Source organism: Papio anubis, chromosome 16, assembly GCF_008728515.1.
Source record: "Papio anubis isolate 15944 chromosome 16, Panubis1.0, whole genome shotgun sequence".
Lineage (NCBI taxonomy): Eukaryota > Metazoa > Chordata > Mammalia > Primates > Cercopithecidae > Papio > Papio anubis.
Window position 1 is genome coordinate 5510873 of NC_044991.1, and position 72089 is coordinate 5582961.

Consider the following 72089-nt stretch of genomic DNA (forward strand, 5'->3'; position numbering starts at 1 on the left):
AAAAATTTTTTTTTTTTTTTTTTTTTTTTTAGAGACAGGGTCTTGCTGTGTTGCCCAGGCTGGTCTCTAACTCCTGGGCTCAAGCAAGCTTCCCACCTCAGCCTCCCAAAGTGCTGCAATTACAGGCATGAGCTACCTTGCCCAGACGGGTTTGCTTTTTTTTTTTTTTTTTTTTTGAGATAGGGTCTTGCTTTGTCACCCAGGCTGGAGTGCAGTGCAGTGGCATGATCACTGCCGGCTCCCTGGAGCCTCCACCTCCTGGGATCAAGCCATCCTCCCACCTCAGCCACCCACGTAGCTGGGACAACAGGTGCGTGCCATCGTGCCTGGTTACATTTTGTATTCTTTGTAGAGCCAGGGTTTTGCTATGTTGCATGTTGGGGACCAGCCTCAGCACCACCCACAGGGTACCCGAAGTCTGTTGGCGACAAAGGATTGAGAAGAGACAGGCTAAGAGTAAAGGTGGAGCCAGGGGGCCAGTTGCAAAATGTGGAGGCTGCAAAAGGCTCAGAGCTCTGGTCTCTACAGTATTTATTGAGTACAATTACAGAAGCAGATGTTGAGGGCGGAACAGTGAAAGGGTGCAGTGCGTCACAGGCGTAATCTACAGCAATAGCGGTTTAAATGAATCTCCTTTGTGCTCAAACAGCGTATCTTTAACTTATCGGAGAGTAGCTAGTGGGAGCGGCTTACTAGGAGCCTGCATGTCTGTCCACATTCCAGTGCTTCAAAGGAGTGTCTTTCTCCTTGAACACAGCGTTTACAGATAGGAGAGCGGGTCTCACTCTAAGCATGGGAACATGATGGCAAATAGGCTTTCCTCCTCACAGGCCTCTTGTGACTTTCCACAACTTAATGTCCCGTATTTTTATGGTCAGTTTATACAGGCACCCACAAGCCCTTTTCCCAACAGTTGCACAGGCTGATCTTGAACTCCTGGGCTCAAGCGATCCACCCACCTCGGCCTCCCAAAGTGTTAGGATTACAGGCGTGAGCCACCGCGCCTGTCCGGGCTTGCATTTCTATCAAGTTCCTATGTGGCAGTCCCAAAACCACTTTGAGAACCCAGGTTCTAGCCCAGCCATGCAGCTGAGTATCTGTACAGGGCTTCTGTGGTTTAGGCACCATCTTCCTCTTGAGATAACATTCTTAGTGTCATTTAGTTTCTATTAGATGTTAACAGTTCAGGAAAATACTTTGATGAATAACAAGTCTTTGCAGTACTATTTTTTTAAACCAGAAAATACCCCTTATAAACCAAATAAATGCTGAGTAACGTAGGAAAGGTTAAAAATATGTCTCAAAGGTTTGCTCTGAGGACTAACCAAGGTAATACATATAAAGCAGCTAGCCAATGCTTTGCACACTAGCCCATTAGGGATCAATTGTTCCCATTCCAATCTGTTAAGATTTTAATCCGACAGGAACCCTTGGTCTGAATGGTTTAAAAGTAGTCTCAACCCCCAGCCAGGAGTCTGGTAATAAATTGGTCTCTCACTCACCTCCAAGCCGACCCTCCTGTTGTTCAAGAACTTTGTGGTTGCAGCTTCTGCGTGATTCTTTTCCTCAGGTCTGACTTGTATTAATGCCAAGTGCATCACAGACGAACATAAGACTGCCATACACTGGGATTTTGTTTACTTTTCATTTATTCACATTTCATGGATTGTTACACTTCCTCGATGGGAGCATTCAAAACTAACAAGCTGAGATTATATTGTCTGACAATTCAAGTATTTTAGTTTTAGAAAACAATTTCCTATTTAAAGTAAAAAGCAAACAATTTATCCATCTGATTGCTAAGAAGTTTACATCTCCATTACAATTGTGTCTGCATCAAACGGAGAGTCCTTCGTCCTCAGGATGATTGTTACTGGCTGAGAACATACAGTGGCCTGTGTTCCGAATGCCTGATTGGAAAAGACCTCCCCATCATCTACCATACTACGGGACAAACCAGTATCTACTCAAATTCCCACTTCCAGAATGAGAGGACTCATCAGGGGTTTAGGAGTTTGCAAAGCCTTCAAAATACATCGTGCTTGAATTTTGACTCTTCTGAAACAGAATAACTGACAAATGCTCAAAAAACAAACTTGTTTAACTTTTACTGAAAAGGCTCTCAGTGAAAACTTGTTTTGAACTCTACTAGTAAGGTAGAATATTAGTTTTTCTTCCCCTCTACACCAGAAAAGGTAGTTTTCTCTCTCCTTTTTTTTTTTTTTTTTGGCATGCAGCATATACAAAATTGTAATCTAGAATTGAAATTGTAAAATATAATAATCCTCTTAAAGAAAATCAGTCCATGAACAGTCAGACTTGTCCTTCCATGGAAAACATAATCTAAACTTCTTTAAAAACTGGACATATTTTAAGTCTGTAATTCGAATAATGAAGATGGCATAACAAATTTTTTGCTTACTAGGAATGCGCAAAAGGATGAGATGGATACACAGGTTTTAAAACAAAAGGCCACTGGGATACTTAGTATTTGCCAAGATGCAAAACAATTTTAGAATAACAAAATACACACCTTGCTTTAGGCCACGTATATGATACACTTCATAGATTCTCAAAAGACGAAAATTTCAGTCCACATTAAACATTTTAAAGCATAATTGCTAATATTTTGTTAAAAATAAGTCAAACTAGACGCATAAATCAGAATTACCTGTTAACATAGTGGGGAAAACAGGTAAGCCCTCCGGGGGCCCCGTGCCCCAAATAAAAGACAAGGAGTTACATTTCACAGTCAAATCCACGTATACTCGGGCTCTTTACACCAATAATCAAAGTGGAGACCAACCAGTTCCTAAAGCATACAAGAGTGATTTTAAGAAAATCCCCCATTCTAAGTTTTATGGTAGACGTGTCACATTTTCCCTGTAATTTTCACTTTAACAGTGATAGTCTTAGCAGCAAAAATTTGCTGGGAATGTTAGGAAAAAAGAAAGCCACACATACCCACTAATTTAAAAATATATAAACTATTTTTTACAGAAGGGGCAGGTTTAAAAGATAATCCAATCATGATCTTTTCATGCCATTTTTTGTAGACTTTCCATACACGCGCAGACGCTAGCAAAGTACTGCGTCATATACACTTAAGTGTCCGAAAGATGCCTGCGAGCTTGATTCCAGCTGGTACCAGGGAAGCACATGTGGCTAAGTTGCAACAAACTTAAATTTGTTCCCCTTATTAGTTCTTCATCTTTTTAAAAGTTGAATAAACCTAATGTCAATCGGGCAGGGCCGGTATTAACAGCATCAACCACTTGCTTACTATAAATCATCGGCAACAAAAACTCACATGCATTCTCAATTCTAAAAAGTCAATGTAAAAATAATGGCCACTTCCTAGGTGCCTACTATAGCTATGTCTGACAGCACCCTATAACAGTACAAGCACACCTCTCTGCACGGATTCATGCAAGGCCACACACTAGGCCAGAGTCTCCCGGTGGAATCAGAACACTAAAAGTAGAGCAAGAACCTCATGACAGCGCTGGCCCAGTCACACCTCAGGAACCTCGTGACAGCGTTGACCCAATCACACCTCAGGTACCTAGGAGTTCATCATATTTGATCATAAAATTGCTCCCGGCCCCAAACTTTACACTTAAAGATTGTAGTTTTAAAAAAGCCACTTGTGCCATCCACAATTATTCTGACTACTCTCTTCTACATGCGAATGCGCAAAGCACCGAAGATCAGAACACACACACGTGAGCCCTTACGGCACCGACCCTGAGCCTGTACACAAGATCAGCTGGCACTAGTCTCAAACGATTCATGAGGAATCAAAGTGGAAATTTAAACATTCAATTCTGCATCTCATTCCTGTGCCCAGAGTCTTCAAAGAATGCTCGTGTTAGTTACCTGACAACTCTGGAGAAGTGACGTCGATATTCGTGAGCATAACCATGGCTCCCTGCCAAACAGACATATGGAACCTTATTCTTAAAAAAGTAAAGGTATTTCAGATATCAAATGTATAATATACTGCTGTCTAAAGTTAAAGGCAAAATTTACACACGATTTTCTCTTCCATTACCTTATTACATGTTTCCTAGTGAATTCAAATGGCTCATGTGTCAAAGCTCCCAGGCACGTCACTTGGTCATAGTTTTCATTATGCATGGGGTTGATTATGGTACAAATGCCTATGAGCATCTTCTTTTTCTAGGATGGTCTCGTTTGACTTTCATTTCATAAAAGGGTTCACCGTCCATGGTATAGATGATAAGCTACCAAACTTGTGCTTTTAAACCCATTCCTGGCAATCCCCCGTTATCTTAATTTTGTCTTTAGGGGGATAAAGAAGTTAACACTACCTCATGAATAGAAACTACAAAGCCAAAAAAATCCTTCACAAGCTGTTCATTTCCTTTTAAAATGAAAATGCAGGTCCTGAATTCTCGTGAAGCAGCCCACAGGGTTACAGGCCAATGATTCGTATGCTGAGGTGAACACTTAGTACTCACATTTTAGCTTCAAAATAAAAATAAAGCAGAGGACAAACACCTGTCACAGCGTGGCAGCCCAGTTCATTTGGTAACAGAATGAGTCTCACACGTCGGCTGAGCCCACCGGAGAGAAGCACACAAGCCAGCTTTCTTCTGAACGTAGCCAGGCACCTGTTCAAAAGCCTCTCTGGTGGTGGCGGTGGACCCCAAAACCCACGGGTTGGAAGAGCCTTTGGGAAAGCGAATCGATACCCTGATTGCGGTCCTTGAAGAAATCACTTAGGGTTAGTTTAATAAACAAACGAACATTAAAAAATCTTCCAAAAATTGCATTCGAATGTATTTTAGACTTTAGGCAGTTCTTAAGAAGGGAGAGTGCGGTTTCCTGACACTTAACATTTAAAGGTTTTATTGGCCACATTAATCTTCCTCACAAAAGTTTTAAGTTATCTAAGTTCTTAGAATGTCAAAGAAGAGAAGAAAACTGACTAAGTTTAAGGGGCGGTGGGAGAAGCAGCAACTTGGCAATAATTCCGCAGCCGACTTCGCACGTTCAGGCATCCTTTTTCTCCAGTAAAATTTTGTGCAACTCATCTGCATCCTCGCTGGTTTTTACCCGAATCAGCATGGTGACTGGCATGGTGGCATTCTTCTCGTCGATTGGTGGATTTGGAACACAGACGATAAGAACGTTATTTTTCCCTGTTCGCGTACATGGCATATTGGGCGGAATCAGAACATTCAGCAATATGTTGCCTGCATTCAAACAAAACCAAACCCATCAAAATTATAGAAGCTACAGCTCCACCAAACGAGTCTGTAACATGCTAAACATTAAACACTGAAATAACTTATACTTAATGGATCTAACATGGGGAGCCAACAGGAATGGCTCAAAATCAGGACTGGTTCCCTGAGAACTGGGAGGCCTCGGGGAGGACTTGCCCTCACTGTGAGGAGTGGCCTTCGGCCCTCGCTCCAGCCCGGGTCTCCGCAACCACACAGCGTTTCTCACTGAGCCAACAGCCTGGCTCAGAACCATCAGCCCTCTCAACTGTCCGTTTTTGCACTGAAGGAAGAACACGGTGGCACAACAGAATCTTCACTGCACCACATGACCAAAGGACACCTCTGTCACAGAGGCCGGCACAGCTCCCTGGGCAAGAGTGACACGACCGTAATGTTATTACTCACTAGTCAAGCCTACGGGAAAGAAAAGCGCCTCCCTGGAGTTTCTTTCTGCAGCACAGCCCCCTGTTCTCTACCCCTACCGCCCACTCCACCGCAGCCTGCCCGTCCTCCTCCTCCTCCGGGTGCTAGGCTCCTTGCAGTGGACTCTTTCCAGGGTGAACTGAGGGTGGACAGCGATCAGTTAGTGATCACTTGCTATATAAAAAGGATTCCTTTAAAAGGTTAATTTCCTTTGGGTGTTTATTAAACGGTCTAATCTCTAGCTTCTTAGTCACATTTCTAACACAAAGGAAAATGAAAAACCATTTTGTTTACAGTTTCTAACACATCTATGTTTCCTTACACACTATTATCCTGGGACTCAAAACTAGAAATAAGTAAATACAGGATGAATTTGGCCTGAATGCGCTCTGTTTAAAAACGTACTAATAACCTTGAATCAGCAGGGCAAAGGCTTTTATATACTATGTGATGATGATGATTTTGCGCCAAGTGAAAAAAAGGTACCCACCTAAATTGGTGTCTGCCCGCACCAAAAGCTGTGTCTTCTGATTCGCAGTAGGTTTTAAATGCAGAGTACCTATGCCTTTCTCTTTAAACTCATTGTCTTTCTTGTAAAATAGTTTACACCTATGGAGAAGAAAAATAGGTGCCATCAAGCATTCAGAGACGAATCAAGTCACAGTTTTCTAACAAGCACTCTTCACACTTGGGTGGAAAATCTGTATTAAATGAGAGTACAGGAAGTTTCAGGACAAATCTTTAAACGATCCAAAAGGAGCCTGAGCAAAAACCAGAATAAGAAAATCTGCTTAGAGATTTTAAAACCCCCTCCCCATTTTTTCAAATTAAACAATGGGCCCCATGAAACTTTTTATAACACTTTATGAAACTGTGTTCTCAAGTCAGTCAAAAGCAGGGCTCAACACCCCTCCCTCCCTATTCTGCTCCTTTGGCCCTGAGCTCAAGAGAGCTGATCTGGTCCTCTACAGACAGCCGCAAATAAAGGACAAAGGCTCTGTCCTGCATCTCGCCCACCTCTCCCTTTTTTTTGGCCTATTTCTTATTTTAAAAATTCTCCTCAAGGCTCCTTCAGTTTTTGCCCAACATTTTTAAATAAATTTGGAAAACATGCTTGGGTAGGGTCTAACTAATAACAAAGTAATCAAATATCTTCCCAGCCTCCTATGCTATACATCTCCTGAGGTTATTAATAATACAAAACCATGGCTCATTTATGTATTTATTTAGAGACAGAGTCTTACTCTGTGGTCCAGGCTGGAGTGCAGTGGCATGATCTTGGCTCACTGCAACCTCTGTTTCTCAGGGTTCAAGCAATTCTCGTGCCTCAGCCTCCCAAACACCTGGGATTATAGGCGTGTGCCACCACATCCGGCTAATTTTCATACCTTTAGTAGAGACGGGGTTTCACCATGTTGGCCAGGTTGGTCTGGAACTCCTGACCTCAGGTGATCTGCCCGTCTCAGCCTCCCAAAGTGCTGGGATTACAGGTATGAGCCACCATGCCTGGCCTCATTTGATTCTAATTAAAAATCTTAAAGTTGGGTCACTCCTTTATGTCATGTGAGTAGTGAAATTTAAAACACACACAGAAGAAACTGCTGGCCTCTTTTACAAGTTCTTGAAACACCTGGGAATCCCCAGGATGTGGTGACCTGTTACATGGAGAGCTGCTCGCTCATTATTCTGAAACTTCTGCATTACAAAAACACATCTTGAAAGTTTCTGAAATGGCACAAGTGTTTTTTCAGCAAATATCTTTGTAAAAACTAATCTCATTTAATTGAAAGGAAGATGAAAATTTTTATAGGTCCTAAACAGGAAGGGACGGTTACTGTGCATAACTTTTTGACTATGAGAAAATCCAGAAAGGCCAACCAAATCTCCTGGAAGGGATCAGAGATACTTCCAGGGTAAAGTAAGTGAAGCCAAACCTGAAATCAGTGACTTACTCCGCGATTTCTTTGTTGGGGGAGAAGGAAGGGGAGGGAGAAAGACACAGGGAGAGAAGAGGGAATGGGACGGGATGGGATTGGGAAGATCATAGAAGAGCCTGTCTCTAAAGCACTTTAAAAGAGCTAAAGTGACAGAAAAGAGTGAGACCTGCCCACCAGGACATTCCTAGAACTGGTTTTTAAAATAAACTGGCCAAGAATTCTTTCCTGTTCCACTTGAGAGCAGGCAAAGCTTGACCCTCAGTCAAGTCTGTAAGGACATTCTCCGGTCTGAAGCATGCTACCATGTCTCTAAAACACATGCACCCGCAGGCTCTGGTGAGTCTTACTTTTTGGAGTAAAAAGCATCATCTTCTTTTACTTCGGTAACTACTACTTTGGGTGGCTCATCATTCTCTTCTTCATCTCCACCTTTTATAAAAAAGACAATAATTCAGTAAGATTCCAATCCAGAGTTTAAAAAAGTGACAGAGTTTTGTTATATAACACCCTAAACATCCACCTGAGCACTCCAAGTAAACTGAGAGACATAACGCAGGGGGATGCCAGAAGGGAGTGCCTGCTGGATTTTAACTATTTTGTGAAAAACAAGAATCCTTTCTAATGGGAACATACCTCTTAATTCTAAATAATTTCCAATATATAGAAAACCTTAGAATGGAAAAATCTCCATGCTTATGACAGAAAAATAATCATCACTCTATATTCAAATTACCCACTGGAAAATTACATCTCAGATGAGTTTTTAACACCTTCACCCCTGAATATTCCTGTGACCATATCCACAACAAGTATCAGTAATGGCCAAAGATAGAAAAATACTTTTTTTTTTTTTTTTTTTACAAGGGGGCAAGTTGTCGGAGAAATCATTCCAAAACCCCAGTGTTTGTCTGAATTGCCACATGGGTCACTGCTCTGGTATCAAAGGTATCCCCACTAATGGGGTCTCCCAAACATGGGAGACCTAGGCCATTATTTAAACAAGACACTATTTAAACACATGTATTAGGCCGGGTACAGTGGCTCACGCCTGTAATCCCAGCACACTGCAGGGCCAAAGCAGGAAGATCACTTGAGCCCAGGAGTTTGAGACCAGCCCGGTCAACATGGTGAGACCCCCCCCAATCTCTACAAGAAATAAAGTTAACCAGGTGTGGCAGTGCATGCCTGTGGACCCAGCTACATGGCAGACTGAAGTGGGAGGATTGCTCGAGTCCAGAAGGTAGAGACTGCAGTGAGCTGTGACTGCGTCACTGCACTCTAGCCTGGGTGACAGAGCAAGACCTTGTCTCAAAAAAATAAAAAAACACATATATAAAAGGATCCTCTTAAAGAGAACGGCAGTTGCATAAAAACTCACTAAAAAGCAATTCTAAGAAAAACAACTCTGGTGCTCAGATGATGGGTCACACGACGACCCATCTCACCACTCCAATCTCCCCGGTCACATGACTATCCATCGCATCACTCCAATCTCGCTGGTCATGTGACTAGTCATCACTCCAATCTCCCCAGTCACATGACTAGCCATCTCATCACGCCAATCTCCCCGGTCATGTGACTAGTCATCGCATCACTCCAATCTCCCTGGTCACATGACTACCCATCTCATCACTCCAATCTCCCCGGCCACGTGACTACCCATCTCACCACTCCAATCTCCCCGGTCACATGACTATCCATCTCATCACTCCAGTCTCCCCCGTCACGTGACTAGCCATCGCATCACTCCAATCTCCCTGGTCACGTGACTAGTCATCTCATCACTCCAATCCCCACGTGACTATCCATCTCATCACTCCAATCTCCCCGGTCTCCTGATGCGTACACTGATAACCAAGGGCAAGGAACAGGCGCTCACTGAGGGGCATCCTGCATCCACTGGGACTCGATTCAAATCCAGCGTCACTGTGTCCCAGTGCCTGCCTCAGGAAAGACTCCCCATTTGTTTTAGTTATGGGAAGCAGAGAAGAAATAAAAAGGGGAGACCTTTATTTCACCCTGTGCCCAAAGGGCCCATGCCTGAGGATAGACTTGAAAGTAGGGCAAGGCAAAACAGCAATGGAAGTCTAGCCTCCTGCTAGAAAACCGTAATTCTAAGGATCAGTATGTTCGTATGTCTGAAAAGTACACTTTTTCTTTTGTTGAGGCAAGGTCTGTGTTGCCCAGGTTGGAGTGCAGTGATGCATCCATGGTTCACTGCAACCATGAACTTCTGAGCTCGAAATACTCCCCTCAGCCTCTTGAGCAGCTGTGACTACAGGCACCCACCACCTGGCCTGGGTAATTTTTTAAAATTTTTGTAGAGATGGGGTCTTGCTATGTTGCCCAGGCTGGTCTCAAACTCCTGGCCTCAGGTGAGCATTCCACTTCAGCCTCCCAAAGTCCTGGGATTATAGGCGTGGGCCACCTCACCTGGCCTCATTTTTAACTGCTTACAAGTAGGCATCTTCACAGACATCATTTGTTCACAATCACCATGTGAGGAAGTGGCATTATGACATCACCCCACTTTTTAAGCTAACAACAGAGGGAGTGGAGGGCCCAGACTAAGGCCCAGACCTTTTGCCTGGTCTAGGGTACTGATGCTACATACAGGAGACATCACTTAGACACCACTGCTGTCCTCTGGAAAGGAGGTGCCTCCAAACCCACAAGAGGAAAACACTGTTGATTTGTTCTCTATGGCTATGAAAAGTCTACATTTTTAATGTATAGTCAAGTACTGTTTTGCCACATGACTTTATTTACAGTCAAATCTCCTAAGTACAAATCAATTCAGGGGACATTCATGATGAACTTGGTGAACTTTTTCCAAAACACAATTCTCAAAAAACGTCTTTAATTCACTTCTTTTTTATATGCTAAGCCACGTGTGTTTGAGACGTTTCAAAGTCAGGTGTTTCCAAATTCATTTTATTTTTAATCCTTATAAACAACCCTACAAAAGAGGTCTTACTCTTTTATAAAGAAGGAATTGGAAACTCAGAGAAGCCGGTTAGCTCTGCCCAGGGCCACACATGGAGAGGACAACAGCGTCTCAATGTGGATCCAGACCCATTCGGAGTCAAAGTCTCCGTGTTTCCCAAGACACAAATCTCATGCAAACCTCACCCAATGCCAAAGCTGGTACTTACCTTTGCGTTCACCACTGTCACCTTCCACTTGGCCCTCCAATGGTTTAGTGGGAAATGGTGAAGAGACTGGTTTACTCTGGGTGGTATCTTTGCCAAATAAACTGGAGGTTCCAGGGGAAAATGAAAATCCAGTCAGGGGGACAGAGCTCAATGAGCCCAAAACAGAGCTATCAACTTTCTTGCCGAAATTAAACGAGGCACTTGTCGCTCCTAGTGACGGGTCCGTTTTCTTTTCAGATGCAGCCTCCACCTTCTTGTCAGGTGTATCTTCAGTTTTGTTGCCGTGAAACAAAAACGTTGACTCTTGCTGTAACTTTGTTGAGCCGAAAAGGGAAGGAGACTGTGTTTCAGCCGCCGTTTTGTTAGATTCACTTTCAGAATTCCTGCCACCATTCCCGTGTTGCTGTTCAATGTTTGCTAAATATTTCTCGTAGTCTTTAAAGATAGGTGTCAGATCACAGAGGGGGTTTGTATTCACGTGCTTCACTATCCAATCCCGCACGGAGCAGTTCAAGGCGGCCAACTGCTTGTGATAGGCATTTCCGACACAAGCTTTACTGGAAGCAAGGCCAGAGGAGGAGGGCTGCTGACTGTCCCCGTTAGTTTTGGGATTTGAAACTTTTTTATCAACCAAGGCGGTAGGGCCATTTGCAGCAAGAGAACCTATAGAAAGTTAATAATTAAACCATTTATTTAGACTAATTTGATTAAGTCATCTAGATTTTTATGCCACTCTGCCTTTACACTTCCTGCTTTGACTGTATCTCCCCCTCCACCGAGACAGTCTTGTTCTGTCACCCAGGCTGGAGTGCCGTGGCATGATCTTGGCTCACTGCAACCTCCGCCTCCCGGGTTCAAGTGGTTCTCCTGCCACAACCTCCTGAGTAGCTGGGATTACAGGCGCCCACCACCACATCTGGCTAATTTTTGTATTTTAGTAGAGACGGGGTTTCACCATGTTGGCCAGGCTGGTCTTGAACTCCTGACCTTGAGATCCGCCTGCCTTGGCCTCCCAAAGTGCTGGGATTATAGGCGTGAGCCACTGTGCCTGGCCTACTGTATCCTATTTTTGTGACAGCTCAAGAAGTATGTGTTCAAGGAGTAGTATTTAGTAACTGGTTATCAGTAAAACCGATGAATAAAGATCAAGTCAAAGTTTATATAAGAACACTAACCACCATATGCTTGTTCTACACATTTTAAAAATAATCTTTTCCTTCAAAAGGACACCTATTTGAGATGAGATCAGGCATGTCCAGGGTGGTGTGGCTGTAGACAAAAGGATGCCTATTTCAAACAGCACTGTCAGAATAGCAGGTCAGCATTAACACTTAATACCCAAGGTTCTTGGAATGAATAGTATTAAAGTATAGTCGCCCCTCTGTACCTGCAGGTTCCACACGTGTGAAATGCAGTCCTCAGCCAGGTGCGGTGGCTCATGCATATAATCCCAACACTTTGGGAGGCTGAGGCGGGCAAATCGCTTGAGCTCAGGAGTTTGAGACCAGCCTGGGCAACATGGCAAAACCCCATCTCTACAAAAAATGCAAAAATTAGCTGGGTGTGGTGGTGTGCACTTATAGTCCCAGCTACTGGGGAGGCTGATGGGGGAGGATCACTTGAGCTCCGGAGGTTGTGGCTGCAGTGAGCCAAGATCACACCGATACACTCCAGCCTGGGTGACACGGCAAGACCCTGTCTCAATGCAGTACTCTGGGGATGAGGACTAGTGGATACAAACACTCACGTTTCCTATCTAAGAGTTATGTTGGTCTGACTATGGGACTTGAACATCCGAGGGGGTGCTGAAACCAGTCCCCAGGATACTAGGGGATGGCCGTAGTTAGAAATCTTTACAGAGGCTGGGCGCAGCGGCTCACAGCTGTAATCCCAGCACTTTAGGAGGCCAAGGCAGGTGGATCACGAGGTCAAGAGATCGAGACCATCCTGGCCAACATGGTGAAACCCCGTCTCTACTAAAATTACAAAAATTAGCTAGGCGTGGTGGCGTGCGCCTATAGTCCCAGCAACTCGGGAGGCCAGGCAGGAGAATCGCTTAAACCCAGAGACAGAGGCTGCAGTGAGCAGAGGTCGTGCCACTGCACTCCAGCCTGGTGACAGAGCAAGACTCTAACTCAGAAAAAAAAAAAAAAATCTTAACAGAGAGCGCTTACTTTAAATCACACTACACATTCTGCCAAATTAAAATCAAACAGTACACACTTTCAGAATCATCAGCTAACTACAACCAACCAGTCAGGATCATTTCCAAGCTTTTAACCCATGTTGCTAATTCCAAGAGTTTTTGACTAATTCCCTCAAAACAGGATCAGGCAATCAACACATCCCATACCCAAACCAATCTAGCGTGGGAGGGACCCTAGTCACGGAGAACCTCATCTGAGTTCCCAGTAGCTGCTTTGGTGTGAGGCACACAGAAAGCCCTTGCACACAAAGGGTCTACATAGCATTTTCTTTTCTCTCTTGACTCTACATCAATTCTGAGGGTCATTCTCCTTTCAAAATTGAACATTCTGAGGCTTAGAGGCCAGGGTCACACAACTGGTAACTGGCAGAACTGAGAACAAAATCGAGATGTTTTGGATCAAAAGCCTGTGCTCTGCCCACTTACTCTGTAAATAACCAACACCTCCCTAAGTCTCATCTCTTTCATTATTACCCTAGTTTTGCTCACATAGTTCCAAGACACAGGGTAGGTATAAGAAAAACATCTTTGCAAAGCTATTTTCCATAGATTATACTTACACAGGTGGCTGGGGGATGGGAGCCTACTTACCAAAGGCTACCTTGGGCTCTGCCGCTGCCTTCGCACTGGTGAAGGGAGGGGCACTGGCTATGTTGTTTCCATTTGACAGTCCTTCCAAAGGCTTCCCTCCAGCGCCACTACCAAATCCAGGAAACCGTCCTCCTCCAGAAGGTACAACCAAACCTTTAAAACCTTTAAAGGCTCCTCCACTGTCAGACTGAAATATGAAGGAGGAGCACACATTAGGTAAGCATACTTTCTATTACCAAATAAGCAAGTGAGTGACTATAGCATCTTGGCTAAATAGCACCTAGACTCCATATGCAGTCAGCATTATAAGGCAAACTGCTGGCACAAGCAGAAATAAGAAATGAGATGGGAGGATTCCATTCAGAAGAATGGCTTTGCAACCCAAAGCTGCCTTCCTGAAACAGGCAGGAAGGACATTTAAAAAATATATGTGTATTTTTAGGACATAAAAGGTAAGAAAGACTAATGCAATAAACCTGTGTGCCCACTGCCCAGCCTCAGAATTACTGAAGTGTCTCAATAAAACTAAATCCCAGTGAAAGATACTTCATGTACTACTCAGCCAAAGACCATTTACTGCCTAAAGAAATTATAAAAACATCAAGTTAGGTTAACTAAAAATATCCATTTGCCTAATTTCTTAAGAACATCGGTAGCTTGCAATCTACTTTCAGCCTACAAAAACTTAGATGATCAAGTCTCAAATCTCCATGTTCCTGTTAGTTGAGCAGCCCGGGACAACTTCTTACTCTCCTTTTCCTCACTGCTTCCTTAAACTCGATTGTTTTGACAAGGTTTTTCTAGTAGGCCTTTTCCCTTTGTGCTAGCCTGCTCACATCTCTAATCTAAAATGCTCTGGAAATGTTTGGCATTCCTTATGAATTCTAAAGCTCCTCTCTGCCCCTGGAACTTTTGGACAAAGGTTCCTCAGTTTATAGTGTTTTGCTAAATAAACTCACCACAATTTTTAGAAGCCCTTTTTTGTTGTTGTTCAAAGAAGTGATTACATTTTAGGAAGTGATCTGCTTCTTAGACCAAACACCTAAGAAAGTTCACCAATCTTAAGTTTCCATGAGTGAATTATAATCATGATTTCACCAAAAAAAGAAATTAAACTGGAACCCCTTCATTTACTAAATGGGCCAGTTAGCCTAAACTTTATTGCATGTTTTTCCAAAACCAAAGTGTCGATCTCATCTACAGAATTTCAGATGTTTACTGACCACTGATATATTTACGGCAATAAAATTAGGCAAAGAATGTAAAATTCTAACTTGTATGAGTTTTAATGCACATATCAAATACAGCTTAGATTCTGTTGCTCTAAATTTGATTTTTCGTCATTTAAAATTCCAAATACACCAAACTGGTAGCTGTCATTTTAAAACAATGATTCATGGACAAACTCAGAGCCTTCAATTTTGCACAAACTTAACAGTCACTTGGTTTTTCTAGGGATTTTAGAAATTGCTGATAGTAAACTGGCTCTAGAATCATAACAAAAATTCAAGAACCACAAGTTAAACAAAAAAAAAGATATTCAGAAAAATGAGAGTAAAAGTTGATTACGATATTCACCAAGGGGCCGGCGTGTGGCTCACACTTACAATCCCAGCACTCTGGGAGGCTGAGGCAGTCAGGTTACTTGAGCCCAGGAGTTCAAGACCACCCTGGGCAACAGAGTGAGACCCCATCTCTACAAAAATGCAAAAATTAGCTGGGGGTGGTGGCGCGTGCCTGTAGTCCCAGCTACTCAGGAGGCTGAGGCAGGAGAATTGCTTCAGCTCAGGAGGCAGCGGTTGCAGAGTCAAGATTGTGCCACTGCACTCCAGTCTGGGCGACAAAGACCCTGTCTCAAAAAAAAAAAGGGGGGGGAATACCCATGTGGGCTGCATGGGTACTGACACAGCCCCACATCCCTCAATTTCCCTCATTGGTTTTATTTTTCCCCATGGCACTTACAGAGGAAAAATTAATGCTGTGCATTTATTTGTTTCTCTTCCATAGGGCAAGGAGATTTTGGTCTTTTTTACTCACCAATGTATCTCCAGTGCTTAGCAGATCTATTGAATCCACTATTTAGGAAAAGCCACATTTCAGCGTTCTGGTGGGTGACATGACATTTAATTGTCCTAATATACAAGTTCTGATGAAAACTTCAGGCTAAGAGTTACAGCTAAAATTATCTGTGGATTTCTATTATCCACCTACATTGAATTTCCCTTAGTGGCCCAAGGGCTCCTGCCCTCTCCCTGCCTCGTCCCTTCAGCTTAATTGTAGATTATGGTCTGTACTGTTTCTATCTCTTGACCTTCCTTCGGTTCCACAGGGGGACTGCCCCTCCTTCAGAATGGCTTCCCTCGGCTTCTGCAGTGAGCTGTTGTTCCTCCTTCCTCGTAGGGCCCTCCACCTGCATGCCTCTTCTCGCCTGCTCCCATGACTTCAATCCCCACATGACGAAAGCTCCCGGAGCTGTGATCCTTGCCCTAATTCCTGTTCTCTACCTAGTGGTCTTCTAGGGCTCTCCACTTGAGTGTCCCAAGGCCTTTCAAATACAACATTTCCAAGACCAACCATTTCCTCCTTAATTAAACTGTCCCTTCCCTCACGTATCTTCTCAGTGAAAGAGCCATCAAACATCACTCAGCTCAACACCTACATCTACCACCTAATCACCAGTCAAGGCAATTCATAAAATCAGACCAGAAAAAACAAAAAAATAAAAACACCTGAAGTTCAAGAGGTTTACTGTACAATAGGCAGGGAGAAATGTATCGTACACTTGAAAACAACACCATGTTGTACACCATAAGCACGTAATTTTTGTCAAATCAGAAATACAATTTTTAAGCAAAATATAAGTAATTAATTACAAAACAGAAGACCTAATCTCTAGCTTGGATCTGAGATATGCTTCCTCTGTACCTACTTCCTTTCTTGGCAGTGCAACCCCTGTTAACCTGAATGCTACATGAAAGAGCTTTTACAACGTCAGGAAATGAAGCTCCTCTCATGCATCTGAAGCGTGCAATGGAGCAGAGAAAGAGCACACACTTATGACATTAGCCACGGCATTCTAAAGTTCAAGACTACCCAGAACCACCTGAGAATCAATTTGATGTATGGTTATGTATCTCTGCCTCGAATCACACTATATTAGTATATACAGTAATATATTTTAGGAAAATTGTGAATACTTGATCTTTGTAATATGAATTGTTTTCCCATTAACACATACCATCATTTATGAGACACTCTGCGTGACTGGCTGTTGTAAACCTCTGACTGTCTCCCCACCACTGCCACCTACCTGGCTCCCTTCCTCACATGTTTTCAAACTTAATAAATTTTATAATCAAAACTTTGGCAATGTAATGAATATTTTTGTAATAACAATTTAATTTCATTGCTTCTCAAAGTGTGAGTGATATACCTTTCCTATCCTTTTTATTTGGAAATAAAAGGGAAATAAGCTTCATGTCCCTTAAGGAGAATGCTTAGGAATGGAAAGATTTCTGCTCCCGGGATGTCTGCGTTATGCTCACTGGCACGGCACCTCTAACCTGACTCTCTGAGATCCTCCAATGACGGTCTCCTTGGAGCATCACGTTGGTGCTCAAAAAGCTTCAGATCTTGGAGCACTTTGGATATTCAGATTAGAGACACCCAAGAATACAGTCTATTCTTGATGTTTTAAACATCACAAAATGTGGGGTAGGGTAGGTTTATTTCAAAGCTGCCACCCAGGATGTTCAAAGTGGCTTCTCCTGCCTAACACCAGATGTCCAGGCCACCAAGACCACACACTCTTGCGTCTAGAATGTATCTGAAGGGAGAGGATGTACTCGGGCAGAGTTCTTAGATGCAGTGATTGCTTAATAATCACCACATTATTTCAATTTAAGAGTTACAACTCATCTTTCATCTTTCTTGGCACAGGAATGAATCATGTTAATATACTATACTACAAAGAAAGTCCACACCTAAAATGCTTCTAGTATAGTGAAAGGGCTCCTCCTACCCAGGCCTCGATCCCAGGGAGCAGACAAGACTCTCAGAAGATCCTTGCATTTTCCTTTCTTCCTCCAATCTGATGCCACTTCACCCACCTCTGTATTGCTTTGCTCGTTTTTCTTCTCCTCTCCATTTTTTATCCATATTGTCACTCAACTTGAATTTGTCTGTATTTATCTTATTTTCTCCACTGGATAAGCTCTCTTTAAGGTCCAGACCTTACGTTTCTTATTTTTTTCTATCTCCTCTGATCTACATTAAAGAATAAGCATTTTAAGAAAGGATTTGTTGATATCATTGCTCCCAGCGGAGGGAATGCTGTACAACTTAGAAATCAAATGAGTATTTAATAGCAAGAGCTATAAGGAGGCACTCACTTCGAATCCAACATTTCTGCGCTTTGCTTTCTTTATGGCTCTATTCTTCAAGACTTCCTCACTGGCCACGGAGAATGTTCCCACCTGCAAGACAATACAAATTCAACAGCAGTAAGATAAAGCCAAAAAGATGACAAAATGCTCAACAACAAGAAGCTAGAACTGAGCCACTGCGCCTGGCCTCTCAAAAAATAAATTTTGGCCAGGCACAGTGGCTAGGGCCTGTAATACTAGCACTTTGGGAGGCCACAGGTCAGGAGTTTGAGACCAGTCTGGTCAACATGGCGAAACTTTGTCGCTACTAAAAATGAAAAATTAGCTGGACATTGGTGGCGGGCACCTGTAATCCTAGCCACTCGGGAGGCTGAGGCAGGAGAATCACTTGAACCTGGGAGGCAGAGGCTGCAGTGAGCCGAGAGAGCGCCACTGCACTCCAGCCTGGGCAACAGAGCAAGACTCTGTCTCAAAAAAATTAATTAATTTTGTTATTTATAACATACACACGATTTTTAAGATGAGTCCTGCCCAACGTACAAAAGGCCACAGAGGCACCTAGGACCTCGCTGGAAAACCACTGCTCTTCCAGATGTGCTCAAAGTGCACTCATGTCCACACATCTGATGTCCACATCAGAAATCTGCTGAGTATCTTCGGCTTTAGTTTATAACCTTTTTTTTACCCTGTAGGGTCGGAATAAAATATTTCCCGTGCAAAAATGCTCACCTATAGTTGTTTCAGATCATGTTAAACTTAATGGGATCCTACACTCATAGAGGGGACGTCTGGCTGCACTTGCCCCAAGTTAAATGGACTTAACTAAATGTAATCTTTCCATATATTTCATTAGCATATGTTCAAATGGGAGCTCTTTCATTCCTCAATATTTTAATGTCTAAGCAAATTGTTACATGGTAATCTAGATGTTACTATAGCCCAGAATGTAACTGCTTAAGATCTTAACCAACAACAAAAAGCCAAAAACCCCCATAACCAAAGATTTTAGTTAAAAAGCACCAAGTCAGTTTTGACCCTGTCAAAACATTCACATCCTTGTGATTCATAAACATATGAGATGCGATACACTTGCAGAGAAAAAAAGTACTAGTACCAGAAAGATTCCGAAAGAAGGAAAATGACAGTCTAAGAATAAGCCTGGTAGGCCAGGCGCGGTGGCTCAAGCCTGTAATCCCAGCACTTTGGGAGGCCGAGACGGGCGGATCACGAGGTCAGGAGATCGAGACCATCCTGGCTAACATGGTGAAACCCTGTCTCTACTAAAAAAATACAAAAAACTAGTCGGGCGAGGTGGCGGGCGCCTGTAGTCCCAGCTAGTCGGGAGGCTGAGGCAGGAGAATGGCATAAACCCGGGAGGCGGAGCTTGCAGTGAGCTGAGATCCGGCCACTGCACTCCAGGCTGGGCGACAGAGCCAGACTCCGTCTCAAAAAAAAAAAAAGAATAAGCCTGGAAACACTTGCAAGTTTTTAAATTTTTCTTTTTTTTCCTTAGCACTATGCTGTTAACCTGAAAGGCTAACTTGGTTACAGATTTCCTTAGTCATCTGGCCTGGGGGTAACACACTGCTGATAAGGTATTATTGTAGAGTCCAGCCCTGCAGTGCTTTGTGGGTGTTCTCCCTGAAGGGGGAAAAAAGAGATTTTAAGAAATAAAGACACAAAACAAAGAGATAAATAGCTGGGCCTGGAGGACCCTTACCACCAAGACACTAGACTGGTAGTAGCCCTGAAAGGCTGGGCGTGCTGATATTTACTGCATACAAGACAAGGGAGCAGCGTAACAAGGATGAGTCGTCCAGATTGATAAGCTCAAGCAAGTCACGTGATCATGTGACAGGGGACCATTCCCTTTTAGGTAAAAGGGAGCCGAAGCAGAGAGGGAAGGCAGCATACGTCAGCGTTTTCTTCTATGCACTTGTAAGAAGGATCAAAGACTTTAAGACTTTCACTATTTCTTCTACTGCTATCTACTAAGAACTTCAAAGAGGAACCAGGAGTACGGGAGGAACATGAAAGTGGACAAGGAGCGTGACCACTGAAGCACAGCACCACAGGCCTCCAGATGACTGTGGGCAGGCCTGGATAATATCCAGCCTCCCACAAGAAGCTGGTGGAGCAGAGCGTTCCCTGACTCCTCCAAGGAAAGGAGACTCCCTTTCCCGGTCTGCTAAGTAAAGGGTGCCTTCCCAGACACTGGCGTTACCACCTGACCAAGGAGCCCTCAAGCGGTCCTTATGTGGGCGTGACAGAGGGCTCACCTCTTGCTTTCTAGGTCATTTCTCACCATGTCCCTTCAGCACCTGACCCTATACCTGCCGGTTATTGCTTGGTCACATCAGTAGTACAACAAAGAGTAATATTAAAAGCTAATGATTAGTAATGTTTATACTAATGATTGATAATGTCCACGATCATCTCTATATCTCATTTGTATTATAATTATTCTAACTATTTTCTTTGTTACACTGAAACAGTTTGTGCCTTCAGTCTCTTGCCTCTGCACCTGGGTAATCCTTCACCCACATCCTGTAAGTACAGCTGTGTTTTACTCTGTTTTTTAGACAGAGTCTCACCCTGCTGCCCAGGCTGGAGTGCAGTGGTGCAATCATAGGTCACAGCAACCTTCAACTGCTGGGCTCAAGCAACCCTCGAACCTCAGCTTTCCAAACTGCTCTGACTGTACACTCAGGCCACCATGTTCAGCTAATTAAAAAAAATTATTTTTGGGTCAGGCGTGGTGGCTCGCGCCTGTCATCCCAGCACTTTGGGAGGCCGAGGCAGGCCGATCACTTGAGGTCTGGAGTTTGAGACCAGTCTGGCCAACATGGTGAAACCTTGTCTCTACTAAAAATATAAAAATTAGCTGAGTGTGGGGGCACACATCCATAATCCCAGCTACTTGGGACACTGAGGCAGGAGAATCACTTGAACCTGGGAGATAAAAATTGCAGTGAGCCGAGGTCATGCTACGGTACTCCAGTCTGGGTGACAGAGTGAGACTGTCTCAAAAAAAAAAAAAAAAAAAAAAAAGAAAGAAAGAAAAGAAAAAAGAAAAAAAAATTTTTTTATAGAGACTGGGGTCTCTCTATGTTGCCCAGTCCTATTGTTTATGAGGGAAAAATGATCCGATTTCCTCAGGGGAGACCATTTTTATTTTGCTGGAAAAGGAACTAGGCCAATCTAAATTCTATTCCTATAAATGCAATTGTTAGGGGTCTCAGATCTACCATTAAGAAGAGGAAATAAAGCAGGCCTCCAAGAAGCATTAGGGAAAGGGAGTACCACAGACCGAGATGGTGATGGCATACCACTTTCACATCTGAGCAGTGTGCTAAGTTCATGACTAGATAACCTACCTCAGCCTTCAATCATGACTAAAATAGCTTACTGCAAACCATGGGTTTAGAATGCTTCAAGTATACGAAACTCAGGAGGAAACTGCTTCTACTAAGGAGAATATTTAAGGAGCGGGCACTAGTGGAAAAGCACATCTAAATGTAATTAATACATTTCTACACTAACTAGAGGTCACAGAAATGTAATTAATAGCTACACTAAGTACAGGTCATGTGATTTCTTGTCATCTGCCATTCATGATGTTCTTAGAAAGGTCTTTTAGTTCTGTCACAAGTCTTCATGAGGAACCCCAAAATGAATTTAAAAGGTAGAAGAAACAGGAAATCATTCTTAGAGAAGCTACTTTTTACCTCTTCAGCTTCATCTTCTTGATCCCAATTCCTATCTGTCAGTTCCTTCTCAGCATTTCTTTTGGCCATGTTTTCGAACCTGTTATAGAAAACAGAAGTAAGGAGTTCATTTCTTTAAAAGAATAAATTCTTACAAAGAATTTAAAAAATTCACTCTAGCATGAAATGAGATAAAAACATCTCTGATGCCACTGGAAACTGCTTTAATGAGAACTTCACAATGGTGCTGTTAGACTCCAGTGTTACAAATCAATAAAGGTTTTTTCCAGGAGGCAAAAGAAGATTCCCAGGGAACACCAGCACTCCTGAACAACACTAAACCAACTCCATTTGGAAAAATTAAAATGAAATATCAATTTTTAAAAATCTGGAATCTGAAGTACGTATATATGATCAAAAAGTCCTTAACTAACTTATTCTATGCATATAAAGTTTTGCCATAAGGAAAACAATTTTAATATTTAAAATTTTCTTAAAGATGATGCATTAAAGAAGTGTATCTTTCAGTAAGAATACAAGGAGGCCGGGCGCGGTGGCTCAAGCCTGTAATCCCAGCACTTTGGGAGGCCGAGACGGGCGGATCACGAGGTCAGGAGATCGAGACCATCCTGGCGAACACCGTGAAACCCCGTCTCTACTAAAAAATACAAAAAACTAGCCGGGCGAGGTGGCTGGCGCCTGTAGTCCCAGCTACTCGGGAGGCTGAGGCAGGAGAATGGAGGAAACCTGGGAGGCGGAGGCCGAGGAGCTGAGATCCGCCACTGCACTCCAGCCTGCAGCCACATGAACTGTTTTAAAAAAAAAAAAAAAAAAGAATACAAGTAATGGGTTGGAAATGCCTTTACAACAAGAATATTGTTCTTTAGGCTACAGCCGACAGAGATACATGGTTCCAAGACTGAACATTTCGTTGCCTCAAACTGTATATTGCCAAGACAATTAGAAGTTCAAAATGATTAACATGGATGTGTTAGTATTCTGAGAACTTATAACCTTTCAAAAATAAATCATTGGCTTAACTCTTGAATACCATGGCATTAGTGGAAGGGGCAGGACTGGGGGAACAGCATGAACTCTGCAGTGGATTCCGGTGCCTATCCAAAAAGGGTGCTCCTGTCCATCCCTTAAAATTTGCAATTTGTTTTCTGATCCTAATATCATAACAACAACAGAACAAAAAAGTCCACAATCCAGAGCTCCACTCTGAGTGTTATGCTGGCTTCTTCACTAACTCTCCCGCTGGACAAACAAACCTTTCCATTTCCTCTACTACCCACCTCGCCCAGGAGCTTACTGATTAGTTTTGGGGACCTGCCAGGTCTTGTTAAACCTACCTGATATTCTCCCCACTCTTGTTTGCCCTCAACACCACAACACACCAGAGTAAGCTTGTTAAACCTACCTGATATTCTCCCCACTCTTGTTTGCCCTCAACACCACAACACACCAGAGTAAGCTTCCTAGAACTTTGTAGTCACTGGGATATAAGGTGATACATCACTCTTTAGTATCTAAAAGTAAAATGCAAATGCTGGCATTCCAAAGGCCTCTACAATTTGATGGCCAGTTGAGTAATTACACAGGGGCTGTCAGTTTGTACTACATTTTAGTGATTTTTACATTTTATAAGTATGTGCTATTTTTCTGATTACAAATGATATTAAAGTCCAAGATTCTAAAACATAAAGTATGAGAATACACTTTCCATTCGCTGGGAACCCTCTCTTTTTAATGCCGGGCCAAAAATACTTGGTTTTGTCATTAATCTTTGTCATACAAACAAAAACAAATACAGGAATACACATAATTCTTTACTGTTCAGAAACCAGGTCTCTATACGGATTCTTTTTTTTTTTTGAAACGGAGTCTCGCTCTGCCGCCCAGGCTGGACTGCAGTGGCCGGATCTCAGCTAACTGCAAGCTCCGCCTCCCGGGTTTACGCCGTTCTCCTGCCTCAGCCTCCCGAGTAGCTGGGACTACAGGCACCCGCCACCTCGCCCGGCTAGTTTTTTGTATTTGTTTAGTAGAGACAGGGTTTCACCGTGTTAGCCAGGATGGTCTCAATCTCCTGACCTCATGATCCGCCCGTCTCGGCCTCCCAAAGTGCTGGGATTACAGGCTTGAGCCACCGCGCCCGGCCCTCTATACAGATCCTTTTGGCAATTTTTCTACTCATTAACTAACATCTCCACCAGAGGGTCGGAGAAGTAAGAAGTTGCCAACGGTCACATATGCTATTTAAGATTAACTGTAGGGTCGGCGCAGTGCCTCACACCTGTAATCCCAGCAGTTTGAGAGGCCAATGCGGACAGATCACTTGAGCTCAGGAGTTTGAGATCAGCCTGGCCAACATGGTGAAACCCCACCTCTACTAAAAATACAAAAATCAGCTGGATGTGGTGGTGGCACCTATAATCCCAGCTACTCGGGAGGCTGATGCAGGAGAATCTCTTCAACCCGGGAGGCGGAGGTTGCAGTGAGCTGAGATCGCGCCAATGCACTCCAGCCTGTGTGACAGAGCAAGACTCCATCTCAAAACAAAACAAAACAAAACAAAGAAAAAAGAAAATTAACTGTGGAGAAAAAAGGGATGGAGCTGAATGCACAAAAACTGTAACAGTAAAATTTTACCTTCTAACTCATACCCACAATGAAGAGACAGGTGGCACAGCAAAATAGTCTAAATAAATGTAGGGGCTTCCACGTCGTAACACACTCACCAAATCAGTATATAACCAAAAGGCAGGGATCTTTGTTTTGTTTACAGATATACTCCAAATGTCCCAACAGCACCCAGCTCAAACAGCAGGTGTCCTGTCTATCATTAGATCAATGAGCTGGGGTATTGCATAAAGTATTTCAAAAAATACTGAAAGATCTGGCATCCCAGTTTTGCCATTTTCTAGCTGTGAGAACTTGGGCAAGTTATATTTAATTTTTGTGCCTCAGTTTCTTCATCTGTGGAACAGGAAGTATTAAGAAAGTTAAGATAAACAAAGATTGGCTTAGAACACTGCCTGGAGCAGAGGATGGGCTTAATAAATTATTAAACAAACAAGTGTTATTAGAAGCAAAGGCTATAAACTACCATTTTTCCTCCAAAACGTAAAAGTTGTAGCATGGAAGAATAACTTGGATTACAAACCAGACTTTTAAAAACATTTTACCTAATCCCTATTTTATTTCAAAGCATGACACTTCAGACAATACATTTTACTTCTATGCTAGAAGTGGGGGGCGGGGGGGAACCCTCTGTAAAATATTCTGAACAAGGCCTGGCACCTGGCCTTATGTCTAGCTACTATTATGAAGAACTTAAGGGAGGCGGAAGAATCACTTGAAGCCAGGAGACGGAAACCAACTTGGTCGCTACAAAAATACAGATGGACATAGATTAGATGAATAAATAGAAATAAAAAATTAGCCGGGCGTAGTGGCGCACACCTGTGGTCCCAGCTACCTGGAAGGCTGAGGCAGGAGAATCACTTGAGCCCAGGAGCTTGAGGCTACAGTGAGCTACTACTACACTTCGGCCTGGTGACAAAGCAAGACCCAGTCTCAACCAAACAATCAATAAAAGGGAATTTAAAAAGCGTCTGCGCTTGTGGGTAAAAAACCACCAAATTCGACATGATTTCTAGGTATGAAGCAACGTGGTAGGAGACTGAAAGTCTAGGCAAACTGGAAAAAACATTATTTGTGCCTGATATAGTTATGTGGTCTCTGGCATCTGGTGTAGCTCTGCCCTTGGAGCTCAACTTGTCAACATCAGCTTAAAACGAAAACACAGATTTCGTTATACTTAATGGTGAGGTGCCTTGTTGAAGGGAGAGAACAAGCGGGCCAACTAAGGAGACAGAAATACCGAATCTCCAAACTGTTTCTTAATGGAACCGAGCAAATGGGTGATCAATGACCCGGGAACGCAGTAAGAAAGTGAAGCTAGGCCAGAGAGGTAATGGGCCCAGGAGAAAAGCGACGAGGGGTGGTCAGGGGGAGAGGAGAATCGAGAGGAATCGCTAGGAAGGAAACGGAGACCACCACGCTAGGACAGCCCTGCCAGCCCCCTACCTCCGCCGGGGCCGCAGGGGCGAGCCTCACTCGAGTCGGACGCCGCAGCCTGGCGAGGCCCAGCGCCCGCTTCACAAACAGCCCACGCTGCGTCGCCGCTGTCATCCCACCCCACCGTCCACCCGTCGCTGCCCACCCGCGCGCCCCGCCCGGCACGCGCGCCCGACCCAGGCTCCCTCCCTAGGGTCCCGGCCCCTAGCCCTGTACCCCACTCCCCAGTGTCCTGTCCTCCAGCCCCTCCCCAGGGTCTGGTCCCCCGGCCCCGCACCCCTCCCCAGGGGCCCGTCCCCCGGCCCCGCACCCCTCCCCAAGGGGCCGTCCCCGGGCCCTGAGCCCTCACCCCTCTCCCCAGGGTCCAGTCCCCAGCCCTGCACTAGCACTCCCCTCCCAGGCCCGAGCCCGCTCCCGCCCTCCCGGCCCTGGGCTCTCAGCACCAGGCTCCCGCCCTCAGCGCCTTCCCCTCCTGCGCCAGCCGCCGCCCCTCACCTCCTCGGCGGCTGCCGCAGCACTCGCTAGGTCTTGGGTGCGGCGAAACCCGGGGCGCGGCGGCGCTGGGGTCTGGAGCGTGCTGGTGGTCGTCTGGCCGAGCGCGCTCGGCCGCTTCCGGTGCTGCCCTGCGGGCCTCAGAGGACTTGGTGCTTGGCAAGCCCAGAGACTCAAACACCATCCCGGGGGGGAGGGCTCCTCACGCTGTGTTCGGCAGGGAGGCGAGAGAGCCGGTTCAGCCCGAGACCGCCGTAGTAACCGCGCCGAACACGCTCCGGGCGGCCATTTTGTAACTCGAATCTACCCCCAAAACCAATTCGAAAAAAAGGGAGGAAAGAAACGCCCGCGTTCAGCTACTGCGCAAGCGCGCCGGGACCTCCGGTAGCAGCGCCTCCTTCCGCCGGCCGGGCCCCTCACGCGGCGCATGCGCCCAGCTCCCTAGAAACCGGCGCCGGGCTGAGCGTGCCTGTCTCGCGCAAGCGCGCACGCGCCGACCTTAATCGCGGAGCCGGAGCCGGCGCCGGCAGCGGCGGCTTGGGGTGTTCGGCTCACGTGGGGCTGGCTGCGCGTCTTCCAGGCTGTTCTCGCGCTAGTCGCTGCTAAGGGGCCGGCCATGCGCGAGGAGCTGCGGCGAGGAAGGTCGGTCAGTGGACATGGCCGAGGCTCGCGGTGTCCGTGTGTGGGAGCTGCAGGGCTGAGGAGAGGCCGCCCGCGACCCTCGGGAATCCTGTGAGGTGCCAGTGGGATCGCCTCACGTCAGGAGGCCCCGCCCCGGGGCTGGCCGTACCTGGCCGGGGTGGCCCGGAGCGGCTGGGTCTCGGCGCCAGGAGGGGACGTGTGGACCGCCTGTTAAAGGACCCCTCGTTCGCTGACATTTGATTTTGCGTCGCGTGGCTTCTCTTCTGTTTTTTTTCAGCCCCTGAGATCCCTTAGTGCGTCCTGGGCACTGAGCTTTGTCACCCAGGCTGGATTGAAGTGGCGCGATCTTGGCTCACTGCAACCTCCGTCCCCTGGGTTCAAGCGAATCTCCTGCCTCAGCCTCCCGAGTAGTTGGGATTTCAGGTGCCACCACCGCGGCCCGAACCCGTGTGGAATGTTTCACTTTGACCAGTGTCTGCGAAATGGCGGGGGGCTTAGAAAATGGTGCAGTTTGGACTAACAGATACGGCGACATCAAAATGTTTCCTGGGTCTGTTAAGTCCTGGGTTTGTTAACATTATTAATCTGTTCCTGTAACCCTAAACATGTTGTGATTACTAAGAATGCAGCCAACAGGTCTCTGCCTTATTTTACCCAGCGCCTGTTTAGGATGGAATTGGTCCGGTTCCAATGTCTCGCACAGACTTGCTGCTTGAGCTCTAGGTTGTGACCGTGTCAGGGATAGAGGCAGCTTAGGTGGAGGTAGACTTTCTTGTATTGGACATTGAATTGTGGCTTATTAAAAGCAGAACTTTTATTCTTGCAGTAGTACAGTATTGTAAGGGTAAGCAAAATAATGAACGCATTTAATTCTTAATTACACATTGTAGCATGAAATAAATGATGCCTTTCTAATACAAATAAAAAAGATTTATGTCTATAATAGCACTGTAGCTGACTTGCACCTATCTGGATGGATTTCACTGCTGACTAAAATGACAGCTTTACACTGGCTATAACTCAGGAGAATGGAGGCACTTTGCACGCAGACATCTACCTCCATTGAATTTGGTTACTTCCTTTTAATGAAGCTCAAGTCTCATGTTATGAAATACTGCTCCAAAGGTGTTAGCCACTTTTTTCCTATACTCTGCCTTTCAAAAATCCCTTTCAATTTGCTTAACCCCTGAGAGCCGAAGGACTTTGATGGTTGTTAGGTTGGGTCATTGTCATCGTGTTCAGTAAATAAATATCCAGACATGTCAGTTTACCTACTTGACCTAATTCCAAATGAGTCCATGGTGATGTGATCCTGCCTTTCTTTCTGCTGTTAGAGGTCTATGCCAGGAGCCAGCTTTGTCTCCGTTTTGCCACAGTGATCAAGTCATAAATGTCTCAGATCATTCAAGTCCAGTTTAACCTAGTAAAGAAAATTGCAAGATAATATTGCTGTATTCTAGCTGTGTTCTGGCCTGCATTTTAGGTAGGCTTAAACCTTGACCTGGAGTCATTCCTGTTACGATTTACCAGAAAACACCCAACAGGAAGCTTACAGAACTACACTTTGCTCCTACTGATAAGGAATGAAAACAGGAAATGTTCTGTTTTCTGCCTGGCAGTGGGGCTTTGGAGTTAATCTCCTGGCCATATCACTTACCAGCTTGACAGCCTTGGACAAACTGAACTCTGAGCTCAGTTTCTTCATCTGTAAAGTGAGGGTATATTATGTACTTTCATTTGGTTGTAAAGATTAAATGTGAACACTTAGGTAAAGCACACAGTATGGGCTGAGTAAATGGACTGTTAAATAAGATAGTATCAGTTGTTTTTAAGTTCCGTGGAGCTTTCCTAAACACCTCAAAAGATTTTCATTTTTTCCTAAAGCTAATATTTTTCTAATTCTTGTTTTAAAATATTTTACAGTAAAATTTTTGGCCAGGCGTAGTGGCTCACACCTGTAATCCCAACACTTTGGGAGACCAAGGCAGGAGGATTGCTTGAGCCCAGGAGTTGGGAGACCAGGCTGAGCAACATAATGAGACCTCGTCTCGTCAAAAAACTATGGAAAATTTTTGAAAAACAGGCCAGGCACGGTGGATTACACCTGTAATCCCAGCACTTTGGGAGGCCAACATGGTCAGATCGTTTGACCCCAGGAGTTTGAGACCAGCCTTGGCAACGTGGCAAAACCCCATCTCTACAAAAACTGTAAAAATTAGCTGGGCATGGTGGCATGTGGTAGTTCCAGCTACTTGGGAGGGCTGACGTGGGAGAATTGCTTAACCCGGAGAGGTCGAGGCTGTAGTGAGCTGTGATTGCACCACTGCACTCCAGCCTGGGTGACAGAGCAAGACCTTGTCTCAACATAAATAAAATATTTGTGAAATGGTAATTCAGTTCCATTTTTTTTTCTTTGCTGATCAGAAATATAACTTTCACCCCCACTGAGGCTTAAAGGAACAAAAATACAAAAGTGTAGCTGACATTCAGAGGTTTCGGTTTCCAGACCGTCACTAATATTGAACTGAGTTCCTGTAATTCTGGCTAAAAGCAAAGAGCTGTGTTTTAGCCAGAGCAGTTTTATTATGAGTTAGATTTATGATTTCCAGTAGGCTTTTGGGAATGTTGCCCAGAGGTCAGGGACTCCCTGTGCCCATTCATAGATTCTAGACTGAATCTCTTTCAGTATGAACACATTTGGCTCTGCAACAAAGACTTCTTAAACTGGGATTCAACTGGATTGCCTTGAGGCTTTGGGCAGAGCACATGACTTATTTTGTCCTAGGAATTCCAATCTACTGGACACTCAGAAACTTTCACAACTTGTATTTTTCATATTTTTTCATATTTTAGGCTTCAGTGCAGAAAGATTAAAACTAATGGCTAAGTTTTCTAATGCTGTTATTTTTCTTGAGGCTTTATGGACACTAAAAAAGTAACAATATGTAGTATGTAAAAAAAAGATACTGTGAATTGTAAAAGCCTATCTTTTTTCTGAGAACAAAATTAGCCAATTAAATAATAAAACCATCAAGAGACGTCACCAGCTAATGACGATAGAGGTAAAAATTGCTCTGCATTCCGAGGAGGGAGGAATCAGTGCAAGCAGACGTGATTAATCATTCACATGTTGGAGCTGAATGACCTCCTAGGATGGTTTTATGGAGGTGGAGAGGTGGGGGAGGGTGCTGATGAAATCACTGGGAAAGCTCCTTTTTCTTACTATTTTTCTTCAGTCCCTTTATAGCCACAACTGCTTAAAGAAACTAGATGGCCCCAGGATGGTGCCAGAGCTTCTTGACCCCTTATCAGATACCAGAGTAAGATAAGACTGCAGAGTGGAACAGGATAGGCAACCCCTAGTTGGCTTCAGATCATTATCATTATCCCCTCCCCTAAAAGAAAGTCTCCACCATTTTGTGTACATGTGATGCATGAAGATGTATGTTTATGAATCGTGCATGCACATTTAGAGTCTCACTTTGCACATGCTAACATTCCTCTCCTGTCCCACACCTAGTCCTAAAAACTCCATGCCTTCTAGTGTTTGGGGAGAAGGGGCATTTAGAGTGAGAGCTCCTTCCCTGGCCAGCGACTAAAACCTGGTTACTGTTTACAGTTGGATGTCCTCTGTTTAAATCGATACAAAGTGGGGAAAGAGCTGAGTTTACCAGTGGCGACTGGAAGACCCTCTCTTTGAGACTTGTATCAAACCAGGCCTCAGTCTGCCTGGACCTGCTCTGTCATTGCTTTCACTATGTTGACCTGCTTGCTGTTTTACCCTTTGTGTCTGGCCCTCCGTTATACTTAGCCTTCTTTCCTCCTGTCCATCCCCACCCTCTTTCACATACTTTTTCTCCAGTTTTGTGACTTTAGCAGACCTTTTTGGCTGGCCCCCATCACATCCTATGGCCTGGCAGCAGGTGGTTTCTGCCTGGAGGGCTGAGCCATCGAAAGATTTCAAGATGTATATTTTGTAAGGCAAAGCCTGTATTCATAGACTGTGAAGGACCTGGTTGGGGAAACGAGAAAAAATGCATGGGAAAACAGTAGTAAGCAATTTTACTGTGTGAGATATTAGTGGGCCAGATAACGCGAAGCAGTGCTTGATTAAATGCCAAATGAAGTTCCAGTGGTAGCTGAGAGAAGCGAGGGGAGAGATCATTTCAGACTGGGGCCTGTGTTAGTCTGCTTGTGCTGTTGTAGCCATGTAGCACAGACTGAGTGGTTTAAACTAAAGATTGATTTCCTTACCGTCCTGGAGTCTGGATATCCAAGATCAAGGTGTCAGCAGGGTTGGTTTCTTCTGAGGACTCTCCTCAGCTTGTAGATGGTCACTTTCTCCCTGTGTCTTCATGGTCTTCCCTCTCTATTTTGTCTGTGTCTCTAATCCCTTATACAAACACCAGTCAGGCTGGGCACGGTGGCTCACGCCTGTAATCCCAGCACTTTGGGAGGCTGAGACAGGAGGATCACTTGAGGTCAGGAGTTTGAGACCAGCCAGACCAATATGGTAAAACCCCATCTCTACTAAAAATACAAAAATTAGCCAGGAGTGGTAGCTCGCGCCTGTGGTCCCAGCTACTTGGGAGGCTAAGGCAGGAGAATGGCTTGAACCTGGGGAGGGTGAGGTTGCAGTGAGCTGAGATCACACCTCTGCACTACAGCCTGGGCAACAAGCAAGACTCCATCTCAAAAACAAATAAGGCTGGGTGCAGTGGCTCACGCCTGTAATCCCAACACTGGGAGGCTGAGGTGGGCAGATCACTTGAGGTTAGGAGTTCGAGGCCAGCCTGGCCAACACAGTGAAACTCCATCTCTACTAAAAATACAAAAATTAGCTGGGCATGGTGGTGCACGTCCGTAGTCCCAGCTATGTGGAAGGCTGAGGCAGGAGAATCGCTTGAACCCAGGAGGCAGAGGTTGCAGTGAGCAGAGATTGCACCATTGCATTCCAGTCTGGGCGACAAGAGCGAAACTCCGTCTCAAAGACAAACAAAAAAACACCAATCTCTGGATTTCTAACTGCCTCATTTTAATTTAGTTACTTCCGAGGCCCTTTCTCCAAATATAGTCACATTTTGAGGTACTGGCGGTTAGGGCTTCAACATAAGAATTCGAGGGAAACAAAACTGAGCCCACAGCAGGGTAATAGGAAAGGCTTTACCAAGTTAAAGCTGGGATTGGAAATACCCCATTTCTGTGGTTAAAAAATGTACCTTTGACATTTCTGAAATCGGTATATTTCTGACATTCAGGGTACAGTTTAAAAAGGCATACTGCCCTGGTTTTACCATTAATGGCTGAAAGGATGGACAGTACAGACTTTCACTGGGAAAGAGGTCTCAGTGTTAGATGCATCGGCTTCTTGGGGCAGGGGCAAGAGTTTTCTCTAAGTTGTCTATCCGAATTGAATCTGCCTTGCCTCAGCCACTCCTTTCACACTTTCTTCCCTCTCCCCAGCCATCAGTGACCTTTCAGTCTTCATCCCCAAGTCCTCTTTCTTCCTCTGCCTCAGAACCTAGTTGATTGCTTCTATTCAGGGAAATCAGAGAGCAAGAGTCTGGGACTGGGATTCCTTCTCAGAGAATGCAGGAGTAGAAGGCAAACACATCTGACCTCTTGCTTATGTCACAGAAGAGTACAGGATGCTACGGACTGAATTGTGTCCCCCATGAATTCATATGTTGAAGCCCTAACTCCCAATGTGATTGAATTAGGAGTAAGAAAGTAATTAGGTGACATGATGTCATACAGCATGTGAAAACACAGCCAGAAGCTGGCCATCTGCACACCACCAGGAAGTGACTTGCCAGCCTCCAGGACTGTGAGGAAATAAACTGTTGCTTAAGTCATCGGTCTATGGTATTTTGTTAAAGCAGTCCAAGCTAACTAATACACAGGGGTATGAGTCCCTCTGAAAATTGTCAGTGTTCCTTCAGTTCTCTTTGGGTCAACTTCAGTACGAGTTCATCCCTGCGCTAACAATAGGTCTTAGGCCAGTCAAACTGTACCCCTGACACCGAGGATGGTTCCACTCATTTGCCATCCCCTAATTCAGGAGGTGGATGGATAGATATATGAACAAAATTAGGATCCTTTTGAGAAGGAAGAGGAAGGGAATCAGTGCTGGGCACACATTTAGCAGTGTCCAGATGCCCATATGTGATATGACCATCATATGATCTTAGGTGGCATTAACTGTATACTATTTAGGAGGAGGGAAATGGCCTCTTTCTACTCCCAGCAGTTGAGACCAAACGTAGTAAGCACAAGGAGAGGCAGCGAAGAGGGTAGAGGCTAAGCATGCAGGGCCCTGGAGATTGGCTGCTTGCATTTTAATACTGTCTTTCACATCCTAGCATTGTGACTTTGAGCAGGATACCTCTGTGTCTCCTTGTCTCCAAAATGGAGAATAATAATAGTAACCTATCTAACGAGATTACTGAAGATTCAAGTAATACAACTGAAATGCTTTAAACACAGCCTGGCACATAAGTACTGAATAAAAATTGGTGTTTATAATTAGTCTGCTCTGGGAAACATTCTTTAAAGAAGCATATAGACTAAGTGCCACAGATTTAGAGAATGTGACTGAAAAGGGAAGGGGACAAGCCATGTCATCGAAGTGAAGGCTGAAGGAGCCAGGGATGTTAAGACCAGAAATGAGAAAACAGGATATAAAGCATTTGACACATCTGGAAAAGTCTCATATTGTTTGTTGTCTGTTATATGTGTTTTGTATGACTCAGAAGTAGATAAGACTAACAGTCCTAGAAGGAATGTGGAAGACAATGAGATGGAGTGGAGAGTGTGGTTCATAGTCATAAAGACCCAGATCTGAATTGCAGTTCTGTCACTGATGAGTTCTGTGCCCTTGGAGAATTTACTTACATTCATGGAACCTAAGTTTATTTGTCTGTCTGTAAAATGGAAATACTGACTTCTACTGCTGTTTGGTTGAGAGGTGATGGGCGTGGTGCATAGCGAAGCAGAAAGGTACTACCAGATGAGTTTACTGTCTGTGATCCGGTCCTCAATTTTGCAGGTCTAAACTTTTGTAATTACCCAAAGATGAGGTTGGCGGCAGACCGACACTAATACCTCTTCAGGGTTGTAGTGGGTTGAATAGTTAGTGGCCCTCAAAAGATATGTCAGCATCCTAACCCACTCAACTGGTGAATGTAACCTTATTTGGGAAGAGGGTCTTTATAGATGTAATTAAGGACCTTGAGATGAGATGATCCTGGATTTTCCAGGTGGACACTAAATGCAGGGACAGGTGTTCTTAAGGGAGGAGGGGCAGGCGGCCATGGGAAGACAGCAAGAGAATGGAGGTATGCAGCCATAAGCCAAGGAACACGTGGAGCCACCAGACACTGGAAGAAGCGAGAAAAGATTCTCCCCTAGAGCCTTTGGAGGGAGTGAGGCCCTGCTGGAGTTTCAACTTTTAGCCTCCAGAGCTGTGAGAGAATAAATTTCTGTTGTTTGAAGCCACCAAGTTTGTGGTAATTGTTAGAGCGGCCTCAGTAGCCACTAGATAAAGTCTAGTTGATTAGGGAAATCTATCTGGCTTAACTAATGGTAAAAACAAATTTAAGAAAATAATTCCTTTGGGAGGCCAAGGCAGGAGGATTGCTTGAGGCCAGATGTTTGGACCAGCTTAGGCAACTAAGCAAAACCCCATCTCTACAAAATTTTTTAAAATTAGCTGGATATGGTAGCACATGCCTGTAGTCCTAGCTACTAGGAAGGCTAAGGCCAGAAGATTGCCTGAGACCAGGAGTTGGAGGCTGCTGTGAGCTATGATCGCACCATTGACTCCAGCTTGGGCAATGCAGCAAGACTGTGTTGCTCAAAAAAAGAATAGTAAGTAATCAGTTGAAGGTGTTGTTAATAAAAACCAGATAAGCTGGGCTTGGAAAAGAATATTTTGCCATATGATTCCATCCCTGTCCAGGTGAAAGAGATGAGGAACCTAGAGACGAAACATTTTGGTTACTATTGAAGTGTTCTGTTCAGTGGGTCATGGACGTTTCATCATTAGGCTACTTCCTGGTCTGAGTGAAATCTCTTCAAGACTGTTTCTTTCTTTGCTGCAGTTCAGCATTTATCAAAAAGTAGCCAATGGAATGCCAGTGCTGAGAAATGCTCTGAAGTGGGTTAAATAGGCTCAGGATGTCGTTTCTCCCCCGTCTTGGAGCTTCATAAGCACATCATCATAGGAGCCAAGAAGTTAAGACCTAAAGCTGTTTAAGCTATTTAATATTTTCACAAATTTATTTGAACCCAGGACCTTTATATAGCAAAATAATACCACATTAGAAACATTAATAACTGTATCCTGATACGGGGAAAGAGAATGCCCTGGTTAAGAAATTCAAGACAATAAAGGCTGCGTGCGGTGGCTCACGCCTGTAATCCCAGCAGTTTGGGAGGCCGAGGTGGGCAGATCGCCTGAGGTCAGAAGTTCGAGACCAGCCTGGCCAACATGGCAAAACCCCATTTCTACTGAAAATACAAAAATTAGCCGGGCATGGTGGCAGGCGCCTGTAATCCCAGCTACTTGGGAGGCTGAAGCAGGAGAATCACTTGAACCCAGGAGGCAGAGGGTGCAGTGAGCTGAGATTGCTCCAGTGCATTTCAGCCTGGGCAACAGAGCAAGGCTTCGTCTCCAAAAAAAAAAAAAAAAAAGTCAAATTAATAAAATTCAAAATGATAAAATAATAATTTTTTTTTATACTTTACCCTATAGTAGTTTCCTTGCCTCTTCTGGCTTCTGGTGGCTGCCCCAGCATTCCTGAGCGTGTGGCTGCGAAACTCCAATCTCTGCCCCCACCTTCACATTACCCTCTCCGTGTCTCCTTACCTTCCTTTGCCTCTGTCTTGAAAAGACACTGTGATGGCATTTAGGACCCACCCAGGTAATTCAGTGTGTTCTCATCTCCAGATCCTTGATCAAGTCACATTTGTAAAGACCTCTTTTTTCTCTTTTTTTTTTCTTTTATCATTATTATTATTATTATACTTTAAGTTCTAGGGTACATTTGCATAACGTGCATGTTTGTTACATATGTATACTTGTGCCATGTTGGTGTGCTGCACCCATCAACTCGTCAGCACCCATCAACTTGTCATTTACATCAGGTATAACTCCCAGTGCAATCCCTCCCCCCTCCCCCTTCCCCATGATAGGCCCCGGTGTGTGATGTTCCCCTTCCCGAGTCCAAGTGATCTCATTGTTCAGTTCCCACCTACGAGTGAGAACATGCAGTGTTTGGTTTTCTGTTCTTGTGATAGTTTGCTGAGAATGATGGTTTCCAGCTGCATCCATGTCCCTACAAAGGACACAAACTCATCCTTTTTTATGGCTGTATAGTATTCCATGGTGTATATGTGCCACATTTTCTTAATCCAGTCTGTCACTGATGGACATTTGGGTTGATTCCAAGTCTTTGCTATTGTGAACAGTGCCGCAATAAACATACGTGTGCATGTGGTAAAGACCTCTTTTTTCAAATAAGGTAATATTTCCAAGTTCCTGGGGTTAGGACTTGATATCTTTGGGTGGTCATTATTTAACCTACGACAATGGGCCTATCCCTGGGCCATGCCAGCCTGGGTGATAGAGCGAGACTCTTGTCTCCAAAAAAAAAAAGTGTTTAATTGCTGAAAAGCATGAAATGTTTCCTTTCCATCCCTGAGTTTCCTCATGTCATTTTTTCCACTGGAATGCCTTCTCCCTCTTCTCTGCTTGTTCAAATTCTACTTTGTCTTTCAAAGCCCATCTCACCTTCTCCCGTAAGTCTTCTGTGCGTGCTCCAGCTTTTGATCAACTCCTCCTCAGAATCCTGTGGCACCCCCGGTATCATTCTTCTGAGGCCTCTTCGTGTGCGTTGTCTTGGCATTTAAAGTAGGCGTTTGTGTGTATATGAACACATGAGTGTATGTACACATGTGTGATCTCATTTACATTTAAGATCCTCGAGCAGGGTTTTTCAGCTTTGGGCTCCTCTGGTCTCTAGGGATTATGAAGAGATAGTAATGGCTTCATTACAGCTTATCACAGGGACATTGCTAGAGATGTAAAAATGAGTGAGACATGGTCCCTATTTACAGGAAATGCAGAGTGTGGGACGGGCTCCAGTCATAGAAACAGAATTTCAATACAGTATGCTGAGTGCTGTACTACAGACACGCACAGGATGCTGCTGTAGGTGTGTACACTTCAGGAAGTCTACTTCAGAAAGTTTATCCCTGGTCACATGTGTACCCCACAACGGTTGTCACATTTTAATTAGAATGTCGGTTTCTCTCTTGGCTGGGATTTTTCATACTGAGTCTTTTTCAACTCAGTATGATCATTCTAGATGTTTCCTGCTGATGAAATTTGATTGACATTTTGTCTTTGATTTTAAAAAATTTAAAAAATGATGAAGTTGTAAGCTAATAAATGCAGTTTGGCAGACGAAATGTTTAAAAGCCTGGGAGTTCACTGGGTAAAAGTATAATAGTTGTGTAAAAGGAATCACTTCTCTAGAGGTCAGTGTTTTAAACTTAACTTGTGTTATGCATGTGGTAGTTGTTTGCTAGAGTCTGGGTTGTGTCCCCCCAAAATTCATCTTTTCAAGTCTTAATCCCTGTACCTCAGAATGGGACTGCATTTGGAGACAGGGTCCTTAAAGAGGTAATTACATTAACATAAAGTCATTAGGGTGGGCTCTAATCCAGTATGAATGCTGTCTTCTTAAGAAGAGCAAATTTGGATGTAGATGCATGGACAGAGGGAAGACCACGTGAGGAGGCATCTGCAAGCCAAGGAGAGCAGCCTTAGAAGGAACCACCCTGCTGACACTTTGATCTCGGACTTCTGGCTGCCAGAACTGTGAGAAAAGACATTTCTGTTATTTAGCCGCTCGGTCTATGGCAGTTTGCGATGACAGCCCTAGTAAACTAACACATTGTTTCATAAACGTTCTCTTCTATATTGGCTCTCAGGGCCCTTCATAGACATCTTGCCCTGGGCCATTTACTCAGCCTTCTGTCCTGACAGTCCCTCATGCCCTCTATGCCCTCTGGCCTCTCAGTGTTCACCGAACACATCCTACCTTTGAATGCCTCTGAGTCCTTCCTGAGGATTCTCTCTGCCTGGATTGCTGTTTCTTCTCCTAGTTGGACTTCTTTGAAAACCTTAGTCAAATGTGTGCTCTGTGGAGCCTTCCAGAGCTTCCAGGCTGAGTTAGAATTTTTTTGTCATTGTATTTTCATGAAAGTCTCTCCTCATTAGACAATGTGCTCCTAAAGTGTAGGACTTAGGTCTGATTCATTTTTGTACCTCTAGAGCCAAACATGGTGTATTAGTTTGCTCAGACTGCCATTAGTAACACAATATCACAGGCTGAGTAGTTTAAACAACAAACATTTATTTTTCTTACAGTTCTGGATGCTGGAAGTCGCAGATCAAAGCCCAGCAGGGTTGGTTTCTAGTGAGGACTCTGTTTCTGGCTTGTAGAGAGCTGCCTTCTAGCTATGTTCTCACATGATCTTTCCTCAGTACATATATGAAGACAGAGGTCGGGCCGGGGGGAGGGAGAGAGGGCTCTCTGGTGTCTCTTCTTATAAGGAGAGTAATCCCACATGTGGTCAAGGCCCTACCCTTATGACCTAATTTAACCTTAATTACTTCCTTATTGGTCCTGTCTCCAAACAAAGTCACACTGGGGATTAGGGCTTCAGTATATGAATTTTGTGGGGACACAGTTCAGCCTATAACACATGGTCAATCAGGATTTAAGCTGATTTGGAAAAAATTAAGTCTCAATTGTTAGTGAACGCCAATCTCCGTCTTGATATGAGCTATCAACAAATAATTCTATTTGAATAAAAAGACTATTTTGAATAAAAGGTAGAATCAAATACTGACAACCATGACCACAAGTGGAATAAGATAATCTAGGATTATATATCTACATAATTATATATGCAGAATGCTTGCACCAAGTTGTGTTAGGCAAGGATATTACAATCACTCTCACTGGAATCTTCCAGAAGAACATACTACATTTCAGATGTCTATAATAGCAATAAGCCACTCAGTCTCTGACTCAGCTTAACTATTTTCATAATTGTTTTGAGCTTTAGGCTCAGATTTTTTTGCCAGCAGAACTCACACTTGACAAACACAGACTGCTGAATGCAAAACAAGTTTTTAGTATTTACAATCGGATAAACTTGATATGAAAAGAACAACTTAAGAGCTTTTTATGAATACAGACTAGAGGATAAGCTACTGAGTAAAATTCTATATCATAGAGACTAATTAAATCCCAATTTAGATTTTATTTTAGGTTTGTTTTGTAGTAAAAAACCAACCTTATAAGATAGGAGTTTCAGGTGTGCAGTTAAGAAACCGAAATAATCTAAGTGAAATATTTAATATATAAGGCCATGTATAGATGCTCCTCAGCTTACGATAAGGTTATGTCCCTCATCATAAGTTGAAACTATTATAAACCTAAAATGCATTTACTACACCTAACCTACTGAACTGCATAGCTTAGCCTAGCCTACCTAAAACTTGCTCAGAACATTTACATTGGCATACAATTGGGTAAAATCATTTAACACACAGCTTATTTTAAAATGCTGAATATCTCATGCAGTTGATTGAATACTATACTGAAAGGGAAACACAGAATGGTTGTGTGATTAGTCAAGGTATGGCGTCTACTGAATGGGTACTACTCTTGCATCCCTGTGAAGTTGAAAAACCTTAAGTCAATTCATTGTAAGTCAGGAACATTTCTACCAAGAATTTAGAGACCTTGAGTATATTAGGGTAAACTGGGTTGGCATCTACATAGATTCTAGGCGGAGATAAAATCCTGACAGCTGTATAGTTTCATGATTATGATTTTCAGGTGAAAAACACAGCCTGGGAGAAATGTAATGTTTGAGGATCTCAGAGATATGGTGCCTATAATTACTACACAAAAACACTGAAGAGGGCATTAGGGTTGGTATATTAGTTTTTATCTTCAAGTTTACCTTACTCTTCATCTATGTTACTGATGGATGTTTAAGATCCCTTAAATGATAATTTTGGAGAAAATGAATATGATCATTGTACAGTATATGAACCTCAATATTGTGGCCTAGAAGATATTATAAAACAAGATTGATTCTAACTGAAAAGCTTACACATTCTCTAAGCTCCAAATCAGATGTCGAGGGTGGGAGCACTTCTGGAACAGTGGAATAAAGACCTGAGAAAATCAACTCTTCCATAAAAGCAACAAGACCAAGATACATGAAATAAAAAGCGACAATCAAAGGGAGAAATGTAATACCCCCTTTTCAATAATAGACAAAACTACCAGGCAGACGATCAACAAGGAAATAGAAGACTTAACACTGTACAGCAACTAGACCTGATAGACACCGAGAGAACATTCCACCCAAGAACATCAGAATACATACTCTTCACAAGGGCCCATAAAACATTCTCAAAGATAGGCCAAGTATTAGGCCATAAAACAAGCCTTATAAAGTTAAAAGGATTGAAATCATATAAAGTATGTTCTCCATTCAAAAGGGAATGAAATGAGAAATTATTAACAGAAGGAAAGTTGGGAAACTCACAGATATGGAAATTAAACAACATACTCATAAATAACGAATGGTTAAAGAAAATCACAAGGGAAATTAGAAAATATCTGGAATGAATTAAAATGAAGACATAACACCAAAACTTACGGGAAGCAATAAATGCAGTGCTTAGAAGGAAATTTATTTTAACAAGAGATCTCAGTCACAATGGCTCATGGCTGAGATCCCAATGGATTCTGTGGCTGGTGCAGGAGGACTCACTAGAGCCCAGGACTAGCTGCTGCGCTGTGGTCACACCATTGCACTCAAGTCTGGGCCACAGAGAGAGGCAAAAAAAAAAAAAAAAGTGAAGGCTCAGGCCAATAGCCAAATCTAAAATCTTTTACCTTTTAAGAAAGTAAAAAAAAAAAAGGTGGGGAGGGCGGGGAAGTGGGGCGGGAAGTAAAGCAAGGTAAAGCCAAAGCAAGCAGAAGAGAAAAAATAACAGATTTTAGTGGAAATAGAGAATAGAAATAGAGAAAAATCAAAAGTTACTTCTTTGTTCTTTTCAAGCTTTTTAGTTAGACTGACCAAGAAAAAAAGACTCAAGTTACTAAGATCAGAAATGAAAGACAGGACATCACAAATGCCCTTAAGGAATAAGAAGGGCTATAAGGGAATATTATGAATAATTATATGCCAATAAATTATATAACCTAGATGAAATGGACAAATTCCTAGAAAGATAAAATTACCAAAACTTGAGAAGAATTAGAAAATCTGAATAGATCTTTAACAAGTAAGGAGATTGGATTAGTAATGAAAAAAAACCCCAAAACCCGCCCAACAAAGAAAAGCCCAGGACCAGATGGTGTCACTGGTGAATTCTACCTAATATTTAAAGAATTAACACCAACCTTCTCAAACTTCAAAAAAATGAGAAGAAAACACTTCCGGAAACTCATTCTGTGAGACTAGTATTACCATGATACCAAAACCAGAAAAAGACACTGCAGACCAGTATTCTTTATGAACATAGATGTAAAAATTCTCGAGAAAATACCAGCAATCTGAATTTAGCAGCATATTAAAAGAATTACAGGCCAGGCGTGGTGGCTCACGCCTGTAATCCCAGCACTTTGGGAGGCCGAGGCGGGTGGATCATGAGGTCAGGAGATCGAGACCATCCTGGCTAACATGGTGAAACCCCGTCTCTACTAAAAATACAAAAAAATTAGACAGGCATGGTGGCGGGCGCCTGTAGTCCCAGCTACTCGGGAGGCTGAGGCAGGAGAATGGCGTGAACCCAGAAGGCGGAGCTTGCAGTGAGCCGGGATCCCACCACTGCTCTCCAGCCTGGGCGACAGAGCCCAGGAAAAAGAAAAAAAAAAAAAAGGAATTACAGGTATTTGTCACTCATGATGAGGATACCTTGTGAGAAATGCATCGTTAGGCAATTTTGTTGTGCAAACGTCATAGAATATACTTACACAAACCTAGCTGGTATCGCCTACTACACACCTAGGCTGTGTGGTATAGCCCATGCTCCTAGGTTACAAACCTGTACATGCTACTGCATTGAATACTGCAGGCAATTGTAACGCAGCAGCAAGTATTTGTGTATTTAAACACAGAAAAGGTACAGTAAAAGTAAGGTATTATCTCAAGTGAGCACCGTCATATGTAACGCTGTTGTGCAGCACGTGACTCTGTATATACCCTGATCAAGTGAGATGTGTCTTGGGAATGCAAGCGTACTTCAACATATAAAAATCAATGTCATACACCACATTAATAGAATAAAGTGGAAAAAAACTATATGATTATCTCAATTGATGCAGAAAAAGCATTTGATGAAAAAAAAAACTAACAGCGTTTCATGATAAAAACAGACAGCAAACTAGTAACAGAAGGGAATTTTGTCAACCTGATAAAAGGTCTGAAAAAGTCACAATGAACATCATACTGAGTGTTTTCACCCTAAGATCAAGAACAAGACAAGGAAGGGCACTCTTGTTGCTTCTCTGCAACACTGTACTGGAATTTGTAGCCAGGACAATTAGACAAGAAAAAGAAATAAAAGGCAAGATTTCAATGGGGGAAAGAATAGACTTTTCAACAAATGATGCTGGTACAACTGGATATCCACAGGAGAAACAATGAAGTTGAGCCCCCACCTCCCACCATATACAAAAATTAACTCAAATGAATCAACTAAATGTAAGAGCTAGAATCACAGACGTCTTAGAAGAAAACATAGGCATAAATCTTCATTGCCTTGAATTAGGTTATGATTGCTTACATATTTATTTATTTATTTATTTATTTATTTATTTATTTATTTTTTGAGACGGAGTCTGGCTCTGTCGCCCAGGCTGGAGCGCAGTGGCCGGATCTCAGCTCACTGCAAGCTCCGCCTCCCGGGTTTACGCCATTCTCCTGCCTCAGCCTCCCGAGTAGCTGGGACTACAGGCGCCCGCCACCTTGCCCGGCTAGTTTTTTGTATTTTTTAGTAGAGACGGGGTTTCACCATGTTAGCCAGGATGGTCTCGATCTCCTGACCTCGTGATCCGCCCGTCTCGGCCTCCCAAAGTGCTGGGATTACAGGCTTGAGCCACCGCGCCCGGCAATTGCTTACATATTTATAACACCAAAAACACAAGCAATAAAAAAAAAATTAGACTTCATCAAAACTCAAAACTTTTGTACTTTGTAAGATACCATCAAGAAAGTGAAAAGATAACCAAAAGAATGAGAGAAAATATTTGCAAATCATATATCTGATAAGGAATGAGATACACACACACACACACACACACACACATATATATATGAGAGACATGTTGGGACCAGGAGTGGTGGCTCACACCTGTAGTCCCAACACTTTGGGAGGCTGAGGTGGGAGGATTACTTAAGGCGGGGAGTTTGAAACCAGGCTTGACAATGTAGTGAGACCCCATCTCTAAAAAATATAAAAAGTCAGCCCAGCTACTTGGGAGGCTGAGGCGGGAGGATCACTTGAGCCCAGGAGTTCGGGGCTGCAATGAGCTATGATTGTGCCACTGCACTCCAGCCTAGGTGACCAATTGAGAGCCCGTCTCTTTAAAAAAAAAAAGTGTATAACTCAACAATAAAAATGACAAAAAGCCCAGTAAAAATGGGCAAACTACCTGAATAGACACTTCTTTAAAGAAGATATACAAATGGCCAATAAGCATATGAAAGATGTTCAACATCATTAGCAGGGAAATGCAAATCAAAACTGCAAAGAGGTATCACACCCACTATATGGATATAATAAAACAGACAACAAGTGTTGATGAAGTAGAAAAATTAGAACCCTCATACATTGTTGGGGGTAATAAAAATAGTGTAGCCACTTTGGGAGACAGTTTGGTAGCTCCTCAAAATGTTCAAAAACAGAGTTATGATATCACCCAGGAATGCCATGCCTAGGTATACACTCAAAAGAGTTCAAAACATGAGCATAGAAAAACTTTTACACAAGTATTTACAGCATTATTCATAATTACCAGAAAGTAGAAATATATCCATAAATGAAGGAGTGGATACATAAAATATGGCATGTTCATACAATGGAATATTGTTTGCAATAAGTAGAATGAAGTATTAATACATCCTGCAACTTGGATCTACCTTGAAAACATGCTAAGTGAAAGAACAGAAGACCAGTCACAGAAGACCACATATTGTATGACTTTGTTTACATGAAATAGCCATTATACAGAAAACCATGGAGATAGAAAGTGGAGTAGTGGTTGCTAAGGGCTGCAGGAAACAGGGAATGGGAAGCAATGGTTAATGAGTATGGATTTCTCTTTGGAGTGATAAAAATATAACATTTGATAGTGGTTGATGATTGCACAATTCTGTGAATGCATTACAATCCACTAAATTGTACACTTTAAGGGGTGAATTTTATGGTTTGTGAATTATATCTCAACAAAGCTGTTATTAAGAAAAAAATACGATGGGACTCGAAAGCAGATTAAGGAAATATGTATTCTTTGTAATTTTCCAACATGCTGTTTGTTAGAGGTTCACTTCAGAACTACCCGTTGTGTTGGAGGGATAAACTGCAAAGATCTCTGGTGTTCCTTCATTTGCGCTTCTAAAAGCTTACTGAGGACAGGAACCACATCAGGTTTGTCTCTGTTTTCTAAGACTTTGGGAGTCCTGTGTGTGACATTAATCAAGAGTCTGCCATTACCCCTATGAGCCCCAGATGCACAAGTCATTAAAGACCAAGTCCTCACATCCTTCCTACTACAGCACCACTCACCAGGTTCTTTTTATTTGCCCTGTTTCAGTCAGACTGGATTGCTTATTCTCTATGTTGTTGTTACCACTATTTCTTTGTTCAAGCTTCTGTTTCTACCCAGAACGTTTCTCTCTGTCATCTCTACCTGTTAAAATCCTACCTACTATTCCTTATATCATCTCTTAATCATATGTTACTATTGTCTGGTATTATCATTTTTTATAACCTTCGTAGACATGATTATTCTTTATACGATCAATGTTTATTTATAGTTGCCCACACATTTATTACTCCTTTTTTTCATCTTAGAACTTCTAACTGGGAACTCTTTTCTAATGCCTGAAACACGATTGGTACTATTTCATTCAGTGAGGATCTACTGATACAGATTCTCAATTTTGTTTGTTGAAACGATTCTTATTTCATTTTAATTCTTGAAAATTTTCTTGGCAGTTATTTTCTTTGAGATGATTTCTTACACTGTCTTCTGATTTCTCTCACTGCTGTGGAAAATCAATCTAATCATTGCTTCTTTGAAGGGCATCCCCTCCATACACACTTTTACAACTTTTTATTTGATTTTTTTTTTTTTGAGACAGAGTCTCGCTCTGTCACCCAGGCTGGAGTGCAGTGGCGCAATCTCAGGCTCACTGCAACTTCTGCCTCCTGAGTTCAAGGGATTCTCCTGCTTCAGCCTCCCAAGTAGCTGGGATTACAGGTGTCCGCCATCAAGCCCAGTGAATTTTTGTATTTTTAGTAGAGACGGGGTTTCACCATGTTGGCCAGGCTGGTCTCAAATGACTGACCTCAAGTGATCCACCCGCCTCAGCTTCCCAGAGTGCTGGGATTACAGGTGTGAGCCACGACACCTGGCCCTCTATGTTTTTATGAGTGGCATTGATATCATTTTATGATTTTAAAATTTATACTGTGTGTACCTGTTATTCACCATTTTTACATATTTTTTAGGTTTATCATATTTGATATATTTAGGTCCTCTTTGTCATTTTAATAGTAGTAGTAGGCTATTCTGTTTATCCATTTTATTTCTATTTATGCGTTCATCCCCCTATACAACCACTAGTGTGTGGCAAGCACTTAGTAAATGTCAGTTGTTATTGATGGACATTTAGAAACAATTGTTTCTATTTGTTTTTATAAACAGTGGTTGGTTAACCATCCTTATCAGTGTCTTTGTTCCCGTATGCAGCAGAGATTTTCTAGCATAGGCTCCTGGAAGCCAGATTGCTGGCTCCTTTCACTATGTTTTGCCAAATTACTCCCCAAAATGGCTATTCCAATGTATATTCCCAGCAGCAGTAAGAGTTTCTTTTTCTGAAAATCCTCACTGGCACATGGCATTACCAGACTTCTTTTTAAAATATGAAATATTGAGTACATAAAGATACATGGAGGGCTGAGCGTGGTGGCCTTCCCCTGTAATCCCAGCATTTTGGGAGGCTGAGGCAGGCAGATCTTTTGAGCCCAGGAGTTCGAGACCAACCTAGGCAACATAAACCTCTACAAAAAAAAAAAAAAAAAACACACACACACACACACAAAAATTAGCTGGGTGTGGTGGCACATGCCTGTAGTCCCAGCTACTTGGGAGGCCAAGGTGGGAGGATCACCTGAGCCTGGGGAGGTCGAAGCTGCAAAGAGCTGAGATTGTGCGCCCCTGTACTCCAGCCTGGATGACAGAGCAAGATCCTGCCTGCAAAAAAAAGAAAAGAAAAGAAAAGAAAAAGACATATGGGGAGTAAGATAAGGAGTTTCCATATTCCCTCTATCCAGCTTCAGAAATAAAACTGCAAATACAAATGGAGCCCTTTCTGCACTCCCTGACTTCATTTTCCTCCTTTGCCCTCACCGATGAATGTCATCCCGAGTTTCATGTTTTTTATTCCCAGGCAGCTTTTCGTAGTTTATATCATTACACATGTATCTATCCATAAGTATGCATTACAACATTGGCAAAATGATTTTAAACTGCATAAACTTTGTACCAGTAATAACACACCCTGCACAACTTTCTGTTGATTTTTTTTTTACACTGAACTTGAGCTCTTGAGGTTTATCTACACTGATGATGATGATGACAATGATGATGTCATCAAACACTTACATAGTGCTTGGTATGCCAGGCACTCCTTGTCACAGCTATTAATCATGGTCCATCAAATAAGGGCACCACTGTTGATCTATTTTAAAATCTTTGCCATCACATGTAATGTTGCAGCAAGTGTTTTCTTGTCCATATATCCTTGTGGAAGTGTTTGGGTATATACCTACATAGAGTTGCTTGGTTATGTGGTACCAGCATCTTCGTCTACCAACTCTGTCCAAATGGTTACCCCAAGTGTTTGTATGACCCTGTCAGTATGTGTGAGAGTTTGTTACTCTACATTTCCTCCCAAACATTTTTTTTTTTTGAGACGGAGTCTCACTTTGTCACCCAGGCTGGAGTTGCAGTGGCACGATCTCGGCTCACTGCAAGCTCTGCCTCCCAGGTTCACACCATTCTCCTGCCTCAGCCTCCCGAGTAGCTGGGATTACAGGCGCCTGCCACCACGCCTGGCTAATTTTTTGTATTTTTAGTAGAGATGGGGTTTCACCATGTTAGCCAGGATGGTCCCGATCTCCTGACCTTGTGATCTGCCCGCCTTGACCTCCCCCTGCCTTTTTTTTTTTTTTTTTTTGAGACAGAATCTGGCTCTGTTGCCCAGGCTAAAGTGCAGGGGTGTGATCTCGGCTCACTGCAACCTCCGCCTGCTAGGTTCAAGCGATTCTCCTGCCTCAGCCTCCCGAGTAGCTGGGATTACAGGTGTGTGCCACCACGCCCAGATAATTTTTGTATGTTTTAGTAGAGCCAAGGTTTCACCATGTTGTCCAGGCTGGTCTCGAACTCCTGACCTCAAGTGATCTGCTCACCTCAGCCTCCCAAAGTGCTGGGATGACAGGCATGAACCACTGTGCCCAGCCTCCTTGGAAACTTGATTGTGTCCAATTTAAGTTTTTCCTTTCTCCTAGGTATGAAAGGGAACCTCATCATTTTCATTTGTATTACCTTGATTACCAGTGAGGTTGATTTTCCTTGGCCTTTTGTTCCCTCTTCTGTCAAATGCTTATTTATATTTTCCCCAATTTTTCTACTGGAGTTTTTGGCCCTTATATAGACATATATGGATTATGATATATACATATATATTAGTTATATGTTATATAATTTTATATACATATAATATATAACATAATAGTGTATATTATATATACATTATATATACATATATCATATATATGATATGTATGCATAATTTTTTTAAGTTTTTTTTTTTTTTAATAGAGACGCAGTCTCACTATGTTGGCCAGGTTGGTCTCGAATTCCTGGCCACAAGCAGTCCTCCAGTCTGGGCCTCCCAAAGCGCTAGGATTACAGGTATGAGCCACCACGCCTGTCCTTTATTCCTTCTAAACATTCTTTATATGTTTTGGAAGTGAATCCTTAGTCAGTTGTATGTATTGTGTATGTCTCCTGCTCTATAGGCTGACTTTTATCCCAGCAACGGTGACTTTGGTTGTAACAAAGTTTTATTTTTTTTATATCATCAAACTTACCAACCTTTCCCTTATGGTTGATGTGTTTTGTCTATTCAGACCTTTCTTATCCTTGAGAGCATAAGAATATTCTGTTTTCGTTCTATTCCTCTATTTCAAGTTTTGCTATTTTTCTTGTCTTTCTGTTTCCTTTGATTTCAAGTTTTGCTTTTAGGTCTTTAATCCACCTAGGATTTATTTCTGTGAATGGTATTAGGAAGCAGTTCAATTTTCTTTTCATATAGAAAACCAACTGTATCGAGCCCCATTTGTTAAATCCTTTTCCTTTTGTAATAACAGCTATCATATGTTATCATACATTGTGTTTTCATGTATGCATGAGTTTGTTTGCTGCTCTCCTTTTCAAATTTGATTTTTAATTGATGTATAATGTACATATTTATGGGGTAGAGTCATGTTTTGAGATGTATAATGTATAGTGATCAAGTCAGGGTTATTAGCACATTCATTATCTCCAACATGGACTATTTCTTTGTGTTGGGAACATTCAATATTCTCCTTCTAGCTATTTGAGACTATGTAATATCTTATTGTTAACTACAGTTATACTGCATTGACATAGGACCCTAGAACTTCTTCCTCCTGTCTAGTTGCTAGTTGTAATTTTGTATCCCTTAAAAATCGACTCCCATTGCTCCCCAGTGCTCTTTATTCTCATTCACCATATATTTATCTCAGTATTGATATCTTAAATTTAATAGCTTCATAGTAAGTTTTGATAACTGGCAAAGGAAGTCTCACATTGTTTGAAATGTTCTTAGTCGTACTTGACTTTTTGCTCTTTCATATACATTTTGAAATCAGTTTACAAGTTCTTCAAAAAAAGCCTGTTGAGATTTTGTGTGAAACTGCGCTTAATATTAATATTTAATATTAGTTTTGAGAGAATTCTCCTCTAAATGGGAGGTTTTCTCATCCATTTATGTTATTCAAGATGTGTTATAATTTTCAACATAAAGATTTTATACATCTTTTGTTTGATACATTCCTAGGTACCTTACTTTGTAATTCTTTAAAAATGACAGTTTTCAGCCATTCGTTGTGGGCATATAGGCACACAATTGATTTTTGTATATTCATCTTATATCCTGCAGCCTAATTAAATTCTTTTCTACCTATGCCTTGTCTTTGATCTTCTTTCATTTTTTTTTTGTTGTTGTTGGAATCTTCTGCAAATAATGACAATTTTGTTTCTCCCTTCCCAGTATAGTGTCTGTATATGTGTGTTTGTGTGTGTTGTCTCAGCATTGGTCAGGAGCGGGTAGAGTGTCACCATTGAGGGAATGTTCAAAAACATTATTCCATCCTAAATGATAGTTGCTGAGTTTTTCTTTGACCCATGAGTTATAGTGAAGTTTATTTTTTAACTTTCCAATTGCATGGACATGTTGGACTTATTTTCTGTTAATGATTTCTATTTTTATGAAATTGGATTTGAGAAATTGGTTTTTATTATATCAATTTTTGGTATTTGTTGAGTTTGACATTATAGCTTAGTATGTGACCAATTTTTGTAAATATTCTTGGGAAAATGATATGTTCTTCGATTTTGATGTGGATTTGCCAATTTCTCCTTGTAATTCTGTCCATTTTTGGTTTATGTTTTGAGATTATGTTGTTAAGTTGAAAACAGGTTCCAAATGTTTATACTTTTGTGGGGGAATGCTCCTTTTATTATAGCCTCCTATTTCTGATAATACTTTCTATCTTTCCTTTTTTTTTTTTTTTGAGAATAAAATAACTATACAAGCTTTCTTTTGGTTCGTATTTGTCTGGTAAAATAGAAATAGGTAAACCTATTTCTCCCCTTACCCCCTGCTTCCTTCAGTTTGTCTTTCTAGATACTTCAACTTTGGGTGTGGTTCTTTCAATTATAAAGATTAATTTTTCTTGTCTATGTCTTGTCTGTGATTCTCTGTTTTGTAGTGGAAACTTTGTTTACAATCATTGTGACTATAGATAATAACATTGTACTAATTTTCATGTTTGTTGTTTGTTTATTTGATTAAAAAAGACTATTCTTGTTTTCTGTTTCAACTGAGTTTTCATTATACCCACTTCTCAACTACCCCATCCCACGGGTAGAAGTTTTTAAAATTTGCATATTTAACATTCATTTCTGACTTGTCTGAAATTAATCAATATCTCTACTATAGTCTTGGATAATGCCAAGAGTTTAAAATGCTATAATCCAAACACCTGTTTGGACTTAATATGTCATTTTATGTCTTATATGTCATTTTTCCCCCTGTTGCCCTGCTCAGAGTAAGAATTATATGTTATTATTATTCATTATTTTACTTCAAACTCATTTTTATATTCAAATTAGTTACAATTTGCTGGGTTTTTTTGTTTTTTTGGTTTTTTTTGAGATGGAGTCTTGCTCTGTCGCCCAGGCTGGAGTGCAGTGGCCGGATCTCAGCTCATTGCAAGCTCTGCCTCCCGGGTTCACGCCATTCTCCTGCCTCAGCCTCCCGAGTAGCTGGGACTACAGGCGCCCACCACCTCACCCGGCTAGTTTTTTGTATTTTTTTAGTCGAGATGGGGTTTCACCGTGTTAGGCAGGATGGTCTCGATCTCCTGACCTCGTGATCCGCCCGTCTCGGCCTCCCAAAGTGCTGGGATTACAGGCTTGAGCCACCGCGCCCGGCTCATTTTTTCCTTAAAGCCCTACTTCTCTATTTTCTACCAGAGAATTTTAGAGTTACTGTTTTTTTCCACTCATGGAAGGAAAACGTATTTACATTTTTGTTAATTGCATGGCAGATATGATCAGTATCTTCTGTATGTCTCTTAGCTCTGATGACCCCATCTGTCCATTTCCGTCTCTGCGTCCATCTCTCTGTCCTGCAGCCCTATTCATCATGGTACAGGCACACCTCATTTTATTGCGCTTTGCTTTATTGCGCTTCACAGATACTGCTTTTTTTTTTTTTTTTTTTTTTTGCAAAGTGAAGGTTTATGGCAACTCTGTTTTGAGCTAGTCTATCAATGCCATTTTCCAACAGCATATGCTCACTTTGTGTTTGTGTCACATTTGGTAATTCTCATGATAATTCAAACATTTTCATTTTGATTGTCACCCAGGCTGGAGTGCAGTGGTGTGATCTCGACTCAATGCCACCTCCGCCTCCCAGGTTCAAGAGATTCTCCCACCTCAGCCTCCCGAGTAGCTGGGACTACAGGCGTGCACCACTACGCCCGGCTAATTTTGTATTTTTAGTAGAGATGGGGTTTCACCATATTGGCCAGCCTGGTCTTGAACTCCTGACCTCAGGTGATCCACCCACCTCGGCCTCCCAAAGTGCTGAGATTACAGGTGTGAGCCATCATGCCTGGCCTGTGATCAGTGATCTTTGACATTACTTTTATAATTGTTTTGGGCTGCCATGAACCACACTCATAGAAGACAGTGAACATATTCAATAAATGCGTGTGTTCTGAGTGCTCCACCAAACCCTGTTACTCTGTTTCTCTCCCTCTCCTTGGGCCTCCCTCTTCCCAGAGACACAACAATATTGAAGTTAGGCCAATTAATAACTTCATAGTGGCCTCTAAGTGTTCAAATGAAAGGAAGAGTTACACATCTGTGACTTCAAATCAAAAGCTAGAAATGATTAGCTTGGTGAGCAAGGCATGTTAAAAGCTGAGATAGGACAAAAGCTTCACCTCTTGTGCCAAACAGACAAGTTGTGAATACAAAGGAAAAGTTCTTGAAGGAAATTAAAAGTGCCACCCTAGTGAACACATGAAGAAGAAAGTAAAACAGCCTTATTGCTGACATGGAGAAGGTATGAGTGGTCTGGATAGAAGATCAAACCAGCCGTAACATTCCCAAGCCAAAGCCTCATCCAGAGCAAAGGCCTAACTTTTCAATTCTGTGAAGGCTGAGAGATGAGGAAGCTGCAGAAGAAAGGTTGGAAGCTAGTAGAGATTGGTTCATGAGGTTGGAGGAAAGAAGCCGTCTCCATAACATAAAAGCGCAAGGAGAAGCAGCAAGTGCTGATGGAGAAGCTGCAGCAAGTTCTCCAGAAGACCTAGCTAAGATCATTGATGCAGGTGGCTACACTGAACAACAGATTTTCTTTCTTTTTCTTTGAGACTGGGTCTCACTCTCTTGCCCAGGCTGAAGTGCAGTGGTGTGATCACGTCTCACTGCAGGCTTGACCTCCCGGGCTCAAGTGATCCTTCCACTTCGGCCTCCTGAGTAGCTGGGACCACAGATGTGCAACATCACATCCGGCTGGTTTTTATTTATTTATTTTTTTACAGGGAAAGGTCTCACTATGTTGCCCACCCTGGTCTTAAACTCCTAGGACCTCGCGCGATCCTCCTGTGTTTCAAGGCCTCCAAGTGCTGGGACACGGAGGAGCCATCAAAGACCCAGCTCCACAGATTTTCTAAATGTATATAGCACAATGTTATACTGCAAGAATATATCTATTAACAGGACTTTTCTTTTTTCTTTTTTTTTTGAGATGAGTCTTCTGTCATTTAGTAGTTTGAGGCAGTGAACCTCCTGACCCCAGGCTTCATTTGCAAGCTCCTCCTAAGTCACTTATCTTTTTCCTGCCTCTAGCCTCCGAGTAGCTGGGACTACAGGTGCCCCACTCCTGGGCCTGGCTAGGTTTTGTATTTTTTATAGATACTTGGTTCACCCATAGCTTAGGATGGCCCTCACTTCCTGATCTTTAGATCCCTACTGGTTCACCTCCCAAAGGCTGGGATTATGGCTTGAGCCAATTGCAGCCCAAGCCTCTTTTTTGAGACGGAGTCTTGCTGTGTCGCCTAGGGCTAGAGTGCAGTGGCCAATCCCTGCCACGGCACCTCAAGCTCTCAGGTTCAAGCAATTCTCCTGCTTCAGCCTCCCGAGTAGCTGGGATTACAGGCGCCTGCCACCACACCCGGCTAATTTTTGTATTTTTTAGTAGAGATGGAGTTTCACCATCTTGGCCAGGCTGGTCTCAAACTCCTGACCTCATGGTCCACCCACCTTGGCCTCCCAAAGTGCTGGGATTACAGGCGTGAGCCACCACCTAATAGGACTTTCATAGCTAGAAAGATAAGTCAATGTTTGGCTTTGAACCCTCAAAGACAGGCAGACTCTCTTTTTAGGGGCTAGTGCAGCTGGTGACTTTAAGTTAAAGGCCGGGTTCATTTACTATTCCCAAAATCCTAGAGCCCTTAAGAATGATGCTAAATCTACTCTGCCTGTGCTCTAGAAATGGAACAACAAAGCCTGGATGACAGCTCATCTGTTTATAGTGTGGTTTACTGAATATTTTGAGCCCACTATGGAAACCTAATGCTCAAAACAATTCCTTTCAAAATATTACTGCTCATTAACGATGCACCTGTCACCCAAGAGCTCTGATTACAGAGCTGGGATTACAGGCATGAGCCACCGTGCCCAGCCCTTGAATTACTTTAGATCCTACTTTTTAAGGAAATATTTGGCCGGGCATGGTGGCACACACCTGTAATCCCAGTACTTTGGGAGGCCGAGGTGGGTGGATCACTTGAGTCCAGGAGTTAGCCTGGCCAACATGGCGAAACCCCATCTCTACTAAAAATACAAAAATTAGCCCGGTGTGGTGGTGGATGCCTGTAATCCCAGCTACTCAGTAGGCTGAGGCAGGGAGAATGGCTTGAACCCAGGGGGCAGAGGTTGCAGTGAGCCAAGATAGCGCTACTGCACTCCAGCCTGGGCGACAGAGCAAGACTTTGTCTTAAAAAAAAAAAAGAAAATATTTGACGTTATTTCTGAAATGTATATGGTTTACAAATAAAGTTTACAAATGCTTTTACACTCCTTCTAGGCCACATTATTTTTCTGATCCCGAGGGGTGTGGATGTGTATGTGTATGTGGATATGGATGTGTAGTTAACTCGTTATGAAAGAGAAGGTGCTAAAAGACAGCGGTCCTTAGGGTATGAAAGCAATACTGGCATTGATGAGAGAGAAGGCAGGAAAAATGGAAAGCACCAGGTGATTCTGACAATCTCAAGGCAAATGAAAGCTAGCTTGGAAAAGCCACCATCAATTTTGAGTGAGATGGTGAAGCTTTAAGGCCCAGGAGGTCTGCCAAAATGAGGGTGTTATGATGGCATTCTAAAGTCTCCGTGTCTGAAGCCATAGGCAGATCATTTCTGGGGCCGTGCAGGATCCAGAAGATTCCAGGTGGTGGGTAGATACTCAGTGCTTCCCTCTTTGCTTCTCCTCCTTCCTTCTGGCCTGCTTTCTCCCTTTTCACTTAGCCTGCTTCCCCCCAGTCTGTCACTCTCTCAGACACATACACATACGTTCATTTGTATTCAAAGCCAGGTTCAGGCCAGGAGCAGTAGCTCACACCTGTAATCCCAGCACTCTGGAAGGCCGAGGTGGTCAGATCACTTGAGGCCAGGAGATCGAGACCAGCCTGGCCAACATGGTGAAACCCTGCCTCTACTAAAAATACAAAAATTAGCTGGGTGTGATGGTGCACACCTGTATTCCCAGCTACTCGAGAGGCCGACGCTTGAACCCAGAAGGCGGAGGTTTCAGTGAGCCAAGATCACACCACTGCACTCCAGCCTGGGTGATAGAGCCAGACCCTGTATCCGGATTAAAAAAAAAAAAAAGTCACTGGAGAATGGTAAGCCAGCCAGGGAGACTGAGGACAGCCAACTGAAGATAAAGGAAGAAAGAACTAGGAGAAGGCGTTTAGTGTTTCAAGAAAGGGAATGGTTGGGGGGGTCCCAAATGTTGCTGAAAGGGCAAGTAAGATGAAGATTTTACAGTATCTGTTGGATTCAGGAAAAAAAAAAAATTGGTCATTGGTGACCCTGGAGAAAGCCATGTGCAGAAGGGAGGGTTGGGTTGGAGCCTTTTGCGATGAATTGGGAAGTGAGGACGAGAGGAACTGTAGAAATCATGAGTAAACAACTTTGCAGAAGTTTGGAAATGCAGACACACTGGATGTGTGGGGGTGGGGGCAAGGGGAGGGAGAGTGTTAGGACAAATAGCTAATACATGCAAGGTTTAAAATCTAGATGACGGGTTGAGAGGTGCAGCAAACCAGCAAGGCACATGTATACCTATGTAACAAACCTGCACATTCTGCATATGTATCCCAGAACTTAAAGTAAAAAAAAAAAAAAAAAAAGAGAAATCTAGGATGAACAATGAAGGCTGAAAATTAGAACCTTAAGCTCATTCCTTAAATTTTTTCGAGACTGTATCTTTATGCTTTCCAGTTGTTCAAAACTTGAGGGGAAAAATTGTCATTTTTAAAATTTATTTTTATTTATTTTTTTACTTCCGATCGTATTCTGCTTAAGCAGGAGATCTTAATCATTGAAACCAGCTGGGCGCAGTGGCTCACGCCTGTAATCCCAGCACTTTGAGAGGCCGAGGCCGGCGGTTCACTTGAGGTCAGGAATTCAAGACCAGCCTACCCAACATGGTGAAACCCCGTGTCTACTAAAAAAACCTACAAAAATTAGCTGGGTGTGGTGGCACGTGCCTGTAATCCCAGCTACTCGGGAGGCCGAGGCAGGAAAATCACTTGAACCTGGGAGGCAGAGGTTGCAGTGAGCCAAGATTGTGCCATTGCACTCCAGCCTGGGTGACCAGTGAAACTCCGCTTCAAAAAAAAAAATCTTAAAAAAAAAAGGCCGGGCGCGGTGGCTCAAGCCTGTAATCCCAGCACTTTGGGAGGCCGAGTCGGGCTGATCACGAGGTCAGGAGATCGAGACCATCCTGGCTAATACGGTGAAACCCCGTCTATACTAAAAAATACAAAAAAAACCTAGCCGGGCGAGGTGGCGGGCGCCTGTAGTCCCAGCTACTCGGGAGGCTGAGGCAGGAAAATGGCGTAAACCCGGGAGGCGGAGCTTGCAGTGAGCAGAGATCCGGCCACTGCACTCCAGCCTGGGCGACAGAGCGAGACTCCATCTCAAAAAAAAAAAAATATATATATATACACACACACACACACACACACACACACACATATTTTATATATATATATATAGATATATAGATGTCTCAGACTTTAAAAGCTTGGACCCCTGATCTCCACCTTTGACTCTGCCTCCCTTGTCTGCTTTCTTGGCAGTCTCTCCATCTTGGTTAATGGCATCCCCATAATATATATACACATATATATATTTATATATACACATATATATACACACACATATATATATTTATATATACACATATATTTAAAACCTCATTATCACATGTCTATCCAAAAAAAAAAGTTTGAGAAGTTTACAAACTGGAAGAAAACTGGAGGGGGCTGGGCTGGTGCAGTAGCTCACACCTGTAATCCCAGCACTTTGGGAGGCCGAGGCAGGCGAATCACGAGATCAGGAGATCAAGACCAGCCTGGCTACCACGGTGAAACCCCGTCTCTACTAAAAATACAAAAAAATTAGCCGGGCATGGTGGCAGGCGCCTGTAGTCCCAGCTACTTGAGAGGCTGAGGCAGGAGAATGGTGTGAACCCGGGAGGCAGATCTTGCAGTGAGCCAAGATCACACCACTGCACTCCAGCCTGGGCGACAGAGCGAGACTCCATCTCAAAAAAGAAAAGAAAATTGGAGGGGGCTGTGGGGTGAAAGGGTGAGTTGTTTCATTTTTGTTTAAGTGGGAAACCCCTGGGCATGTTAAAATGCAGAGGGGAAGGATCTAAGGAGAGGTCAGAGATAAAGAAAAGAGAGGCATAACAGAAAGAAGGAGTGCAGTTCTTGAAAAGGTGGGAGGGTCTGGCAGAAGCGTTAACGCAGGAGGGCAAGAGGCAAGGAAGCTCCCAGGTGCAGACGAGTTCAAGGAACAGCATTCCTTTCCTTCATGCTACAAGATGTTGCTACTTTCCTGTTCAATTTGACTCATCAGACACTTGCTTAACCTGTGAGCTGGTGATACAAGTGGGTATGAATCTAAGGTTCTTACAGCATTAGAGAGAAGTAGGAGAGATAAATAACCATGATCACAGCTAACATTTATGGAGCATGGACTCTGGGCCATGCAGCCATAGCATTTGGTTCTCACAACAACCCCAGGAAGTGGGCAGGAGTGTGATTCTATTTTAACATGAAGGAAAGGAGGTGAAGAGAAATGAGATGACTTGTCCTAGGCTAGAACTGTGGGACTAGAATGAAAACTCCGGAAAAGGACTCTGGGGGCTGTGCTCGTTGTGGAGACGTCACGCTCTTGTTCTTATTCACAAACCATGTCTCCGAGAAACGACTGGCCATGATACCGTGTGCCTGGGTGGCAGCAATTTTCCAGGGCAATTCTGATTTAGTATCACTTTCATCTTTTTAGCGAAGGCGATTCGTTAACTTTCCCTCCAGCCTCTCTTCAGCTGGCAGGCTCCTGCTCACCCCTCACCATCTAGCCTGGGTTAGCCCGCAGCCTCCTCTGCAAAGCTCATCTCCCTACACTTTAAGCCCTCTCGGTTTTTAATTATAGTGATTTCCCACATCCAAAACTGGGGCACAAAGGATTTGTTTTAATTTAGGAGTTGTGTGGGAAATCTTACAAAAAGCTCATGGAGAAGATGATATAAACTTTTTATCCAACCGGAGCCTCTCCCCTAAAGTCCAGATTCATATATCCAGCGTAGCACCTCTATTTGGATGTCTAATAGATGTCTCAGACTTCAAAAGCTTGGACCCCTGATCTCCACCTTTGACTCTGCCTCTCTTGTCTGCTTTCTTGGCAGTCTCTCCATCTTGGTTAATGGCATCCCCATATTTCCAGGTGTGTGAGGACAAAATCTCTCCTTTCAGATCTCCTTCTCTCCTCCTCTCAGTGCACCCCGTTGGCTCTTCCTCCAAGCTATGCATGCTCATGATCCAGCCATGTGATGAATGTTATGTGTCAACTTGGCCAGCAGTACCCAGATATTCGATTAAGCACTAGTCTAAATGGTACTGTGGAGATAGTGCTTTTAGATGAGATTAACATTTAAATCTGTGGGCCGGGCATGGTGGTTCATGCCTGTAATCCCAGCACTTTGGGAGGCTGAGGTGGGCAGATCATTTGAAGTCAGGAGTTCAAAACCAGCCTGGCCAACATGGTAAAACCCCATCTCTATTAAAAGTACAAATATTAGCCAGGCGTGGTGGGAGGTGCCTGAAATCTCAGCTACTCAGGAGGCTGAAGCAGGAGAATCGCTTGAGCCCGGGAAGCAGAGGTGGCAGTGAGCAGAGATCACACCTTGGCACTCCAGCCTGGGTGACAGAGTGAGACTCTGTCTCAAAAATAAATAAATAAATAAATAAATCTGTGGATTTTCAGTAAAGTGGGTAATGTGGGTGGGCCTCACCGAATCAGTTGACAGTCTTAAAAAAAAAGAAAAAAAAAAAGACTGACCTCCCAGAAGGAAGACGGAGTTCTGCCAGCACATTTTCTTTGAACTCCGGCTGCAACCATCATCCCTATCCTGGCTCTCCAGCCTGCTGGTCTAGCTTGTAGATCTGGGATTTGCCAGCCCTCACAATCATGGGAGCCAATTCCTTAAAATAAAATCTCTCTCTGGAGAAAAGAAGAAAATGCTCATGACAATGACAGCCCTTGGTTCTGTAACTGGTTATGTGGTCATTGCTGGTACATAAAACTACCTTCTTCCACTACCCATTCTGCATTCCCACGGCCCTCAGCAAGCACTGGCTGTGGTTCTTTACCTGGTGGGGTGTCCCGAACCCTCATTCCTAAGGGGTCTGGGCCATTCATAATCCTGCCTGGATTGGATTGTTTTGTTTTCCATTGACTTTAATCACAAGCTACGGTAATCCTAAGAGATAGCCTAAGGGACCTCCTGTATTCCAGATATTGTCTTCCTTGCCTCTGCTGTGGAGTAGTCCACTATCCCCTTGGTAGTCAGGATCAATCCCTCCAGCCAGCACAAGACTTCCCTTTTTGCCTGTTGATTCAGTGGCACGAGGAGCCCAAAGTGACTGGGCAGTCTTAACTTCTATTCAATAGAACCACTGTTGTGTCTTCTAATGGAAGGAAGCATTCCTTCCTTTGGACTAAGACCTCTCAGCAGACCATAAAGCTGCAGGGACAGGAAGCAAAAATTTTGCTAGTGAGTCACTAGGGGTAATAGTGGGTGGTGCTACTCCCATCTTCACCCGTTGGTGCTAGACCTGTGAATCTGGCTACTAGGCCACCGAGGATCTGCTAACACATTCCATTGTTCTGTTTCTTTTTTCTTTTTGAGACAGAGTGCTGGAGTGCAGTGGCACAATCTCAGCTCACTGCAACCTCTGTCTCCTGGGTTAAAGCCTGCCTCAGACTCCTGAGTAGCTGGGATAATAGGCACCTGCCACCATGGCCGGCTAATTTTTGTATTTTTAGTAGAGATAGGGTTTCACCATATTGTCCAAGCTGGTCTTGAACTCCTGAAACTCAGGTGATCTGCCCGCCTTGGCCTCCCAAAGTGCTGGGATTACAGGCGTGAGGCACCATGCCTGGCCTCTCATTTTTTTCATGAGCCTAGCCATGCATCTAAAATAATACTTTTTATATTTAATATAGAATTTTAGGTGTTTTTAATGGAAGAGTGTCAAGGATAACTTGACCACAATTTTGCAGGACTAGAAACCTCTTGCAAAGCTTCTCCATCTTGTTTGCTGCAAAGAGGCACACTTCTTCTCTGAGCATTCTTTTATGACCATCCCCTCACCCCAAAAAACCCTGTTCCTTTCTGTGCAATTTATGTATCCAGGAAATAAGGAAAAAAAAAAAAAGAACCAATGTTTTTTCCTCCCCTTTGCCAGCTTAGAATATAAACACTTCAAGGGTGGAAATTTCCTTAGGAATGCTTTGTGTAGTGAATAACTGCTCTTTTTTTTTTTTAAACAGAATCTCGCTCTGTTGCCCAGGCTGGAGTGCACTGGCGTGATCTCGGCTCGCTGGAAGCTCTGCCTCCTGGGTTCACACCATTCTCCTGCCTCAGCCTCCCGAGTAGCTGGGACTACAGGCACCCGCCACCATGCCAGGCTTTTTGTGTCTTTAGTAGAGATAGGGTTTCACCATGTTAGCCAGGCTGGTCTCGATCTCCTGACCTCGTGATCTGCCTGCCTTGGCCTCCCAAAGTGCTGGGATTACAGCATGAGCCACTGCTCTTAATCATAAACTCCCATTTGTTTCCATAGGTCTGTATGGCAAATTGGATGTTTCCTACTTGACTATGCTTTACGTGGACTGGGGAGCTGAACTGGTAATTTAAAGGCATCTTTTATTGACTCCTTATTGTATATTAAAGGGCATGCTTTGGTTGAGTAAAAATGCTTTGGACTGAATGTTTGTGTCTACCCCAAATTCGTATGTTGAAACCTTAACCCCCAATGTGATGACATTAGGATATGGGGCATTTGGGAAGCAATTATGTCATAAAGATGAAGCCATCAGGATAGGATTAGTGCCCTTAGCAAGAGATGGGAGAGAGTTGGCTCTCACTTTCTATGTGAAGACACAGCAAGAATGTGGCTGTCTACAAACCAGAAGTGGGCCCTCCCCAGATACTGAATTCGTAAGTATCTGGATCTTGGACTTCCCAGCCTCCAGAACTGTGAGAAACCAATGTTTGTTGTTTAGGCCACCCAGTCTCTGGTACTGTTATAGCAGCCCAGATTGACTAAGGCAAGTTTTACAGATCGTAAGAAATTTTGCTTAAAGTTTCTTATGATCTGTAAAAGGGATCTGTAAAAGGGATACTCCTGGAATTGCTCAACTGTATATGGATTTAACCAGTAGAAGATTGTATTAGTCTGTTTTCATGCTGCTGATAAAGACATACCCGAGAGTGAGCAATTTGCAAAAGAAAAAGAAATTGCTCCACGTGGCTGGGGAAGCTTCACAATCATGGCGGAAGGCAAGGAGGAGCAAGTCACATCTTATGTGAATGGCAGCAGGCAAAGATAGTTTGTGCAGGGAAACTCTGCCTTATAAAGTCATCAGATCTTGTGAGGAATTTTTTTTTTTTTTTTTTTTTTTTGAGACGGAGTCTCACTCTGTGGCCCAGGCTGTAACACAATGGCGCAATCTCGGCTCACTGCAAACCTCCGCCTCCCGGGTTCAAGCCATTCTCCTGCCTCAGCCTCCCGAGTAGCTGGGATTATAGGTGTGTGCCAAATGCCCAGCTAATTTTTATATTTTTGGTGGAGGCATGGTTCCTCTGTGTTGACCAGGCTGGTCTCGAACTCCTGACCTCAAGTGATCTGCCTGCTTTGGCCTCCCAAAGTGTTGGGATTACGGGCGTGAGCCACAGTCCCCGGATGTCAGGTTTATTCACTATCATGAGAACAGCACTGCAAAGACCTGCCCCCATGATTCAATGATCTCTCACGGGGTCCCTCCCATAATATGTGGAAATTATGAGAGTACAATTCAAGATGAGATTTGGGTGGGGACACAGAGCCCAACCATATCAAAGATATTCTGTGGAAGTCTCTGTCATTATATTATTGGTCAATACAATGGCTCTCTCAAGTAATCCAGCAAGTATCGTCTGAATGAAGGGGATAAAGTCAGTTTCACAGGCTCAGAGAAGCTGCCTTTTGCCTGTTGCCTTCAGCCTGAACAGGCTGCTGACCACACCAGGCTCACTGGCCAGGCAGGAAGCCACTGCTGCAAAGTCCAGTGTGGTGTGGCAGGAGGGTGAGGGGGCAATCGACATGCTTTGTTATCCTTAAGGGAACGGCTACTCATCACTCCTGGTTACTTCCAGGAATAGTCACCCTCCCTCATTTCTGTAAGCAACTAAGAGAATGCTGTCAGTGTGGAAAGCGTCCCAGCAGCGTTTGCCATTTCACTGCATCATCCTTCTGGAAAGCACCTTTAGCTCATTCCTCCTACAGCAAAGACGCTTGTTTACAGAGAGCAAGCGCTTCTTGTATGCCTCCCTGACACAGGCAGTGCATAGAACTCCCGGAGATGACGGGCAAACCCAGGAGCCCCGTGAACAACAGGCCACAGAATTACTTAGGGAATTAGGAGTTGGAGAGGAGCTAAATGTTTCCAAGGCTTTGCAAATCATTCTCACAGACCTACAAAGGACTGCTAAAAAAGCTTCCAAATGAGAGTGCATAAAATAGTAAAGAACGAGATCAGAATGAATGGAAATGATCCCGGCAGCCTTTTCATTTTTGGAATCCTTCAAAGCTGCTCATTGCCTTTGTCAGAGCCAGGGATTTCAAGCAAAAGGTTCCCAGTTGCCAATTGTTCTAAGATGTTTAAAAAATGGTTCTCATGCTTCAAGGTTTTTTTTTTTTCCTTTTTTTAAAAAAAAGGCCCAACAGGGTTTTGATTTTGTCCCATCTTTATGTTATTTCTGAAAAATCTAAGACCATTTAGACCTCTTGCAAGCACAGCAATTCTCACAATAACATGTTCATCAGCGGAGCCAGTGGTGAGAGTCGTGGTCAGGCTGTTACCGTCCACTAATCCAAATGATGGTCTTTAACAAAGCCGCTCCTCAGCTGCGCTTCTGATCCCTGGGTGTCGCTTCTTCTGCCTCCTCGGAGCATCTGCATGTGGAAAGCACCCTGGAGCTGCCTTTTCAGTGCACAGCACTTTCTGTCTTAATTAATGTACCCCATGTCTGTTGGGAAGCACAGTGTCCTATGGCATCTGGCAGCAATGATACGGGTCACAGTCTAATTTCAAGCAGTTAAATGTCAGGAAGGCAGAGGCCAGCCCATTTTTTGGACCTTGACTTTGAAGACAGGTGTCGTTGCCAGGCTTCCTCATCCCCCTTCCCGTTCCCTGTGGATTCTAATAGAAACCATCCCACAGCTGGAAGAAGTCTTAGCACATTATGGCAGTTTTCTTTTACTCCCTCGGGCAATGCAAAAATGTAGCTATCATAGGTTGTTTTTCAGGAAGCAGTTCCTCCTGGGCAGAGAAAATTATGAAAAGGACGCGTCATTTGAACTAGACCTTGAAATAGGAGAAAACATCAGGTGTGGAGAAGGATATTTTCAGAGGGTTCTACTTCTGGCTGTGACAAGTACCTGAGAATAGACCAACTTTCCTAAAAATATTAGCCAGGCGTGGTGGTGTGTGCCTGTGGTTCTAGCTGCTCAGGAGGCTGAGGTGGGAGGACAGCTTGAGCTGGGGAGTTCGAGGCTGCAGTGAGCTATGATCACGCCATTGCACTCCAGCCTTGATGATAGAGCAAGACTCTGTCTCTTAAAAAAATAAAAATAAAAATAAAATAGACCAACTTTCCTACCGAGACCCATCACAAAAGCTGAATAATGTTTCAAAAACACCTGTTTGAAGGCATTAGAGGCCAACCGAGTCAGCCAGGCTATCACCATTGTTCTCTTCAGGGCATTTGCTGATTTGTGCATGGAGTTCAGAGCCAGAGCAGAAGTGCTGCCCAGAGCTTTTCGCTCTCTCAAGATGCTGTGGAGAGTACTGGAGTTGACTGCCACCAAAGCAGTCAGGACAGGATGAAAGATTGTGGATGGTAAGCGGTTTTAGAATTCCGGTTTTAAAATTCAGTCTATCATTAACAATGAATGAGCAGGCCAGGTGCGGTGGTTCAGGCCTGTCATCCCAGCACTTTGGGAGGCCAAGGCGGGCGGATCACCTGAGGTCAGGAGTTGGAGACCAGCCTGGCCAACATAGTGAAACTCCATCTCTACTAAAAATAAAATTAGCCAGGCATGTTGGTGTGCGCCTGTAATCCCAGCTACGCAGGAGGCTGAGGCAGGAGAATCACTTGAATTTGGGAGGTGGAAGTTGCAGTGAGCCAAGATTGCGCCATTGCACTCCAGCCTGGGTGACAAGAGCCAAACTGTCTCAGAAACAAAAAACAAAATACAAACAAAACAATGAATGACGAGTGAAACTGTTCAGTAAAATAAAATTCTTGAGCAGTAGACTATGCCTTCTCCCCTCTGGACAGATAAACCCACTCTTCAAGGGAAATTAAGTTCTAATCAGAAAATTACTTGATGAGTTAGGGAATCAGATTATGGGGGCAGAGTTTGAGGCTGCAAGAAGCTATGGTTTTTTTTTTTTTTTTTTTGAGACGGAGTCTTGCTCTGTCGCCCAGGCTGGAGTGCAGTGGCGCAATCTTGGCTCACTGCAAGCTCCGCCTCCCGGGTTCACGCCATTCTCCTGCCTCAGCCTCCCGAGTAGCTGGGACTACAGGCACCCGCCACTGCGCCCGGCTAATTTTTTCTATTTTTAGTAGAGACGGGGTTTCACCATGGTCTGGATCTCCTGACCTTGTGATCCGCCCGCCTCGGCCTCCCAAAGTGCTGGGATTACAGGCGTGAGCCACCGCGCCCGGCGAAGCTATGGTTTTTAAAAAAAAAAAAAAAAAAGTTGGAGGCTTCCAGTCTGATGCAGCCAGCCTGACGTGAGGGCTGGGTCCTCTGTGAGGGGCAGCTTAAATCCTGGAGCAGGACACCCTCTTCCTGGACAGTGCTCACACAGGCACTGGGGACTTGGCTCTTTGTTTTTCCCTTTCCTCTTTTTTTTTTTCCATGATCACCTGTCTTTTAGTTTGCAGAGAATTCCTTCCAATGATTCCTTCCAAAGAAACCCAATGATTAATTGGGTTTCTGCTACTAATTTACACTGGTATTGCAGTCCTATCTTTTTAAGACTCAGGAGTGTGCAGGAGCCAGCTCATGCCAGCTGGGGAGAACTGAGGGTACACGTCGCCCCCCAACTCTTCATTCAATTTTGTCAAAAGGGTAGCTTGATTGGCCACGGTGGGAGTGGTTACACCACAGAAACTGACAAGCACTATGAATCAGGACTTCTTCCACAAAGAGCCAGTTGTTAAACATTTACCAGCACATCACCACCCAGACTTTTGGATTGGAACTTGAGTTGAGGGTGGCGGGTTGGGGGTGGAGGCAAAATGTTCCAAACTCTTGGGTCTCACTTTCACTGAAATTCCCAGGTTACTCCTGCAAATCATTAATGTCATCATTGTCCAGGGATTTTAGATAATATCTTGGAGAACAATCTTTTCTTTCTTTTTTTGGAGTTTCACTCTGCCGCCCAGGCTGGAGTGCAGTGGCTCGCTGCAACCTCTGCCTCTCGGGTTCCAGTGATTCTCCTGCCTCAGCCTCCTGAGTAGCTGGGACTACAGACGCCTACCACCATACTCGGCTAATTTTTTGTGTGTTTTTTTTTTAATAGACACAGGGTTTCACCGTGTTGACTAGACTGGTCTGGAAATCCTGACCTCAGGTGATCCTCCCACCTTGGCCTCCCAAAGTGCTGGGATTACAGGAGTAAGCCACCGTGCCCAGCCAAATATCTTGGAGAGCAATCTAACTTCCCTTACGTCTGGGTTCCATGGGGGCACATTTCACTTCTGCCCCGTGTACCAGCAGAAGGCCAGGCTGTGACCCCTTGAACGGCAGTCTAAGAAGAGCAACAAGAGGAGTTAGAAAACCATCGTATCATTTAGTTGAAAGGTGGCAGAGGCCTGAATTGGCCATAATAGCTGCTTGTGGGGTCAGCTCATCTACCACCTAGAATGCAATTTCATTTGAGAGTCATGTTTCCATTCTATTAGGTTGGTGGGGCAAAAGTAATTGTGGATTTTGCCATTACTTTTTATTTAATTTTTATTTTTTTGAGACGGAGTCTTGCTTTGTTGCCCAGGCTGGAGTGCAGCGGTGCGATCTTGGCTCACCACAACCTTTGCCTCCCAGGTTCAAGCAATTCTCCTGCCTCAGCCTCCTGAGTAGCTGGGGCATGCCACCAAGCCCGGCTAATTTTTTTTTTTTTTTTTTGTATTTTTAGTAGAGATGGGGTTTCACCATATTGGTCAGGCTGGTCTTGAATTTCTGACCTCGTGATCCACCTGCCTCGGCTTCCCAAAGTGCTGGGATTACAGGCGTGAGCCACCCTGCCCAGCCACCATTACTTTTAATGTAGGAACCATCGCACAGAATATCTAAGGATCTCAAGGACTCTCAGAGTGTGACTACATATCAATTTACAACACATCTCTTTCTTTATCTTTCAATTAGTCAGCTTTTGCAGGGTTCTTGACTATCAGGAGACAGACATTTTTAGAAGAAGACCCTTGGGTTTGTTAGGTCAAAACTAAGTAATACCAACCATTCGGAGGACTGGAAGCTTGAGGTCATGGAATGACAATTTAGCTGTTGATGAGAAGAATTCATGGTTTTATTGTATCTCTTTCTACAAAGACATCTCATATATTCTCATTAATATATATTAAAAGTCTATTATGTGTAACCTGAGATTTTGATTCAAGTACTGTAATGACTGTGTCCGGAACAAGCAAGGGTTTTGTTTGTTTTGTAACCCAAAGTAGAGCTCTACCAGAACTGTAGACAAGATCTTCCTTGAGTAATTATCTCAGTAAGCGCTGGTGGGTTGTGATTTGTAACAAACAAAAAAGAACTGCAGGGCGCAGGGGCTCACGCCTGTAATCCCAGCACTTTGGGAGGCCGAGGCAGGCGGATCACGACGTCAAGAGATCCAGACCATCCTGACTAACAAGATGAAACCCTGCCTCTACTAAAAAACACAAAAATTAGCCGGCCATGGTGGCGGGCGCCTGTAGTCCCAGCTACTCAGGAGGCTGAGGCAGGAGAATGGCGTGAACCTGGGAGGCGCAGCTTGCAGTGAGCTGAGATTGCGCCACTGCGCTCCAGCCTGGGAAACAGAGCAAGACTCCATCTCAAAAAAACAAAACAAACAAAACAAAACAAAAAAAACTATCGGAGACTGAGTAATTTATGAAGAAAAGAGGTTTAATTGACTCACAGTTCTGCAGGCTATACAGGAAGCACGGCTGGGGGGTCCTCAGGAAATTTACAATTATGGCGGAAGGTGAAGGGGAAGCAGACACATCTTACCACGCTGGAGCAGGAGAGAGAGAGCAAAGGCGGAAGTGCTACACGCTTTTAAACAACCAGATCTCGTGAGAGCTCACTCACTATCACGAGAACAGCAAGGGGGAAATTCTTCCCTGTGATCCAATCACCCCCCACCGGGACCCTCCCGCAACACTGGGGATTACCATTCAGCAGGAGATTTGGGTGGGGACACACAGCCAAACCGTATCAGTTTCCTTTGAAACACAGAAGTTTTAAATTTTGTTGAAGTCCAATTTATCTAATATTTTTTCTTTTGTTGTTTGTACTTCTGGTGTCATATTTAAGATACCAGTGTCTAACCCAAGGTCACAAAGATTTAACCTATTTTTCTTATAAGGGTTTTATAGTTTTCATTATTACTTCAGAACTTTGATGTATTTTTTTCTATCCTTTTTTAGTTTTAAAAATTGTGATAAAATACACAGAGCATTTAGTGCCTTCAACATTTTGAAGTGTATGGTTCAGTAGCATTAAGCACATTTACATTGTTGTACAGCCAGTCACCACCACCAGTCCCACAGAACTCCTTTCATCTTGCAAAACTGAAACTGTTAAACAATACATTCCCCCTTCCCCAGTCCCTGGAGATCATCATTCCACTTTCTCCCTTGGAGTTTCAATACTCTAGGGACCTCATATATGTGGAGTCATATCATATTTGTCCTTTTGTGACTGGTTTATTTCACTTAGTTTAATAATGTCATCAAGCCTTACCTATGTTATAGCATGTGTCAGAATTTTCTTCCTTTGTAAGGCTAAATAACATTCCATTGTATGGATATACTACATTTTTGTTTATTTATTCATACATTCACAGACACTTGGATTGGCCTCTACTTTTTGGCTATTGTGAATAATGCTGTTATGAACATGGGTATACAAATACCTGTTCAAGACCTTGATTTTAATTATTTTGGCTATATGTCCAGAAGTAGAATTGCTGGATCATATGGTAATTCTATGTTTAATTTTTTGAGGAACCACAATACTGTTTTCCATAGCTGCTACACCATTTACATTCCCACCAACACTGCACAAGGGTCCCCATTTCTCCATATCCTTGCCAACACTTGTTAGTTTTTTTAAAAATTTTTGATAGTTGCCATCCTAATGGATTTAAGGAGGTATCTCACTGTGGTTTTGATTTGTGTTTCCCTGGTGAGCATGTTTTCATGTAATTATTGGCCATTTGTATATCTTTTTTGGAGAAATGTCTATTCAAGTTCTTTGCTCATTTTAAAAATTAAGTCATTTTGTTGTTGTTGAGTTGTAGGAATTCTTTATATTCTGTGGATATTAATAACTTATCAGATATATGATTTGCAAACCTTTTTTTTTCTGTTCCAGGGCCACCTTTTCACTCTGTAGATTATGTCCTTTGATGAACAGAAGTTTTAAATTTTTAAGTTGTATTTTGTTGTCTGACTTTTGGTGTCATATCCAAGAAATCATTGCCAAATCTAATGTTATGGAGTTTTTCTCCCATATTTTCTTCGAAGAATTTGATAGTTTTAGATCTTATGTTTAGATCTTTGATCCATTTTGAGTTAATTTTTTTTTTTTTTTTTTTTGAGATAGGGTCTCACTCTGTCGCCCAGGTTGGAGTGCAGTGGTGTAATCTCGGCTTACTGCAACCGCCACCTCCCAAGTTCAAGTGATTCTCCTGCCTCAGCCTCCCAAGTAGCTAGGACTATAGGCGTGTACCACCATGCCCAGCTAATTTTTGTATTTTTTGGTAGAGACAGGGTTTCACCATGTTGGCCAGGCTGGTCTTGAACTCCTGACCTCAAGTGATTTGCCTGCCTCCTTCATTTTTGTTTACGGTGTAAGGTAGAGCTTGGTTCCATTTTGAGGTTTTTTTTGTTTTTTGTTTTTTGGTTTTTTTTGCATATGGTGTGAAGTAGTAGTTCAGCTTCATCCTTTTACATGTGGATATCTAGTTGTTCCAGCACTAATTGTTGAAAATACTACTCTTTCCCCGTTAAATGGTCTTGGCACACTTGTCGAAATCAATTGACCATGAATGTGAAGCTTTATTTCTGGACTCTTAATTCGATTCCACTGATGTACATGACTATTCTTCTGTCAGCACCACACTATTTTTGTTACTGTAGCTTTGTAGTATATTTTGGAATCAGAAAATGTGGCCTTCCAAGCTTGTTGTTTTTCAAGATTGTTTTGGCTATTCTGGGTCTCTTGCATTTCTGAATGAATTTTAGGTTCAGCTTGTCAATTTCTGGAGAAAAAAAAGCAGCTGGAATTTTCACAGAGGTTGCAGTGAATCTGTAGATGAATTTGGGATACTCCCATCCTAACAATCCATGAACACAGGTGTCTTTTATTTACTCAGGTTTTCTTTAATTTTTTTCCAACAATATTGTAGTTTTCAGTGTACAAGTATATTTCTGTTATTAAATGTATTTCTAAGTATTTTATTTTTATCAATGCTATTGTAAATTGAATTTTATTCTTCATTAATCTTCAGATTTTTCATTGCCAATATATAGAGATAAAATTAATTTTTTTTTTTTTTTGAGACAGAGTTTATCTGTGTTGCCCAGGCTGCAGTGCAGTGGCATAATCTCGGCTCACTGCAACCACCGTCTCCTGGGTTCAAGCTATTCTCATGCCTCAGCCTCCCAAGTAGCTGGGATTACAGGCACCTGTAACCACACCTGGCTAATTTTTGTATTCTTAGTAGAAACCGGGTTTCACTATGTTGGCCAGTCTGGTCTTGAACTCCTGACCTCAAGTGATCTGCCCGCCTCGGTCTCCAAAAGTGCTGGGATTACAGGTGTGAGCCACTGAACCTGGCTGAGATACAATTAATTTTTTGATATTGATCGTGTGTCCTATAATTTACCGAACTTCTTTAATTAGTTCTAATAGTTTTTGTGGGTTTCTTAGGAGTTTCTTTTTTTTCTTCATTAGACTTTAAGTTCTAGGATACATGTGCACAACGTGCAGGTTTGTTACATATGTATACATGTGCCATGTTGGTGTGCAGGATTTTCTATATACAAGGTCATGTCATCCATGAATACAAACAGTTTTACTCCTTTATTTCTAATCTGGATGCCTCTTATTTCTTCTTATTGCCTAATAGCCCGGATACAATCTCCAATAATGTGTTGAATGAAAGTAACAAGAATGGATATCCTTGTTCTTGATCTTAGGGGAAAAGCATTCAACATCTCATCATCAAGTAGAATGTAACTGTGTGCTGGGCGCAGTGGCTCACGCCTGTAATCCAAGCACTTTGGGAAGCTGAGGCGGGTGGATCACTGAGGTCGGGAGTTCAAATCAGCCTGACAAACATGGAGAAATCCCATCTCTTCTAAAAATACAAAAAATTAGCCAGGTGTGGTGGTGCATGCCTATAATCCCAGCTACTCGGGAGGTTAAGTTAGGAGAATTGCTTGAACCTGGGAGGTGGGCGGAGGTTGCGGTAAGCCAAGATCACGCCACTGGACTCCAACCTGGGCAACAAGAGCAAAACTCCGTCTCAAAAAAAAAATGTAACTGTGAGTTTTTCACATATTATCAAGTTGAAGAAGTTTCCTTCTATTCCTTGCTTGCTGAATGTTTTTATGAAAGGGTTTTGGATTTTGTCAAATGCCTTTTCTGTATCTCTTGAGATGATCATGTGATTTTTGTTCTTTATCGATATGTTACATCATACTAATTTTTGGATGCTAAATCAAACTTGAATTGTTGGGATAAGAATATCATTTGATTCCTGGGATAAATCCCCATTTGGTCACGGCATATAATCCTCTTTATATGTTTCTGGATTTAATTTGCTAATATTTTATTGAGAATTTTTTGTAGTATATTCAAAAGAGATATTGGTCTTTAGTTTTCTTTTCTTTTCTTTCTTTTTTTTTTTGAGACGGAGTCTCACTCTGTCACCCAGGCAGGAGTTCAGTGGTTTGATCTCGGCTCACTGCAACCTCCGTCTCTTGAATTCAAGCATTCTCCTGCCTCAGCCTCCCAAGTAGCTGGGATTACAGGCATGCACCACCATGCCTGGCTAATTTTTGTATTTTTAGTAGAGATGGCATTTCACCATGTTGGTCAGGCTGGTCTCAAACTCCTGACCTCAGGGGATCTGCCGAGCTCGGCCTCCCAAAGTGCTGGGATTATAGATGTGAGCCACTGCGCCTGGCCTAGTTTTCTTTTCTTGTGATGTCTTTGTGTGATTTTGGTAGCAGGGTGACACTGGCTTCAGGGAATGAATTGGCAGCCCTGTCTAGACACCATATTTAAGTGTATTAAGTGTAAGCATACAATTCAGTGCATTAAATAAATCACAATGTTATGTCACTCTCAATTATCCATTCCCAGAACTTTTTCATTATCTCAGAGAGAAACTCTGTATCCATTAAACAACTCCCCAGCCCCCTCTCCTCAGCCCTGGCACCTCTATTAGACTTTTTGTCTCTATGAATTTGCTTGTTATTGATACTTTACCCGTGGAATCATCCAGCATTTGTTCTTTTGTACCTGGCTTATTTCTCTGCATTCTTTTCTGTTTTTCCATGCCTGGAGGGTTTGTTTCCTTTGAAAGTTACAATTTCAAGAAGTATTTAACTCACACATAGTGTAGTATTGCACCTTTGAACAAATTTAGTTGAAGATGCTTTTGAAACTAGTTTATCTTGTCTTTAATTATTTTGGGGGTTACTTAATTGTGAAATATATCTTATCTTATAGGGTCTCTTGATATTACAGCTTAAAAAAAAAAGATATTTTATCACTACAAATTAGGTGCTTGGCAGAGTCTTTATTTTTATTTTTTGAGAGAGAGTTTTGCTCTTGTTGCCCAGGCTGGAGTGC

The 72089-nt window shown here is 43.1% G+C and overlaps 1 protein-coding gene and 1 long non-coding RNA gene across 3 annotated transcripts; one reads left to right on the forward strand and one right to left on the reverse strand.

Moving 5' to 3' along the window:
* Positions 1 to 1631: 1631 nt before the first annotated feature.
* Positions 1632 to 26690, reverse strand: NUP50 (nucleoporin 50). Of its 2 annotated transcripts, none has more exons than XM_003905691.4 (8): positions 26238 to 26690; positions 21681 to 21759; positions 17959 to 18042; positions 13568 to 13754; positions 10771 to 11433; positions 7963 to 8044; positions 6169 to 6287; positions 1632 to 5222 (listed from the first exon to the last, which is right to left on the reverse strand). In XM_003905691.4, the coding sequence occupies exons 2-8, from the start codon at positions 21747 to 21749 to the stop codon at positions 5020 to 5022; spliced, it is 1407 nt and encodes a 468-aa protein (XP_003905740.1). In that variant the 5' UTR covers positions 21750 to 21759; positions 26238 to 26690; the 3' UTR covers positions 1632 to 5019. The 2 variants fall into 2 exon arrangements, with proteins under 2 accessions (XP_003905740.1, XP_009215752.1); XM_009217488.3 differs by lacking the exon at positions 26238 to 26690 and adding an exon at positions 25752 to 25880.
* A 7-nt stretch (positions 26691 to 26697) lies between these two features.
* On the forward strand, positions 26698 to 27819 carry LOC108580775. The gene is made up of 2 exons (XR_001892327.3): positions 26698 to 26971; positions 27154 to 27819. It is a non-coding gene; the product is annotated as an uncharacterized LOC108580775 (long non-coding RNA).
* The last annotated feature ends 44270 nt before the right edge of the window (positions 27820 to 72089 follow it).

Excerpts from the sequence above, each read along its gene's own strand:
- NUP50 (XM_003905691.4), bottom strand. The coding sequence starts at position 21,749 with ATGGCCAAAAGAAATGCTGAGAAGGAACTGACAGATAGGAATTGGGAT. Across the intron at positions 8,045-10,770 it reads TGACAGTGGTGAACGCAAAG|GTGGAGATGAAGAAGAGAAT; the intron begins GTAAGTACCAGC and ends TTTTTATAAAAG. Across the intron at positions 5,223-6,168 it reads GCGGGCAGACACCAATTTAG|GCAACATATTGCTGAATGTT; the intron begins GTGGGTACCTTT and ends GTTTGAATGCAG.